Consider the following 66,411-nt stretch of genomic DNA (forward strand, 5'->3'; position numbering starts at 1 on the left):
CAAGTGGATCTCAGTCACGTGGCGATACGTTATCGCAGAAGATCCTGACCGACCGCCTGATAGCTCCTGAACGTAGCTCCTGGAGCTACGTCTTGTCAATAGAGCCTGACCTGCCTGCAGTGCCTATCCGTAGCAATAGAATCTATCCCGCCCGAAGCGTTCCCCGTTCACCTGTATTCCCGAGCCTGACCCGTGACAATATATATTATTAAATATATATAAGAAAGTAATCTTAAATATCCTTAATTCCCTTTATTATCTACCTATCTAAGTTTATATAATATACCCTTATAAATTAACTAAATTAATATATATACTATTTTACTAAATTACTTATAAAGTTAATATATATATAATTATTTTAACTATAGGTATAGGCCATATTATAATAAGGATTAAAGGCCCTGCTTAATATATTATATCTTATTATTATAGTATTTATGTAACGGTTGCACAAGCCGTTAAACCACAGGGCAAAAGATCGGGCCATAATCGCTATGTAAGCAATCATGGGTGTGCTACAGCTACCTTATAGAAGCCTTACAGCGCTGTTACGGGCACGAATCGTAACAATTTAAGCTATTTAAAAAGATATAATATTAGGAATTAATTAAGCTAATTATTAGTTAATTATATTATAAAGCTGGCTAATATATTAGTTTCCCTTAATATTATATCCCTGGTTTTATATTATTATAATTATTAAAGCCCTAATAAGAATAAAGCTAGTATTATATATTATATATAGCTATATTAGTATTAAGAGACCTATATTTATATTAGCTCCTAGGGGAGTATTCTAGGCTATTTAACTATTAATATTAAATATATTATATACTAGCTATTATACTTTTAAATTCTCTTAGTTATAAAGAATAAGTTAAAGGATAGGCTAAAAGAAGCCTATTGCTATATATATTATTTACCTAGTCCCTAAGTAATTAAGAAGGTTATTTATAATAATAGCAGGCTATAAGATAAACTAGTTATTTTAGTTTAAAGAGATTAGGTAAAAGATAATTTAAATATTATCTTTAAAGATCTTAAAGTTATTATTCTTATTATTATTTAAAGCTATTATTAAAGAAATAAAGATATTATAAGCTATAAGATTTATTAAATTATTAGATATCTTAAAGGAAGATATTATATTAAGGAGAAAAAATAAGAAATTTATCTCTTAATTTATATATATATTTACTAATTAACTTATAGCTATATTAAATACTTATTATATAAATTAAAAGTAATAAAGGAATTATTTTTATAATATAACTAAAGGTATAATAATAAATATCCTATATATAATATCTTTCTTTATTAATTTAAATTAAGAAGAAAAAGATATATACTATTAAGTTAATTATATTATAATTATAATAGAGAGGGCTTCTATATATTAGTATTAGTTATATCTATAATATAATAAGGCTCTCTTTATATTCTTAATATTATAAGTAGATAATTATTCTTATATAATCCTATTAGTTAAAAGGTTATATTATTTCTATATTATTTATAATAAATAGAGGCCAGGCAGTAAATTAATAATATAAAATATAAAATAATAAGCAGTTATAAAGATAAAAAATACCACTAAATAGCTATTTTAATTATAAATAGTATTATTATTAAATGGCAGTTATGCATTTAATCCAAAGTTAGATATTTAGCCTTATCCGCATAACCGGTTATGCAAAAAACACGTGATACTAATCGCACAGCCGGTTGTGCGGGTATGAGTCCCCGAGGGAGGCCCCACATGAGTAGTCAGAGGGCGCCACGGTTGAGCCAATTGCAGGCACGTCATGTCAGAGAAGAAGTACCTGTTAATTTTTACTCTGCATCAGGTGAATAGTCTCCATATGGGGAGGTCAATGGATCAACTTCATTTAGCAGCGCTGAACACGATTCAACTTTGCGCCTCAACAGAAGTGACATCATCACTCAAGTCTAGCACCCTGGGAATCAATGCCAGTTCTACGAATCTGCACTTGCGGCGAGATTTATCCTATTCATTGGTAGTAAAGCGATCACTACTGGCATCATATAATGGTGCAACACAATGAGTAGGAGCAGAGCAAAGGCAGCGAAGCTGGCAGGAGTTAGACAAGATCGAAGCAATATCATTCACTATATTTAAACAAGCCTCGATACAATGTTCCAGAACTTCTACCGACGTACAGAGAGTTACGAGGTTCGTCTCTTATAACTCAAGGAATCTGAATGGTATTTATAGGGTAGAGTTCTTCGTGTACTAAATCTATACAAAGGGTTGAACAGAACATTTTGGCAATAATGCCGAAGAACAGAAGGTCGGATTCTGGGTGAAACATAAACAGCCTCCGATGGCTTCGGGGGCTGTTGATATCAATACAGAAGCTTACTGGGCGCAAGACCAACATCTCGTTGAATTCTTAGCACTACAGGAGGTGTTGAAACTCGGCATCTGTGGATAAGGGCACAGAATCTGCTGTTGAGCCGTATTGTCCGGCCTGGTCACAACCACAGGAGTAGAGAACGGCTCAGTGCCATTCTCTACCCAAGCCCGGAGTTGGTCAAACAACGCTTCGGGCTGACCACCCTTGCCGCCCCAGCAGTGTCCGAGAGCAGGTACCTGGTAATACTTATAGAAAGAAGTAACGTTGCCTACAAAGTCCGATACCTTATTGTAATACTGAAGCGTGCCACCAGGGGAAATGCTCGGGTCAGCCTGGGAAATGTCAGCTTGAAGTCGGATCTTAAATACAAGAGATATTACCAGGCCATGATAAGTAATCATCTTTCCTCCGGCATCTCTAAAGTCTCGTAGATCAACCTCGTTGGTCTCAAGGTTGGAAGCAAAGATCTGCTTGACGTGACGGTAAATCGTATCGAAATCTCGACCAGTGGCGTTCTTCAGTGTCGCTGCCATGTCTTTCTTGACAAAAGTCTTCCAAGTAAACTCAACAGAGCCTTCGCCTCCACTCTTGCAGACTGTGCCGGTACAGTTCGTTGGGGCAAGCGTAGGTAGATCGCTGCCAATCTCATAGCCGGGGTACATTGACTTGCCGTTCGAGAAACGGGGACCGGTCCACGAGGCATTGGCGACGGCAGCAGCGGCGTGGCTGATCTTGAGCATCGACTTGGTACTGGTGCAGTCGAAAGACTTGCCAACCTGTTTAAAAGGGTTAAATTTGCGCCGACAAGCATCAACGTCGCTGATGATGCCATCCTTGACTCCGTCCAGCTCATCACAAGCTGAGACTGCAAGCTGAGTAATAGCATTGAGCTCGCAATCGCGGGGGAACTGTTGAGTAGACTCCATATAGAATACAGGCCATACGGAATTGATGTAAAATTCGGCCCAGTTAATTGCTGGAGCCGCCGCGATGATCCCATCATAAGCAGAAGGATACTGTTGCGCAAGTTTGAGGCCTTGGCGACCACCTTGGGAGCAGGCATTCCAGTAGGAATAGGAGGGAGCCTTGCCGTAGAAGCTTTTGATCAACTGCTTCGCAATACTAGCCTTTGGGATAATTCTAAGTTAGTACTATTATGCGGAATAGTGTCGAGCTTGGTTTCCCTTACCTCGTCGTTCAGTGAGACTTGGCCAAAGTTCTGCAGCGCATTCGTGTTGATATTCCCGGGAGTTGTCAACAGCCACTCAGCGGGGCTAGCAGCCTCGGGGATACCAGCATCCGTTGTAACAGAAGCATAGCCATTTGCCACGGCGTTGATCATGCCGGCATAAGTCAGAATATAGCGACCTGGTGTCCAGCCAGAACCTCCAAGGGACTGCAGTCTTCCATTGTAATTGTTCTCGCTGGGTAGCCAAGCTTCGGCGTGAAGGGTATCGTTCTGGCCAGTGTGCGTATAGGTGACGGTGACGTTGCAGAAAGTGACATTCTGGACATTCAAAGCTGGCTGTGAGTAGGTCCAGCCGCGTGGGACGTCGAAGCTATAGTCGGGGACAACATTCGCTTCGATGGAAAGAAACTCAGCCCCTAAGAGAGTTGGAGTCGCGAAAGTTGAGGCCACGCAGCGGCTCGCAATGTCGGAGGAAGCCATGATGGCTTGGGGATATTCGGTGCAACGAACATAAGAAATGATGGCGAAACTTCGACTTAAATAGCACTGCTCATACAAGGCGAGGCCTCTCAACCTGTCGTAATGCTTTATGATGACGACAATAGAATCCACAAAGAATGGGACTGGTATTGAAGGTGGGTATCTTGAAAACTCAGACTATCGTCGGCATTGAGGAGAGAAAAACTGCATTGACAAGATGATGTTTTCAAGATTGAATCTCCGTCTTTTGAGGGCATCGTTCTGCCAATCAGGGTTGTAGGGTATCGTATTGAATACGACAAATCCAGAGCGCTTCTGCATTAAGTTAGGTATGTAAATCTCCCCACTCAAGGGCATCGGGGTTATGGGTCTGAATGCATCACTAGTCTCGGTCCGACTTCCGCTACAAAGACAAGGGTCGGACCGTATTCAATACGACGGCTAACCAAGCCATTCTCTGTCCAAACACTTCTTCGATCCTCAGAGGCAATATTGTCTATGGCTTCGTCATATAAGTAGACGATCCACAGACTTGTGTTCTTTCACCCGATCTCATCATAAACTTCCCACTCATCTCTTTTTGTCACTCCTTTGTCCTCTTGTTCACTCTTTACTAGTTCTTTCTATTCTAGTCCGTCGTTTACCTCAATCACCATGTCTCAGGAATGGCAGAATAGCCTGCTCGATTGTTCGCCTTGCGACTCTTGCTTATTGAGCACTTTTCTTCCCTGCATTCGTATATTTCCCTCCCTCACTTGCCAAATATTAGCTAACCAGTCGCAATGCAGTCTTTGGGCGTACCTCCCATCGCTTGCAGAATCCTTCTGCGGAACCTGAGAGTTTCAATTCGGACTGTGCATTGTTCTGTGGCATACAATCACTCACTGGCTGCGGCTGGATGTCAGTAAACCTCTTCTCTTGCAAGTTTTGTTTGCGGAAGGAAGCTAACTTGTCAACAGCTTCAATGTGATGAAGCGTGGAGAGATACGCGAGGCATACGGCATTGAAGGTAGCGGCATGGGAGACTGCTGCGCCTCATTCTGGTGTCTTTGCTGTGCGCTTATCCAGCAGGAAAAGGAGGTCAAGTCCCGACAACTTGCGTGCTGCGAGACCGCTGGTTACCAGCCTATGAAGGATGGCATGCGTATGCCTTGAGGACCTCCCTTGAAGACATGGTTGATGTTGACACCCTTCATCAGATGTAGTGGGACAGGGTGAGGCTGATAAGGAACTGCAAAAGTGAAGAAATTGTCTCGTTTTATTGAGCGCCTCTTGACAAGCATTTATATGTGAGACATCATAAGAATTCTAAAGATTCTTTCTTATATTTATAAGACGTGCGTTAAAAATACTAATTTCTCCCATTTCGGCAACTACGAAGAGTGTAGCTTAGATCAACTTCATATTAAACTCGTTTTTAATACAAGCGCCCACACAACTAACAACTGTAAACGGCGCCCAACCATCGAGAACATCGTAGTAACGGACGGGAACAGTCCACTCTTTGCCGCCCGACCAGATACCCTTAACCATCCTGGTGCTATCCCGGTGCCATCCCTAGGTTTCGGGCATGGAGCCGAGGTAGGAAAAAACACAAAGTCTTAACACTTGCAGGGTAGAGGCCGTGGTTCAGGGCCCTAAGGAGAGGCACCCAATAAGAGAGAACCAAAGCCGGGTCTAAGGGGAAAACTAAGGCTTTAATTAATTCCTATTGGAAATTCGAAGCCCCAGATGTCTCCACATTACCCCAGGTTATCTTCGTCACATAGAATGACACCATCACCAACTTAAGAGCAGACTGCAGGCCATTTCTATTACCATGAAATAACCCCTCATAACCATTATAGCCACAGCTGAATCGGCATGTGGACATCCCGCCTCGGGTCAAGAGACCCCACTTTGCCGTACAATTTTCATGCCACCTAGCTACGTTCCTACATCTTCGGGATGGTATTATATAAAGATGCCGAAGGAGGACTGTAATGGACAAGACTCTTTTAGCCGGAGAAGCAATTTCAACCAATAAAAAGAGTTGTTTAGTTGAGGGCAAAATGAAGTCAGACGAAATGAACATGGCATCCTCGGTGCTCAATAGACCGAGGAAACAGGTTAGGTTAAAATATAAATTATTAATACAATTATACCATAATTCTATAAAAGATCAAGCAATGTCTAATTCCCCCAACCACTCCCAACCCAACAGCGCTGGTTAATTTACAGCCCTTTGCCTTTACGCTCAATCTTAAGAGCTTTTATCCACGCCTACCAACAATGAAGACTTCCTTGGCATTTGCTTCCTTTATAGCCTTTTCCTGTAGCTTGGCTAACGCCGCTCCGCCTTCCAACTACCTCAATTGGAAGACGTTTAAAGCTAATGGAGTTAACGTTGGTGGCTGGCTACATCAGGAAGCCGTAATTGATCCCACGTGGTGGAACCAGTATGCACCTGGTACACCTGATGAGTGGGAATTTTGTGCAAGACTCAAGTCGCAATGCGGTCCCATTTTAGAGCAGCGATACGGCTCTTACATCACAACCAAAGATATCGATACTATGGCTGTAGCCGGGATCAATGTCATCCGAGTGCCTACTGGGTATAATGCTTGGGTTACTGTTCCAGGATCCCAGCTTTATAGTGGCAACCAAGCTCGCTTTCTCAGAACCATCTCTGATTACGCTATTAAGAAGCACGGTATCCACGTTATCCTCGACATTCACTCGCTCCCTGGTGGTCTGAACGGCATGGGGTTGGGCGAAAAGGAGGGGAATTATGGCTGGTTCCAGAACCAGACCGCTCTAGACTATTCTTACCAGGCGGTCGACGCTGCCATCAAATTCATCCAGGGATCTGATGTTCCCCAAGGTTTTACCCTGGCTCCAATCAACGAACCGGTTGACAATCGAGATTTTACAAAGTTTGGAACGCCAGAAGCATTAACTGAAGAAGGGGCTGCTTGGGTTCTTGAGTACTTCCAAGGCGTTATTTCGCGCGTTGAAAAGACCAACCCTAAGATACCTATCATGCTTCAGGGTGGCTTTCGACCTGTCGACTTCTGGGCCAAGTACTTTGCTGTGAGCACTAATCTCGTCTTTGATGTCCATAACTACTACTTCGCTGGCCGCCCGACTACTTCGCAAAATCTTCCCGAATTTATCTGCACTGATGCCAAAAACCCCGTTAGTTCTACTTCACCAAAATTCCCCGTCTTTGTTGGGTAGTGGTCCATCCAAGCTGCCACCAACAACACGTGCGCCAGTCGGGCGCGTAACCTCAACACTGGCCTCAAGGCTTGGGCTACCTATACTCAAGGGAGCGCTTACTGGACTTGGAAATTCTTTGGTAATGAGCCGGTCGATGGCGAGGGTACTCAAGGTGATTACTGGAATTACTCTGACTTTGTAAAAATGGGTATTATTGACCCGTCGTCGGGGGTAACTTGTAAATAAGACACATCCAGCGCTCCTACTACAATAATCTTATCTATATACACGTCTTCCATAGCCTGGAGCCATACGCCAACCTTTATTAAGATAGTGTTGCGGACATTAGCATTAACCGAGGTGAATTTGTTCTCGTTCTTGTTAAAAATGAACTTGCGATAGATATACTGATAGCCTTAGTAGTCAAACAAGTTACCATCTTTAACATAGAGGTTGCCCTGTTGTCTTCTTAACAGCCATAATCAGAGTATATTTATTAAACTGCATAGATTTGCTAGAGCGGTTGGGAATATCGCGTTGCGCAAAGACGTGGCTGCTGCGTATAAGAAGTGCAATTTCATCTAGGGGTGTAGCCACGGTTAGTCCCTTACCTTTAGAAGTAGACTGCGTCTGGTATATAAGGTAATCATAGCACACTTCGTCCTTAGGAATATAGATCTCCACCGAGTCTGAATCACTCTTAACAGTGGGACTGTGAGGTAAACCGGCTGTACCGAGAAATAGCTGGTCGTTGATATGGCACGCATAGCAGAGGGCTATATAAGAGAGGGTTAAAAGAGCCTTGATTTTATGCTAGAAGGGGGTCGGCAGTGCTCCTTATATACTAATAGAGCATTAATTAATAGGTAGCTAAGTAAACTAATTAGGCTAAACCTACCTTTTAATATACCCCCTATTTAAAGTTATTTTAAAAAGGGCTTTAAATACTTTATTATATATAATAAAACTTAAAAATAAGTATTATTAATATCTTATAATATATAGTAGTAAAAGTAAGTATAAAAATACCTATAGATTAGTAACTTACTTTTTAAAAATTATATATACTCTCTTTTATTTTATTAAATAAGATCTTTTTTCTTTATCTCTTTATTAAAATAATAAGTTATTCTCTAATATAGCTTTTAAGTATTATAACCCTAGGTATATAATACTTTTAAGTACTATAACTATAAGATATATTCTTAATAACTTTATATATTACCTTTTAATATACTTTAATTTAATATTAATTAATCTTAGGCTTATATCTATAGTATTCCTAAGAAGACTATTAATAAAGGTATTTCTAAGCTCCTTAAGGCCTCTAGGAAGAGGCAGAGCTCTTATATTACTAAGTCTGCTTATATTACTACTACTAAGATTATCCTTATTAAATCGCCTAAGAAGAAGCTTATATATAAAAATACCCAGGCTTAGGTTTATATAAGTATTTAATTAACCTTTTCTTATTTATTTCTTATATATTAACTACTTATTGAATAATAAGATTTATATAATATTAATTATAAGAAGTATAAAGAGAAGGGTCTTGCTTTTTATACCTAGGAAGACTATTTTAAAATTACTAATAAGGACTTACCTCTTATTATAAGCTTTATTAATAACTACTATAAGCTACCCTGCCTAAGTTATATATACTCTTATATTATAACCCTAGTATATATATTATATATCCTCTTATATTTTTACTTAATTATATAAAAGCCTTATAAGGTTAATTAATACTAAAACCTTATAGTTATTATTAATTAAGTAAGATTATTATTAATTATATTAAATTATTACTAATCTTATAATAACTTTATTAAATACTATATAAATCTCTTAATATATATATTATATTTATTAGCACTTTATAAGACTTAGGAGGATATAGTTTTATAGCCCCCCTCCCTGTCTTACCTTAATAGTAACTATAATCTTAAAGCTATTATATTAAAAATAATCTTAATTAGTTGCTGCAGAATGAAGAAAGTCAATTAAACTATTTTTAATAACTATACTTTTTATCTTACATGTTATAGTGGGATGCAAAAAGTATTCGCAGGTATGTAAGTCGCCCTAGCTCCTCTACTTAGTAGCTTAGTTTATCTTACATACTTGATACTAGGTTGTCCCCCTAATTTAAGTGTAGGATAAGGTATTGAGGACCTGACAAGCTACCCCTGACTAGCTTCCGAGCATCAGACTTACCTGCACACCTGCGAATACTTTTTGCATCCCACTGTAGACCCTGATGAACGGCAGACCCTGATAAACGGCAATGCCAACCAACCACACGCACCAACTGCCGACACGGATAGTAAATCACAGTCATGCTACAATAGTACTGCAACGGCGGACAAAGCTACTGAACGCGGGCGTGGGCTTCAGCCCGCAGATGCGTTGTACTGTACCATTGGATGAGAGTTTATCTAGCGGACTTGGATGGGGATATTCTTGCGACATTTCGCCCCGCAGCAATACAGCCATGCGGAGTTTATCAACTTCAGAAAAGCACGCTAGGCTTGAAAATGCGGACACGCAATCTTAGTGCGCTGTGCTGTGAGTGTTTTGGCTTCAAGGGTCAATTTAGAGGCGGAGTAGGTGGAAACTTATTTCGTCGGCCTGTCACTAGTCCGCAACTCCGCATGTATACGCGGATTTGAGATGCTAGCGGCCATTATAACAGGTCATGTTCAAGGTCGCCAGTACTTGGCACAAGTCTGAAAGCGGCCCTCCCGTCACGGAGACGGTCTGTGACAGGAGCACAAACTAATGTCGTCCAGACTCTGTCGGAGTTATCAGAGCCCGCAGTTTCCGACAAGGCGGATTTTACGTGAATGCTTACGAAATGACTGCCAAGCATGCCTTGTACTTGGCTCAGGTATATATTTATACGCCTTCGGTTCTCGGATGTATCTCGCTCAGTTGCACATAACAAAGATACTTCCTCCAACGGTAACATAAGCATTGTTGCCAAGCCCTGTCTTGTGACTGCATTTGAACCGCTGCCCACAATCTATATTTGGGGAGACACCAGTCTTTACTTCCCACTGCGAAGAGGCTAGGACCACCCGTTAATTCGACGACGTACTCGGCAACCTTACGAATCCAATAAACTAGACACGGTATCGAGTGGTATAGGGAAGGACCAACAGTATCAAGGGTGCCATCATGACCGGTGACAAAGCCAGCCCAGCTGGTGAAGATGCCCCCGTCATCACCAAGCGTGAAGGAGACACTACTGCAACGTCCGTAACCGGATTTTCAACAGACGTGACTGAGGAAAAAGACAGAGACACACTTATTGACCCTACTGAAGAACTAGAACGCCGAGCCTCGCTCGTTCAGCATCTGGCGCGTACCTACTCGGTTTCAGCCGGTGCTGAGGACAATCCCTTTGTGGCCACTGAAGATTCAGCTCTGAATCCTAATTCACCAAATTTCTCCAGCCGTGCCTGGGCTAAAGCCTTGGTCAACCTAGTCGCCAGCAGTGGCGCTTCATTTCGGACTGCTGGCGTCGCCTTCCAGAACCTGAACGTGTACGGTTACGGTCGCTCTACTGATTACCAGAAAGATGTGTTCAACATTTGGCTGAGCGCCGTTAACTTTCTGACTCGAATTACGGGCCAGAAAAAGACGCGCATCGACATCCTGCGAAACTTTGATGGTCTTGTCAGAAAGGGCGAGATGCTTGTCGTTCTTGGACCACCTGGCTCCGGTTGTTCTACTTTGCTGAAGACAATCGCTGGCGAAACCAACGGGATTTATGTGGATGATGTATCCTATCTCAATTATCAGGGTAAAGTTTTGCCTCCATGCCTCCATCTTCGAGGTCCCGTTATGAAAGAACTCTTGTTGACGTGTGTATAGGCATCACACCCGAAGAGATGCATTCGCATCATCGTGGTGAGGCTATATACACTGCCGAAGTTGACGTCCACTTTCCGATGCTGTCCGTCGGTGACACCCTCACCTTTGCTTCCCGCGCGCGACGACCACGAACTCTGCCAGGAGACGTGCAGCCGAATAGTTTCGCCAACCATTTACGTGACGTTGTCATGGCTATGTTCGGTATCTTGCATACCGTCAACACCCGTGTTGGCAACGACTTCATTCGCGGCGTCTCGGGAGGCGAACGCAAGCGCGTGACAATTGCTGAGGCCGCCCTGTCCGGTGCTCCTTTGCAATGCTGGGATAATAGTACACGAGGATTGGACTCGGCAAACGCCATCGAATTCTGTCGAACCCTGCGTCTTCAAGCCGACATGTTTGACAACAGTGCTGTCGTATCCATCTACCAAGCGCCCCAGAGCGCATACGATGTGTTCGATAAAGTACTCGTTCTTTACGAAGGTCGGCAGATATTCTTTGGACCAACAGCAGCCGCCCGACAATATTTTATAGATCTCGGCTTTGAGTATCCGCTACAGGCCACCACACCAGATTTCCTCACGTCAATGACCAGCCCACAGGAACGAATCATACGGAAGGGCTGGGAGCACCGGGCTCCTCGAACCCCTGACGAATTTGCTTCCTCATGGAAGGCAAGCGTCCAATACCGCGAATTACAAGCCGAAATTGAGGAATATAAGCAGGCTCATCCCCTGGGTGGTGCTGATGCCGAGGCTTTCCGTGCATCGAAGAGAGCACAGCAGGCCAGGGGTCAGAGGGCAAAGTCACCGTACACTCTGTCCTATATGCAGCAGATCGATCTTACCATGTGGCGTGGATGGAAGCGTCTGATCGGTGATCCAAGCATCACCCTCAGCTCGCTCTTCGGCAACGTAATTATGGGACTCATCGTCTCCAGCGTGTTTTACAACCTTCAACCAACGACAGACAGTTTCTTTCAGCGTGGATCTCTTCTTTTCTTCGCTATGCTTCTCAATGCATTTTCGAGTATCCTCGAGGTGTGTTTACCAAGCCCGGTTCCGGTTAGAGAATAGGACCGTGCTAATGACTTCTAGATCAACACCCTCTACGCTCAACGGCCGATTGTAGAGAAACATGCGAGATATGCCCTCTACCACCCCTCTGCAGAAGCATTTGCTTCTATGGCCTGCGACCTGCCCTACAAAGTCCTCAATGCAATCGTCTTCAACATTGTCTTGTACTTCATGACAAATCTGAACCGAGAACCAGGGGCCTTCTTCTTCTTCCTTCTGATCTCATTCTTCACTGTTCTCACCATGTCAATGATCTTCCGTACCATTGCATCATTGTCTCGATCATTGGCAGGGGCCATGGTACCGGCCTCGATCATCGTCTTATCGTTGGTCATGTTCACAGGATTCGTTATCCCGGACGACTACATGTTGGATTGGTCTCGATGGATTAAATACATCAATCCCTTGGCTTACGCTTTCGATGCTTTGATGGCGAACGAGTTTCATGACCGAAACTTCCGCTGCACCGCCATCGTACCAAATCCCGCGCTTGCAGGTTATGCGAACGTCAGCAGCAGCAACCGCGTGTGCAGCGCTGTTGGGTCCGTGGCAGGTCTCGACATTGTCAACGGTGACGCCTACATTGACTCGGCCTTCGGTTACAAATGGGAAAATCGCTGGCGCAACTTTGGTATCCTCGTCGCCTTCATGGTCCTTTTCCTGATAACATACCTGGTATCTGCCGAGCTCGTGGCAGAGAAAAAGTCCAAGGGCGAAGTGCTTGTTTTCCGCCGTGGCTACAAGCCTGCTGCCCTCGAAGAAAAGCACGGCGATGATCCCGAAGATATTCGCGTCGGTCCTGTCACTACTCGTGATCGTCAACGCGGTGGCAAGTACAGCGGTAATGGCCTTATAAAGGAGCAGAAATCGGTCTTTCATTGGAGCAACGTCTCCTATGATGTCCTAGTCAAGGGAGAGACCAAACGGATTCTGGATCATGTCGATGGTTGGGTCAAACCCGGTACCTTGACTGCCTTGATGGGCGTGTCGGGAGCTGGCAAAACAACCCTTTTGGACGTTTTGGCTGACAGAAAATCTGTTGGCGTTATAACCGGAGAGATGCTTGTGGACGGCTATAGTCGCGATGCGTCCTTCCAACGTAAGACCGGTTATGTCCAGCAGCAGGATCTACACTTGCAGACGAGCACGGTACGGGAGGCTCTCAGTTTCAGTGCTCTCCTGCGCCAACCTGAACATATCCCTAGGCAAGAGAAGCTTGATTATGTGGAGGAAGTCATCAAGCTGCTTGATCTGGAGGAGTGCGCAGAAGCTATCATTGGTGCCCCTGGAGAAGGCCTCAATGTAGAGCAGCGCAAGCGCTTGACCATCGGTATTGAGCTCGTCGCAAAGCCGCCTCTATTGCTTTTTGTGGATGAGCCAACCTCGGGACTTGATTCTCAGACGTCATGGGCTATTCTTGATCTTCTTGAAAAGTTAACCAAGAGTGGTCAAGCTATCCTGTGCACGATCCATCAGCCTTCAGCCATGCTATTCCAACGATTTGATCGGTTGCTCTTCCTTGCTAAAGGTGGCAAGACTGTCTACTTTGGCAATGTGGACAAAATGACGCCTTACTTTGAACGAAACAGCGGCGTCCGTTTCCCGAAGGAGGAAAACCCAGCAGAATGGATGCTGCAAGTGATTGGTGCCGCCCCAGGTTCCCACACTGATATTGACTGGTATGAGACATGGAAAAACAGCCCCGAATATCAGTCTGTTCAGACCGAGCTCAGACGCCTCACTGTTGAGCGAGGCCCTCCACCTGAAACGTCCGAGGACCCAGCCAGCTATCGTGAATTCGCCGCCAATTATGCCACGCAGCTGAGGGAGGTTACATATCGCGTCTTCCAGCAGTACTGGCGGACCCCCACTTACATCTACTCCAAAGCAGCTCTGACCATCACCGTCGCTCTCTTCATCGGCTTTGCTTTCTTCAGGGCGCCTAACTCGATGCAAGGTCTTCAAAACCAGATGTTCTCTATTTTCCTCATCTTGATTACGTTTGGTCAACTTGCGCAACAGACGATGCCTCAATTCGTGACGCAGCGCTCCCTCTATGAAGCACGAGAGCGTCCTTCAAAGGTATACAGCTGGAAAATATTCATGCTTAGCCAAATCATCGTGGAACTGCCCTGGAACGGCCTCATGTCGGTCTTCATGTATCTCTGCTGGTACTATCCTGTTGGTCTTTACAGAAACGCCCTGCCAATGGACCAGGTCAATGAGCGAGGCGCTCTGGCATTCCTTTTCATCCTTGTTTTCCTCCTTCTCAGCTCAACCTTTACTGACCTTGTTATTGCCGGATTTGAGGCTGCCGAGGTAGCGATGAATATCCTCAACCTTTGGTTCACGCTTTGCTTGATATTCTGCGGTATCCTTGCCAGCCCGGATGACTTTCCCCGCTTCTGGATCTTCTTGTATCGCTTGTCGCCATTCACTTATCTTGTCTCCGGATTGCTTTCCACCTCGGTCGCAAACACGAATGTTGTCTGCGCTGCCAACGAATTCCTGAGCTTCGACCCACCGAATGGCCAAAACTGTGGGAATTACATGGCCACGCATATTCAAGCCGCTGGTGGTTACCTTCAAGATGTAAACGCTACGGCAAACTGCCGGTATTGCCCGATGGGTGATACCAATGTTTATCTTGCGAGCGTCAAGTCACCTTACTCAGAAAGATGGCGTAACCTTGGTATTCTATTTGCCTATATCTTATTTAACGCGGTTGGAGCCTTGGCTATTTACTGGCTTGCACGGGTGCCTAAGAAGGGTAGACTATTTGGTAAGAAGAAGGAAGATTAGGTTAGATTGTTTTTTCAGCGTTTGAGTATGGGGCTTAAGGATTTATCCAAAGATGTAAGAATATGGAGTCACTTAGAGTTGAATATGATATCCTTTATTAATAGAATAAATTAATTTTAGCTCAGTTTATCGTCAAACCATAACGCACTTTCCGTTCAAGTCTCCGCTTGGGCATCTTAACGAACCAAGTAAAAGGAGTATAGCATTAACGTGGTTAATAAGCATGCGTCGTACTTTTCCCTCCTACATCTCACTTTTTACCTAATCAGATACTTCTCAAGAACCAATCATGCCACAACCTTCAGATAAAGCTAGAACACTCCTTGCCCTTCAAGCCCTTCAAAATAACCTAAAATTAAGTACCCTACGCGCTGCAAAGATCTATAAGATCACTAAGCATACATAGGCTACGTCGCCATTAACATGGCATTAAATCACAACGCGGTTGGATTCCAAAATTATAGAAACTTTTTAATTTAAAGCAGACTTATATATTATTATTAAACATTATATATATTCGGTTTATTCATATAAATTAGTATAATATATATAATAAGTACATAAAATAAATAAGTATATAAGATAAAAATCTTAACCTTCTCAAGATAAATTATAATAAAATATAATAAATTATTTAATTAATTAAAATTACTTATTATACTGTTCTTTAAATACCTCTAGAACTACCTAATAAGTTCTTATATTATATCTAATCTTATTATATATATTATAATATTGAATACCTAGTTTAATGAACCTTCCTTAATTATTATTTCTTAATAATTTAACTAATACTTATATACTTATATCTATTTAATTAATTAAATTCTAACCTTTTTATATAAGTAAGCTCCTTTTATTTTATAAGTATATCTTTTTTATTTTATATTATTAGCTAAGTATATTATTTACCTTATAAAGCTCTTAATTCTTAGCTTTTAATAGGATAATTTTTTATATATTTAACTTAATTATAGTTTTTTAAAAAGTAATATAAAAGGCTAGGAAAAACTTAATCTTAGAAATATAAGTTATAAATTATCTTATTAATTGCTTTATTTCTTACCTATATGCCTTTTTTTAATAGCCTAAAGTATTTAATATTAAGTAGCTATAATAAATATAAACAATAAAAAGATATAATACTTAGTAATTATTAAAAGAGGTATAAAAAGAGGTAATTAGTTTAATTATAAAACAAGGTAAAAGGTATATTTAAAGTAGAGTAATAGAAGTTACTAGGACTTATATTTACCTAGGGTCATAACTATAGTATATATAGCAGAGGGTTATATAAGAGAGGGTTAAAAGAGCCTTAATTCTATGCTAGAAGGGGGTTGGCAGTGCTCCTTACATACTAATGGAGCGTTGATCTATAGGTGGCCAAGCAAGCCAATCGGGCCAAACCCACCTTTTGACAGTTGAGGCTAAAATCATCTTCATTATGCAGATAGGTGCAGAATATAGGTCTTACTATTGGACTTCTATTGTGACTAGCTTGGTAAAAGGCTCTATACCAGGCGGGCAATAAAACATAGCAAAGACATAGCGCAGCAGTAATAGTAGAGCAGTAAGGCTCATGCATAAGATGGGGCTCACGGCGGCAAGTGTTAATATGAGCGTGGCCGCGGAAGAAGGTCAGGATTGCCGAAATAGCCACCAACATCAGGGCCATTAAAAGGAAAGCCAGATATGCCCAAAGAAGGATCATAGGAAGCGACACAGTAAGATGACCCCAAGAAGCATGATTGCCACCAGGCAATGTCGCGCCGTAACGCTGCGAGCCTGCAAGAAAGGAGCGGGTAAGCACAAAGGCCTGCGGAGCTCACCTTCTTTTCGGGTCATCATGGCGTGATAGGTCGCATTATGAAACATCATACCGTTGAGATTGAGTAGGTCGCGATGTTCCCAACCACCAAAACGCAGGTTATCCTTTGGCATGATGATCTCTGGGCCGTTGAAGACAGACGGTTCATTCATATCCTTCCAGACAACGGTGTTCTCCATAGTGCCCTTGAAGAAAGTATAGTCGAAAAGACCGTTCCACCAGTCGATACAGGCGGGGTTGAAACAGTCAATCCAGTGCGATGCGCCTGGCCAGCAGTGGCCCTCGAAGATATCATCCTCTTTAGTACGGCTCCTAATGTCATTAGACTTGAGCACAATGTTGTAGCCATTCGTGTTCTTGAAGTGGGGATCGATAATGATGATAAGCTTACGGCCAAACGCATCGAGCAGTTTGCGCATACTAATTGGGTCTTGAAACATATTCGGTTCTCACGTGAAGCACTCCTTGTCAATCGGGCACTCGATATCCAACCAAATAGCATCACAAGGAATTTTGAGCCTATCCATACCGTCGCCTAGATCCTTGACGTCATCATCAGAGACGTAGTTTCATTGGCACTGGTGGTAGGCAATTGAGAACTCCTAGGGCAGCGCCGTGGTGCCTATCAGGGCAACGTAGTCTTTGAGCACATCCTTAGGGGCTGGTCACAGGAAGATAAAGACGTCTAGGGTGCCGGCCTCTAAGATCCATTACGTGTTGGTATTCGTGTCTGTCTTAGTTTTAGCCTTTGTTATGTCAATCAAAGTCTCGGCCGCATTCAGCCAGAAGAGGCCGACGTAGGAGTCCTTGCGGTTAGCCTGCATGAAAGGAACGTCACCGTACAGAGTCATAGGACTTCCCAACTCATACTCGGAGATATGCGTGTTATATAGTCGGTAAGGCTCTGAGTATTGGGTGTTAATACCTCGTGTCTCCTTCAGTGCCAACAGCCATTCCAAGATCCATTCCAAATTTGCATGGTGATATCCAGAAATTTCATTAGGCGTTTATCTTGAAATCTGATACATTGTTAAGCAACCTTAGAGTCTTTTTGTTGTGTGGATCTGTCTGTCACTCGCTACTCGAAAAGCTTAATGGACCCAAACCCCCCTTTTCTAGCTATCAGAGCGGCCACTGCAATAGCAGAACTCTAGTACTTGAGCAAAGCAGCAATTTAATCTAAGACTAAAGTACTATTATATCGTCCCCCATGAAATTATGTCCTCGCGTACCTGCTTGACAAGCTTGACATTATAGGCATCTGCCTCCTCATTGAAACCCTCTTGTAGATCTCTGACATGCTCCGGCACGTCCTGAAGCTGATTATACGCGCTGGGAATGGGCTGCCCCATACGCTCTACCAGCGGAACATACCCCGACCACACATTCTTCATGACCCCTGGATCCTGGACATCCTCCTTGTCGTCCGCCGGCGGCCCTGCGCGGACCTTTGCACTGCCACTGGTCACTCGAACGCGCAGGATCTGCGTCTGCATAAGCTCGAATTTGTTCGGAGGTTGGCGGACCTGGTCCCATCTGCCGGGGATGATCTTGTTTGTGAGCAGCTCCAGCGCCCACAGCTTTTCTGACTCGTCTGTGACCAGAGCTGCGTGCCCAAACAAGACTGCCGAGCGGTAGTTGCACGAGTGGGTGAATGCGCTCAAGGCCAGGACGAGACCGTCCACTTTTGCGACAGATACGCATACGGGCAAACCTGGAAGTCCATCGTCCATTGCCTTCCTCGACAGGTTGGCCATGCGGGCTGAGATATACCCATGGATATAGCAGTCCTGGGGCTCGTTCAAGCCGGCGCTGGGATAGGCAAAGTTTCCCATGGCGCCGAGCATGGGGATGGTGGTTGGAAATGGATCTTCAGCGTCAGGCTGGAAAGAGACGTGGAAGACGAATGAACGATTCATGATGCTGTGAACTGTTTCGAGATCATATGAAGCGCGCTTTTCGGCTAACCGATGAACTTTGTTGTGCTGGCCAGCTGGGTATCTCAGCTGATTCTTCATTGTTGTGGCTGCCGGGGGCGATATTGCGGTGAAACAAGAGTAAAGAGTAGTTTAGCTCCTTAATGCAACGATGAGAAATCCATTTCCTGTCACTAGTTCCAAAGTCTCTATTTTTATATTATTCTGAATATAGGCATGGAAGGAAGTGTCATCGGCTCTTCGGAGTAAAACTAATCATTGTGGAGCATAGTTGGACGCTATCGGGGATGATGGCCGAAAGCGGAGTGGCGCTAGGGGTATCTAATCCGAAAGTCTCCAAGATGAGGGGGTCAGCGCGTCGGAGACATCGGACTCCAGCACGTTACTCTTTCCAGCCCGTTATCGCAGCAAAGAGTCTGGGCAGAGCGTCATGCAGCCAGATCAAAGCGCAACAGGAGGTTCTATACAGCCGAGTACGCCAAGACCCCGACGGAAGAAAGCAACGGCGTGCCAACGATGCAGAGCTAGAAAACAGCGGTGCGAGGGCCGGGATCAGGGTGCGTGTCGAAACTGCAGGTCTGCGCACGCTGGTGAGTTTTATTTGTTATTCCCGTTCATACCACAGTGTAGCTAGTAAACCATGTCTAATACCCCAAAGAGTGTTTACCGGCCAGCCATGAGTCTACGGGCATGTACCCGGTCTCGTACGTACAAGGCCTTGAGCAACGGGTAGCGGGTCTTCAGGGACGCCTCGACCAACAAACTGCCAAGTCAATGACCCAAGAAAATCCTGAGTCTGGTAGCAATCTGGCCCCAAATTTGCAGGCAAACATTCATCCAGATTTACAGAGCTTTACTGGTCATCTTGACGCCTTTTATATGCCGTCTGTGCCCAGTCAAGGGAATTCATTCGACCTCTTAACATACCAAGCCGACAACCTGTTCTCCATCTCCCAACAACCGCCTGCAGACGAAGCCAACTACTCAACAGACGCTATGCGCTCTCTTGATCCCTCTATGGCCGCTGTCGTGACCAATATTTCAGTCCGTGAGGGCGCCTCATTCTTTCAGACTTATTTTGAGATCATCCACCCCCGTTACCCATTCCTTGACGTCGAGGAATGCAGCACAGCGTATATAAAATGGAAAGCAGGCGAGATAGCTACCTGTGGCAACAATGCCTGGTCCACATGTCTGTTGAAGCTGGTGCGTACTCTATCTACTTCCCCATCTCAAACTCACCAACATAAACAGATATTTGCCAACGGTGCAATCTTACAGCACGCGTGGTCAGACAACAGGACTCGCCAACAGCTGGGGCTCATCCTCCAAGAACAGAACATCATATCTGATTCTTTTTTAAAACCACTTGCTCGCCTCCAAGCCATGCTTCTCCACGCCTTCCATGAGCTTCACGGCGAGAGCACAGAACGAGTTGTGCATATCGTTGGTGTTGCTATGCGCTTTGCAATCTTCAATGGCTTTCACCGTCTCACAAACGATGGGTCTTACGAGATAGAGATGAAGATTAAAGCTTGGTGGTGCATCTACTGGTACGCTTAGAGCTAGTATGTCAAAAACGTGCAGATCGTTGACATTGGTTAGCTTAGACAAGGTTGTTGCAATAACGCTGCGCATTCCTCCCTACCCTCTGGATGAGTGGATTGACACGCCTGCATATCGGGTCAAACACGGGCCGCAGTTCTTTATGCCTTGGGCCGTTGATGCTCCAGGTTCTTCAGACGGGGTCCTGTATACTTTTGATCTACGCTACTTTGCACACATGTGCAAGATCAGGCGGCTTCACTCGGAGATACTCACCCTTTCTCGACAAGTCGATCCTGGCTCAATAGATCAATCTCTTCGGAAGTTACTGTCCGAGATTGACGGGTGGGCCAAAAGCAAAGATGTGTTTGCCAGTAGGTTGGTTCAGCTCCCTCCGTTTCAAGTGGCTCTCTGGGCTTAAATCAGGAATAGCCATCCGAACGCCGAAGGCCATGCGAGCCCTCTTGGTGTTGTCTACGTCGCACACATGACTCGAGTTGTGCTGTACAGCTCGGTCCCTCTTGAACCAGGGTCAGAAAATACGGATAAACTTCTTCAAGCCTGTTGTGACTCGTGCGCAACGTTCAGGGCTCTTCAGAAGAGAAAGCATCTACCAAAACATTGGTTTGATGTAAGTGCTAGTATAGTGCTTTTATAAACCTGCATGCTGATTTCCAAGATGCTCTTTGTATTTCAGGTAGGCGTGGTTATGGTATATATCCTCTGGCGGCGATCTATGCCAGTATCTAAGGTTATCGATCGTGCCATTCGGGATTGTACCGCGGTACTGTCTATATTTGCCGATCGATCACAGAAGGTGGATATCTACCGAGACTGCATGGAACTACTGGCAAGCAGCATATCAAGAATTTCTACCCCCGGGACTATCGACACAGAAACCAGACAAGAACTCAATTTCTTGCTTGGTCAGATTGAGGAAAACAGCCTTGCATCGCATGTTCATGCCAAGTTGTCCGAAATGTGTAAGACCAGTATTGCAGAGATGGATACATGACCTTCACAACTCCAGAGAATGAATAAGGTTTCAATATGGATCGATTCATCTGGGGCGAATCGCTAATATGATGCTGCAGTATGGCAATCCGCTCTCGAGCCTTCACCTTGTCGCAGGTAATGGTAAGCAGAAAGGAGATATTCGGACTTTTAACACAAAGCGCGAAGCAGTCGACCGCTGTTCGTATTAGAAGACTTGTTGACGGAACCAAGTTTGCAGACGAGACTGTCCTTCATATTACAATGAGCGCCGAGATGAGCGCATCATGGCTGTATGGCCAGACAGCACACTTTGCTGCATGGAGCCTGTCATCACTTCCCGTAACGATGAATACTGGGTTAGTACAATGGGTGCCGCTACCCATCTTGGTAAGGGCTTCTTAGCAGCTGTAAGGAAGCCTCAAGTCTAATTGTTTATTTGGTGCCACTTTGAGCTATATCCATTAAGGTAAAAAGAGATCTGAAGTGGAACATATTCCCAAGCTCGATTGGTGCTGGGTGTGCACTATCGACGAAGAGAGACTAGTGTTTGGGGTCCAGACCTGTTCCTGCATGGGCACAGCTCGCCCAGGCTGTCAATAGTTAGCAATAGTGATATCCCACTATCCCCAAAGCTGCTGCAAGGGACGGCTATTGACCGCCAAGCGCTAAATAGTTTATACAGCTGAGTCGGGTGAGTAAAGAAATAACCCCAGGGGCCATGTATAGATACTGTAGTGAAGCCGCCAGTTTGTGTCTTTTCCAGAGGTGCGGGTTTATTCAGTCTTTTCTTGACACCTGCGCTGCAATTGTGCTTACGGGCTTCTTTCAGCATGCAGTCCAAAATTGCGCTCGTGAGCTTGGCTTTGGTTGGCTTTTGTTCTGCTGGTCCCTGCAAGCCCAGTAGCCGAACCACTGTGAGTAGCCATTCTATCACCTCGTCCATCGCGACGATCGATGTTTCCGCGAGCTCCACGGACAGCCAAACAAACTTCGACAGTCTCACCATTACATCATCTGCTGAGACCACCGACGTCCCTAGCATAACTCTCCCCCAATCATCAACAACGACGGAAGAGGAAGTCATCATCATCACCAACGCTATACTAGGAGGTTCTTTCGCCAGTCGTGACCCAAACAGCCCAAGCGGCCTCACAAACTTCGCTGCCTCTGGAAATGCTGAGTTTCACCAAGGGGGGTGTTACCGCGCTGACGGTAGTCTCGACGATGGTTGTGCTGCTCTGAGTGCCAGTGGAGACGTTACGAAGCGAAGTTTCTTTGGCTCTTTTGCTAGTATCTTCCAGACTGTGCGATCAGTTCCGCGAAAGAAGTACACCATCCAATTCTTTTATCTGATCAACTCCGCTGGAAGCCAGGGCTGTGTTGCAAGTGCGAAATTTGGCAATGCGGAGTTCTATTCTCAACCTGCCTCTAACCTAAGAGCCTCATGGATTAGGGTGCTTGGGCAAGTTGAGGCTGCATCTGACCTGCCTACGTTTGCTATCTCGCTGACATGTTCTGGTGCTGGTGCCTCTTCCATTCTGGTTGACTCAATCTTCATCTCCAACCAAGTGACTCCGGAGACTATCGATGACTTCAAGCTTGACCTGGGTGGAAGCCCTCCTCCTGTCGAGACTACAACCGCAATTAGGGCTGAAGAGTCCCCTTCCCTTACAACAGAGCCAGTAACACCAACGCCCACTAGCGGTTTGTCAAACACGAGCACTTCAATGCCCGTTTTAACAGACTCTCAAGAAGACACTTCTTCGGCGGTCACTAACACCAAGCGCACCAGCTCTGACCCCAAGACATCCAGTGTTGCTCATGAGAGCATCGAGACTATGGCAACTTCTGCCGTTGGACACACTTCAGAAGCCATGATTGATACTACGGCTATCACACCATCCTCGAAAACGCTAGCCCTCGAGGAGACCAGCAAGGCCGAAACAACTGGCCCAGTATCACAAGCCGTTGGCTCTACTTCTCAGCCTGTCACTACAGCAGGACCTTCACAACCCACCGGCACTACCTGCAAGCCAAACTGTGAGATGATCAACGACTTTTACGCACATCTTGATGACTTCGGTTGCGATCTCAACGGCGTCTTCGTGAAAAGCGATGCCATTTACACGCTTCCTGGTGAAGAGGTTGGCACGACTCAAACGCACTGGTACAACAGCAACGATGAGTGCGCTGAGATCTGCAAGACTCTACCTGGATGCCTGTCAGCTGGGTTCCAGAGACTTTCGGGCAGGTGTTTCTTCTCCAACACTCTAGTTACTCGAGAGGACATACGTGATGGAAGAGACAGTCAAATGATCCATTGGTTTGGCATGGAGTGCTTCACATGCGGCTGCAGTTCTGGCGGCACATCGACAACTGCCTTTCCTACGACTACCCTATTTCCCGAAATAACCAGCGTCACCGCAACCACTAAAGCTACTCAGCCAACAGGTGTTTGCCACAACAACCGCGGCCAAGAGTGTGAGATCAACCCATCAAACGTCGAGAACAACGACTATGTCTGCATTGGTGGAGGCGTCTTTACAGGGGAGACCTGGACAGTCCCTCGATCAATGTATCCCATGCAGGAGAACGGAGAGCAGTGTGCAGCCATCTGCGACACTCTGGAGAACTGTGAATCCTCTGGCTTCTTCGGCATGGAGAACCACTGTCTCTTTACAGCCACCAAGATAAAGACATCCGACTTTGCTGACCCCGATCCAAACTACGACGATCCCGGTCTGGACCCTAAAAACAGTGTTTGGAGCCATAGATCCTGCTGGACATGTCCGACCTGCGTCCTGAGCAACGCGCCTCTTCCCAAGAGTCCAACATGTAACTACAAGCCTGGTGACGCTTGTACACGTGTAAGTGCGGATGGCGTCATCTGCAATTACTCGGGAATGTTGCCTGGGACATTTGGGATTGATGGAAGTTATCCTGACCAGAGTTCCTCTGGCAAATGCGCTGCTATCTGCAGGAAGATGACCGGGTGCTTGGGTTCTGGCTACAGGAATGGGCAATGTATGTTTACAAGAACGAAGCTTACGGCAGGCGATTTCCTAGATAGGCACACGTATGATCTTGTCTGGGATGATCCGTCTTGCTTTGAGTGTCCTGGTTGCTCAACGTAGAGATAGTTTCATTATATTATCATCGTAGGAGAAAATCCAACCATTTAATCCTCTTGCCATCACAATAAGCCTTTCATTTTCAATTGCAATATGCGTTACATGGCCAATCTATACCACATATTAGTTACCAGCATTAATCAAGTAAAAGATATTCATTGCGTTAATCATGACGGACTACTGAATCCTAGTATCTTACTTACTGCTCTTAGTCTCCAAGTTAGAAATGGCTCTATCCCCGATTTTCAAGTTGCAGCGACTCGGCTTCAAGAAAGAGTTGGGTAATTCACCGCATTAGAGATTAACAAGCTCGTGAACGAGAATCACAAGTGTCTGGGAGGAAGGGGGATAAGAACACTTTTAAATTCTGAAAGACCTTCATAAACTCAGTGGCAACTTACCCAAGTTTAGTAAAGATTAGTAGACCTTGAAACTAGGCTTTTTGGTCTTCGCGAAGTCGGTCAAGCTGCCTAAGCTTCTATTTTCGCCAGATGAGCTTCTTTGCCAGGCCTGCACTCGTCGCACGTAGGGTCTGCTGCGCGCCGTTAACTTCAGCGGGCGAGGAATAGCTGACTGACAAGCTGATGGTATTCATGATGTTAGTGAGTTTGCATGAGGTACATTTGTCTCAGTTCAATTGGTTGAATCGATTCGACTCGCTCATTCACTTCGCAATCTTTAGCCACTCGAGGGCCATCAGCAGGTTATCTCCTTGATGCTAATTACTGTCTTGCTTGCACGGGACTCATAAAGCCCCATGACATTGCTGACTCCTTGTCTGTCGGCATTGTGCACATGAGTGGGGACGTAATAATGCCCGCCTCTAGGCCGCTCCTCTGGCTTAGGGACTGAAGCTTGCAAGACATGAGAGTTGCACGTATCACGTTGACAGCGTCGTGAGTTGTGAATCATGTCAATTAAACCGCCGGGCTGGCATATTGGCACCTCTATGTCCACCTGTTCCCATAGTGGTCGGACCTGGAATGAAATACAAGTGTTGGATCCTTGTTGGATCTTGACTGAAGTATGGAGTCTACGAATAATTCACTTATCCTACACAGTATCTGCAATGGAATTAGGCTGCATGATAGAAAATCAACAAGTCATTCACTGACAGACATTCGTTTTAGATGGAACACAACAGAAAATAGTAGCTTCGCTGCTCAAATCAAACCATCCACGCTGCTTCCTATTAACTATAAACGCCGGGTATAGTACTAAATGCAGACAACGCTGAGTCATCTCATTTCTCCACAGCGGGGATCTTCAGAACATCCCTCCGAAAAGCAGGCCAATATTTCTCCTTGATCCACAAACTCAGGCATTGCAATGCCATGAGTAACTTGTACAAGTCAAACGCATTATATGTGCTCCCAAGCGGCAAACGATGATACGTGGTCGACTTTCCATCCTGTAGCGTCGATGCCACAAAAAGCCAGTCATGATCCTGTACAATAATCCCAGCCAGAAATTCAATCTCCTCGATGTTCCTTAGGAGGCAACGCCATTGCGCAGCATGCCAAGTACCGATCTAAAGTAGAGCATTCTCCCAACCGACCTGAGGCTTTGTCTCAATCGACAGGGGAATAGGGTTCTTGCAGAGGTCGCCCCAGCCTGTATGATTAATCGCTTCGTTAATATTTTACCATTCAAGACTTTTCTTTGACGTCTCGATGCAGATGCAAAAGTAGATGCATTTGGATGATGTACCGAAGGGTTTGTACTTGGGTAGGATGTGCGCAGTGGTTCAGTATGTGTAATTACCAATGCAAACATCGTTGGCTTCTCTAAAGGCAAAGTCGAGAACACATCGATGAACTTCAGTATCCCAGGACGCTTCGCTGCGACGGCCGAATTCGCATTTGGCAGCGCTCTACAAAACCTGGCGGATAAACGAGGGGGGAGGAATTCGCCAATTGCTTGTATGCTCAGCAGGACTGTAAAACGCAAATCCGTATCCAAAGGTGACAAGCTGCTGATGCAGATCTTGGAGTGAAGGCGGCAATCACAAAGCCGGTCCTTTGCGTCGCGGTATAGCGGAGTTGTTTGGTGAGGCTGAAGACTAATGGTCCAGATTCGGGGCTCCCTCTCTCAGGCCTCTTGAAGATGCTCTAGGGGTATCCTCAACAGCACCATCTTCTCCGTCTGAGCCAACAGGACCTTGATCGTGAGTCAACCTTGTGCATTTCCTTGAAATCGAACGGAGATAGAGTGCATGTGCCTCGGTGATAGAGCGGCTGTTGTGAGATGATACTGGAGGCGTCGGGATCCAGTGAAATTGATTACCGCGGTCTGATTTGATATGTTATTTTACGTCGCTTGCATTGATGTAGACACTCTTCGGATGGAAGTTATTCTTGTTGAATTGAACTGAGCCGTACAAAGTCATATTTGTGGGCGTGCGGGACGCTGAGGCTAGTCATTTCTCAATTGCGCATGTTGATTGAAGTTATTGATGGATGATGATTGATACAGTTAAGACACTCCGGAGTGCGGAGCATGCCTAACCCATTTCGTGATAAATGTGGAGTTGTGCTGTTGGAGGGGGAGCGTCTCGGCATTGCAAAAGTGGTTTAGCGTCTCAGCTAACGATATCTGAGATACTTTAACTACTGCGAGCATCACTGCATGGACCAAGTACTTTTGATAAAACCCTCAGACTGTTATCGCCTACCCTACTGATCCAGAATATTGCGTGGGTCTAAATTATATATTATCTCAACGATAGAATGCGGTGATTTCATTTCATGCTGTCTGTAGCGAGTTTGACAAAGGGTATGAAGATATATCAGTCGGTAATTGAATTCATCTTGGCGGATGGAAATCAGAGCACCAAATCGTTACACGCCAAATATGGAGATTTTGAGGTCAAGCTTAGCTTGTCAATTATTTGAATAGAACACATTGACTTGACGAGACTGACCGAGCCCTTAAGAAGATCCAACTACGGCGCATCGTTAGAATAATCTTCATAACAGTCCATGCAACGAGAACTCAAACTTGAAAGGTTGTTATCGGGGTTTTCCCAACCCTATAGTCTCCACACCTTCCAGTGGACCCCGTCGGTATACTTCTCAAAGTAACGGTGCACAGCGGCCGCGGGTTCCGCCAGCCATGAAGCTTTCCTCTGGATACTGAGAAGATTGGTTCGAGCGGACAACGGAGAGAGATCCGACCCGACGGCCCGATGCTGAAGATCAAAGCGGAGCATCATGTGGTTAAGAGACGACTGGCCCGATTCGGAATCCGCGGGTAGCATCCGCCAAGGAACGGCTCCTCTATCTTGCCCTCCTTCTATCCTTGCTTCACCAGGCATCCACTCAACTTCTCGTACTCCTCTATACTCTGTACTTTTGCGGGTGCCGAAATATACTGTAATAGGACTATGAGTTCTGAATTGTGGCTCTGCGGATGCTTCGGACGTTGGGCATGTAGAGAATGGCGAATGCCGTGTAAGACGCGTGATTCATCTTACAGCCACCTTATATAAAGGGTATCATCTTGAGCCTCATAGAATTTCGTCAATCCCAGTCTCAACTAGGATAATTAAGCTTGAACTCTGACTCAACTTCAACTGATCCTGCCTATTGTTTCTTGATCCATCTCTACAAATTAATCCAGCGCTCAGCCTATTCAACAAAAGGAGAAATGCCTTCCCCACAACGAGTAGTCCTGTCTGCCATTCTGCTGGGCGGAGCCTTAGCTACCGGCCCACCAAGCTCCCAGAACTGTTCAAAAGTTGTAGGTCTACATCCCGACCGATTCTACGTGTAAAGACATCTGACTCCATGGGCAGTGCGAGTCAGTCAGCAAATTGTACCCTTCCGAAATTGTATTCCCCTCTTCACCCGGCTTCCAGACCGTTCAGCAATCTTACTGGAACTTGTTCCAACGTGAGGCTGCACCGTCTTGCTTTTTCCAACCTACCACGAGCGAGCACGTCTCGAAAGCTATAACCCAGGTGGTCAAGGAAGATTGCCACTTTTCTATCAAGGGGGGTGGCCACTCTTCCAATGTTGGAGCCTCCAGCATCACCGGTGGCTTTCAGTTCGACCTCGCCAAGCTGAGAGAATTCAAAGTCTCAGACGACAAGAAATCCGTGACTGTGGGCCCAGGATGGCGCTGGGGTGAATTGCTCCAGCAGCTAGAGCCACTTGGAGTCATCGCAGTCGGGGGCAGGGATACCGGTGTCGGTGTTCCTGGTTTCGTGTTTGGTGGTATGTACTCAATAGCTTGGATGAGGAACGTGTCGATCGCTAATCATCACCCCGGCCAGGCGGTTTATCATATTACTCAGCCCTTTATGGCTGGGGTATAGACAACCTCATCTCGACAGACATTGTGCTTGCGGATGGCTCTCTTGTGACTGCCAACCAGACGTCTCATCCTGATCTTTTCAAAGCCTTGCTTGGAGGCGGTGCACACAACTTTGGCATCATCACAGCCCTCAAGCTTGAACTACATCCTTATGACGGAATGTGGGGCGGTTATGTTCTCCATAAGGGCGATCAGATCGATCACATCTTCGCAGCCTATGAGAAGTTCTTCCATAAGCTGCAGAAAGATCAAAAAGGCCATATGATCTTAGATATCACCCGCGTCAATGGATCAATTGCAGCTGTTGAGTTCATCGGCTATCCGGAGCCAGTCGAGAATCCCCCTCTATATAATAGCATTTATGCTCTCTCAAGCTCTGCTAATACGCTCCGTCTGGCTAATTATACCGACCTTGCAGCGGAAATGGCCGTGGTAACCAACTCAAGGGGCCTACGTAACACATACCGGACCTTGACCATTGAGTATGATGCTGAGCTGCTCAGAGAGATCTTCGACACCTGGGCTGAGATCACCGAACCTCATGCTGCGGTAATTACTGCAAGCTTGGATATCAACGTAATCACCAGTCAGATGAGGAATAGGTCATCTCGTACTATCAAAAACACTTACGGTCTCGGAGGGGCTACCAACCAGCTGATTATCGTCATGTTCTCATTGTCCTGGGATGATGGCGCACAAGACACGACCAGTCATCGTTTAGTACAAGATTTAGGAAATGCTGTCGAAAACCTTGCCGACCAAGTTGGCAAATTGAAGCGCTTCAGGTATATGAACTATGCTCACATAGAGCAAGATGCTATTGGGAGCTTTGGAGACAGTAACAAAAAGTTACTGAAGCATGTCGCCAGAACCTATGACCCTCATGGTGTGTTTCAATGGTTGCAGCCAGGGGGCTTCAAGCTGGATGGTCAGAAAAGCTAGGCCGTTTTACGCGGAGGGGACTGGATAAGAAGGCTGTCATCTTCGAAGTAATATAGCTCTAGTTAAACTTCTAAAGACTTAGACAATTTGGCCCATATATCTAGCAAATCACGTCACTCTTGGTGCTTATGGTTCTTAGTCACAGTCTACTCATACTCTGATAAATAAATCACCAACGCCGTTATAATACCGAAGGGTCAGCTTAGGTTAGAAGAGGTAGCTGCTAGAGAGTTTTACCTGCTGCTAGCTTTGCTTTCTGCCTTGAACCCTCACCCTGGGATGGTGGCTACTGCAAAATATTGAGATTCCTTATAGCCATATACACGGGCTCCCTATCTCGGCACTGATTAGCCAGTTCTTTCCAAAGGATAGGAAACGAACCCCGGATCCGATACAACATGGTGGTTATCCAGTTGACCCTTAAACAAAGAACGAAACAATCTAGAAAGGGTAGTTGATCCGCAAGACTTAATATTTAAGCCACGACTTCCCTTAGAAACTATTTACTACTAAGACTTACTATGATATATGTACTCTCAACCCAGGCTTACTCATGTCAACCCAACTTTCCAATAACATTCCAACGCCAACCCTTCGGTAAACACCGTCGCCGAGATTGTTAGATGGTGTAACCAGTAAAACATAATGCTCTAGGTCTTGTATTCCATGTCCTTCAATCTTTGGGTTTTCACTCCCAACAATGACACATAGTGTATGTACGTTTGTTGGCGACGTGCCCTCGTCGTAGATGACCTTTCCCTGCGCCTCAGCTAATCCCAAGTTTGAAATCTCCCTTGCCTGCGCAGTAAGGTCAATCCTTCCATTGAGTTCCCCTGTATGCAAGGATCCTGAAGTAGAATCTGAGTCTCGAGCCGTCCAAGGCGATTGGATCCTTCCTTCGGCAGCCTCGTATGTCCATCGAACATGACCAAAAGGGATGTCAACGTATGTGATTGGTCCTTTATACGCTGTCCACGACCATGTTGGCACTCTGAACTTCTGGTCTCGAGGGAACTCAATCAGTGTCAGGCCATTACTTTGCTGTGTATCCCTCATCCATAAAAGACTACGGCCGAAGAATTCTCCGTTGAATACCCCGTATCCTCCTTCGGTCTTGAAAGCACTGACCAGCCGTTGTTCCAGCCCAGCTATCGCTATGGGTCGATCATGTATCTTCGTAAAATCGAGATTCGAGTATTGTTTGTACAGTGATTCATAAAATCGGATCTTTGCTCCTCTTGTCGACCTCATTGCTCGCTTGGGAAAGTTGGAGTCGCCAAGGAATGATGCCTTGCTACTACAAGATCGAGGTCAGCAATGATGTTCGTCTGCAGATATGTTTGCAACTTGCTTGGTCAACTTCGTTAAGGTTTCGCAGCGCACCCCCTGCCCACACTCCCAATATGTCTGATTCTCTGTGAAGTATATAGTTCTTGGCGCAAGAGCACGCTCTTGTAGAACCCATCCACGTTTGTTCAAGGCTCCTTCTATCACATCGTGCTGAAAGTCATCAATGGCTTCACAAACATAAACTGAGTCATTGGCAAGATATCCATCTAGCCTCACCGCTTCGCGCTCAGGTCTTTCCCACAAAAAGCCACTCGACGTTCCGTTAGCACGACTGGCGGCAATGACGCAGTATGCCGAACTGAAGACAGTCTCCATCCTTTTGGCTTCCGTGTCAAAATCTCCGTCTGGTCCTTGCACGATGCATAGCGAATCGATCCAGAGGTACGGGACACCAAGTGCCCGAGTCACCTCGATTGCATGTCTGAATGTGCTCGGAAAGTGCCCAACTTCAAGCCCGACACTAAGTCGTCTGTCAAGGTTTTCTGTTGTGGTGCAGAAATGGTCGTGATGTGTCCCATTGCCCCAAGGATGTGACAGTGCAATGTATCGCAGTTCATTTCCTGGGTGACATGTCTCACTCGCTGCTTCACGGAGGTAAACCTTTGAGTTGTCACAAACAACCCGGCCAACGTCGATTAGGCGAGTTGGAACTTGGACGCTTGACCTGTTTGCGGGACGACATTGGGGGTGGTTCGAGTCACAATCTTGAATCCAAGTCATAAGCAGGTCGTAGAACGGGGACGTACTGGGTCTAAAAAGCTTGGGCAGTCCAAGGTGAATCTCATCAGAGCACAGCCTGTTCCTTTTTGAGTCATCTGCTTGCCGAGGTCAATCATACATCCTGTAGAATCTGGTAACATATATACGGACCTGATATCTTGAAGAGCGACAGCAAAGGCATTTTCATTGTCCCCGTGACGAGCCAGGAGTCACATCTCCGAATCTCTATGATGTCTAGGTCATTATAGGCATGTGGTCGGAAAGCGCGGCAAACAATTCTATGCAGTGCACATTGCTGAACCTTGGATCTCATAGTCGCGAGATTCTCACTAATCAGAGGCTTATCGCTCCAATACTCAAGCTTTTTACATTCTTCGCAAAGCTTTATCTTTTCCTGGGACATAGACATGCTGTCCGTGATCTCGACTTCGTGATGCCTTAGGACTTCAAGAGCAATGGATTTGTCTTCCATATGGTTCCAGGTGTCATTGAACTGTGCATCTAGATCAATAACGGAGCGTTAGAGTCTGTTCTTGTACTTACTGCCTATGCGGAGAACTCGTTATTTGTTGTATAAAAGCTCTATTGAATTAGGACTTACGATCTTAATTTGAAATCGAATGGCTAGGTTAGTCTCGTATACAAAGTCCATCAGACAATTGTTAAATATTACTTACATGCTATTGAACGAATATGCATTAGCAACATCATTTTCACTAGACGTTTAATAAGTATTTCCCACTTACGCTCTATAAAACGCGGCGATGCACGATAAGTGATGTTGTCAAGATGATATCATCAGGGGATTAGACTTACATACTAAACCTAAGATTAGCTATTATTACTCGCGAGCTTTACCCTCGTGCTCTTACTTACAGTCTATAATACAAAATAATAAACAGAACCAGTTAGTCATCGCTGCTATGCTCTTCGATTCGCCGCCAATGCACCTACATCCTATCCAACATCAGCCTTTGCCACAATCAATCAAACTAAAGCTCTTACCAGATTCGATTGTTTCGAGGTCGAGCCTGAACTCGTTGACAAGAAGCTCTGCCTTCGAACACGCTGTGGACGAGGTGGGGAGACCTCGTTACGACTTTTACCCGAAGACAGGTATCTGCCTCCCTTTTGTTCATCGTCAATAGCCATTCTCTTGATGTTCTTGAGGCTCCTCTCCAAGTCATCCGCACTAGCACGACATATCTTGATGTCATCCTGACTCATGCTTCCTTGGGGCAGATCAACAACAAGAAGCTTATCCCTGACCAACACGACGAGGTCTCTTATCACACTTGGCGTCGCACGGTTGCATTCCGGGTCGACATCCAAGATGTGACTGATCCAACTTCGCGCTACGTCGCTCACTTGAGCTTGCCTTGTAGTCAGGTCCGCTGTAAAGTATAATGTTTCTTGATGGGTATTAATATCCTTCTCTTCGTTATAAAAGCTTCTCAGCCCCTCTTCGTAGCCATACAGGAGCCAAATCATATACTCGAATATGATACAGCCCATTGACCATATGTCATATCGGCGTGACCGAGGGACTCGAGAATTCATAGTCGTGATAACTTCAGGTGCCTCGTAGTGCGAGGTTGTGTATCTCTGCCGGGTTGGGTCTTGTCTCTGGGTAGTGGCAAATACGTGTTGCTTGGCTAGACCTAGGTCAGCGATTTTGAGAGTTCCAAGCCATGGAGACTTTTCGTCTTTGAAATGGAGGATATTCTCGGGCTTCAGATCTCCATGGCGCCAATGCTGCTCTTCAGCGTTGTCGCTGGAGTCATCTCCGTCATCTGAGCTTACTCCCTCGAAGCGTATCTTTGGAACAGTCAAGCGATTGCCATCGCCATCACCCTGGCCCTGAGAGAAGATTGTTTTGGATCTCGAGGTAGCGCCCTTCTTTGTACGATCAGCCGATGTTGCTTTTGCAGTTTTTGTTCTAGTGTTAGTGCCATGTAATCTCGAGAGCGCACTTGCAAGTCCAGTTAGTTCTTCTAAGACTCGCATGACCTTGTTACCATCTAGGAAAGATCTGTCGTGGGATTCTGTCTGCCAAATATCCCGCAAAGTGCCCCCATTAGCCCACTCGAGCATGATGAATCTTCTTTCTCCTTGTTTGAAGGCAGTGGCCTGACTGATGAGGTGTTTATGACGAAGCTCGGCAATCTGGAAGAGTGCATTTGCTTCATTCAGCCAAGACACATGTACGTTGTAGTTTTGCTCGCTCAGATTTTTCAACTCTTTGAGAGCAACACGTGTCTGATCTGTGTTCGACTGTTGAGTTGTTAGCTGTGGTATCCGTAGCAGTCTTGCTGTAGAGGATACTCACCTTGGAGGACCCATGAATAATTTGATGGCTAGGATGAATTGCAGCCTGAAATACAGTACTGAAATGGCCATCCTTTTGAGTGGTACCCTTTTCTATAAATGGGAGTATGTGTTTCGCATGGAATTCGTGGGACGAGCATCCCATGTCGAGTATTGGCGCACAAAATGTCCATTGATCATTGTAAAAGGTCCATACGTCGTGCGTATCCCAGCGATGAAAGGCTTCCAAAGCTTTTTCATGGCTGCAGACTCTTTGAAGCCCCTCTGTGTGAACATCGCAATACTTATCTTCCGAGGCGAGATCACGGATCGGGAGTTCCTTATCTGTCATTCCATGGTACTTGAAAGTATCCATAATGTCCTGGAGATTGCCATGATGCAATGATGCAGTCAAGAAAAGCCTTTGTGCATGTTTGCAGATGAAGTCTACCAACTCTGGCTTGGCATTCGGCAATAATACCTTTATCTTGTCTGGCGTAACAAGCTTTTTGATCTGACTCTCTGGAAGAAAGGATGCCTCGCTGAGAACACTACGCTTGAGCGAATGTCGAACGGTGTTGCGCAATTGGTTGAGTTTCGTCTTGTCAACCTCAGGTGACGCGAACGTGGTAAAAAAGCTCCAAACAGTAGCCATAAGTTCGAGAATCATGTGTGCGCAAATATATGAGTTTCACGATTTTACCAAGGCAATCATATAAGAGAGAAAAGATTCCGTAGGCAGGAGTGTATGAGAAATGGAAAGGACGCCAACGTTGACTGACGATATGTTTACTCTTTTTGTCCGTAAGCACCGTTCAGCCGCACCTTGCTTGCTGGTTGCACCACGTACAGTTAATGCATATGCAAGTACTATAAGCTATGATAAAATTGACACACATCCGCGTGACTGCTGCCTGAAGTCGAACACCCTGGCATTTTGGTCATGATTGGTTCCAGACAGATCTGCCGCTAACATCACGTTCGCCGCCATTCGATTGAGGCTGTTGCGCGAAAATTCCCTGCCTCTTGCTATTAGATAACTACTGTAGCCGTTCAGTCATGCCTATATTCTCCGCAAGATCTGACACTCAATTGGAGCCATTGATCCAGATCGTAGATCTCTCAGTCCACAGTTACGCGGGGAGCTAAACTGCTAGGTCCAAATACTTGAGATAAGGCTTTCTATCACTGACGAATGATATGTTTAGTGCCACCCTCCGATAGGCAAGAATTCTGCAGCCATTATAGCAGTATCACACATCTTTGACGAATGGGCTTGTTGGTTTGCCGACCGAGGCTCAATGCGGCTAAGCATAAGGAGAGATCATTTTGCGTCATCAACGACGCCTGGACAGCCCCTGGAATTTGACTTACACGGGCTGTTTTGATGTTTGGCTTGATAGATCTCGCACATATCATACTATCGAACGACCAATCTCTAATCAATACAAGCTATTGGCACTGCTCTTTAGTTCTTGTTAGATACCCGATCTTGGATTGTAACTGTGTATTTTTATCAACGGTTAATCAACAGAAGCTCTCAATTGAGTGTGAAACCAGGCTGTGAGAATGCCATATCATTATTGTGATGGTGTTGTGCTGCTGACAGGCGTCAATGGTATTCTCACTCAGGTGGTGTGATGATGTTGCATTCGCTTACATTGAGGCCTGCCACATTCTTTGCCCGGTTTGCAATTGAGGCCATCACCCCAAAACGCCTATCGGTCCAGTTTTCTCATTTAGGATTCTTTCCCCTTGTCAGGGTCAGGGAACAGCTTACTCAATTGACCTCGGATGCTAAGCAGCTCACAAGTCCGATCGCCTTATGAGGCCGCCGAACCGCAGAGCCTCACAGTTCGCATAGCAGTGCACTCATGTGTTTCCTTGTCAGGATTCCTAGATCGTAGCGTAAAAGAACACTATCAACCCCTGTTAATCTTTCCCTGAAAAATCGACGCGGTCGGCAACAAGGGCAAGCCTCCCAACCAAAATCGAACAAAGACATAAAATGTCTCTCTACAGGCAGTTAAATAAATGCCTCATCCCTTGTCACGAAGACGCAGAGTTCTTACCACTGAGTGAGATCAGCGCAAGAGTAACTGAGGACAACATCAAGTCGGAAGTCCCCGTTAGGAAGCGCTGCTTCTCAAATCGCAGTCTACCACGCACAATATTAAAGCAGGCCAGAAGGATATTTTCAATCCTGGTTCTCATTCAAGAAGCACAAGCTATCGTTAATCTCGTGTGTCGCGATAACATCACCGATGAAGATCTTCCTCTTACTCGACAATCCATGAGCGGGGACGATCAAAATGTCCTGATATCCGCCAAGACTGGAAAAGCTTTCCCGTCATTTTCTCTGTGGCCGAGGGAGGCGAGAGTGCGGGACTTTCTAAACTTCCAATGGCTGGTACAAGCGCCTGTCCTCAATGCTCTCGGTCAACATATCTCGCTGGACACGAAATGCCCTCTCCCCCTAATAGACTGTGTCATGAAATGCAAAAGTGGTCCGAATAGCGTGCTACACAAATGCAAGATCCATGGGGCCCATCAATCAATCTTCAAGGTCACAATAACCATCCCTTACAAGAGTACTTTGACGCTCACAAGCTCTAGAATGACCCAGAGCCATATGTTGCTCTCAAAGAAGTCAACAATGACGAGGCGTTCGAGAAGGAAAAAACAAACCTAGAGCTCATACAGTCTCTTAAGCACGAGCATCTCATCAAACTGATCGCTACCTGTCAGAAGGGATCTATATGCTATTTTATATTTCCTTGGGCTGATGGTGGGGATCTTAGAGACTTTTGGAAGGCTAATGACACAATACCACGCTCCCAAGAATTGGTGGTGTGGTCTCTCCGCCAAATTCTGGGCATCGTGAGTGCGATCAACGCTTTGCACGGCAAAAATACTCGGCACGGAGACATAAAGCCTCAAAACATTCTTCATTTTCTCAAGGCGCATGATGATGCTGTCATGGACAGTAGAGGAAGACTGATCCTTGCAGATGTTGGAGTTTCCAAGATCCATCGAGAGATCACGAGCATGAGACAAGATCCCACAAACTGCCAACAGTCCACAGTCACGTACGAAGCGCCTGAAGCCCAGTCAGACCAACGAGAGGGCAAGCCGAGAGGTCGTCGATATGACATGTGGTCTCTAGGCTGCATGTTTCTCGAATTTACGGTCTGGCTCGTCTTTGACTACAGCACAGTCAGAAGTTTCAGAAAGTCCAGGCGTACTCGAGATGATCCCAAAGACGCCTTCGGAAGCTTTTTCGTCCAGACTTCAGACAACTTAATCCAGATCCACTCTGCAGTCATCGAGGCGATTGGCCACTTACGGGGTCATCCACTTTGCAGTGGCGATACTGCTTTGGCAGATCTTATCCAGCTGATTCAAAACCACTTGTTGCAAGTTGACGTCCGGGCACGCACCGAAGCCCCGGAACTCTTGAAAAGGCTAGAGAGCATCATTCACAGAGCTGAACAGGATGGCAATTACTTATATCCAAGGTTTGTCGACAATAATGGTTAGGATGTATATCATGTCAGCTTTCCTAGAAGAAATCACAAACATTTATCATCTGATTCAACGTCTTCGACAAACCTGAACATCAGCTTCGTTGATAATATCCGTCAAGACTTTCCAGAGTCCGTCCAAGGGATCTTTCTCAGATAAGACTCGTTGTCGGCCTCAGTGGTACCAATACGGCTTTGACCACTGCTCAGTTTGTTCAACTCGAGAAAAACAGCATCGCGAGTCGAGATCTGACCCACCACGAGAAGACCTAGCTTGATGGCAATTCTGATTTTGCTTTCGACGAGCGGTCCATAGCAAACGCATTCCAGGGTCTCTCCACAGGATGGGGCAGAACCTTATTTATTTTATCCAGATGATAAAGGCCGAAGCATAGGTTGCAGGAGATGCTATCAGAAGCCATTCTTATATGTCTTACAGCGTGCCCGACAGGAAGAGAGATATGTTCTTGGCTTCAATATTTCATGTCTATATGACGATACTTCGAAATTGTTGAGTGATTACTCCCCTATCGGCGAATTTTGATTCCTGCTGACACGTATCTCACAGACCAAACGGTCGAGGCAGAGCCAGTGGCCAGTCCCTCGCAGGACTACATTTTGCCATGTAATAAACTTTTTATAACGCTAGTGGAAGCACATACCCGTGTTCAGAAGTTGTAGAGATGGGTTACTCATTCAATAAGGGCATTCCAGGGAGGTACATGCTCCCTGGTTTTCTAGGTCCGAGATCGAAGCAGGTATAATTGATGTTTTATTACTGTGAGGGAATCTCAATGTTCGCTAGAAAATCACCAATCCACGTGCAAAATTCCGTATCTGCCCACTTCCCAATCACCCTCAGAGCCGTGAGAAGCTGATACATTCCCACTATACTTGCTGTATCACCAATGCGAACCGCTTGGTCAATAAGCGTCTGCATCACATTAGCATAAGCCTTGCCAACAGGAGGAGGAAGAACTTACAATCTTGTCTTTTTCATCAGCAGCGAAAAGCACATGCCAAACGTTCCCACATACTGCAACAAAGCAATAGAGATAGGATCCTTGGCGAAATTTGCATCTCATAGACGTTGATACCATGCTGCTACCCATATTCCTAGTCGCACCTTGCTGCGATCCGCGGTGCTGCTTGTAGTCCTTGTTTCGATAAATAGGGGTGCTGTTCTGGACGCCAGAGCAGTATATGCTCTCTGGTTGAGAGTATCGTGCCACTGCGTCTTGAGGAACTTATCGATGGTAGCTTAGAGTGTTTCTTCAGGTATAAGAGCGAGTGCGAAATTGACCATCTTTTGGACTGATGATTCAGGTTCTGTCCACGTTCCCGAGTTGTCACTGATAAGACTTCAAGGACTTGAAGCAGCGCTTAATGATCCTGAGCTTGATAGATTATTTAACTTTAGGCAAAACTCTTTGATAGTCTAGTCACTGGTTTATGCTTTTCTAGCTATATCTCTTTTTCTAGCTTTTGTAGTTATATCTCTCCGTATTACCTTTTTAGGCTATATTCTTTATTTTAGCCTCTTTTCCCTACTTATCTTTCTTATCATTTCTTTCTGGTATTGCTCCGAGGTTTAATTAAGTCCTTAAATCGACAAGCCTCTTATTGCTTTACGTATCTTAGTATATATTTTGCAGACAGGAATAAGCGGTTAATGCTCTTCGACAACCACTAGCTGCGGCAATACCTGGCGTTGGTTTATGAGATAGGTTCTTCGATTTAACTGAGCATTTTCGCCCCGTTCTGCGATATGTAACGAGGCTGACGGTACATGTTAAGATCTCATCGGTTACGTCACGTATATCCTATAATTTTCATTTCACAACCACCAATCACGTTAGGTACGACATCGCCCGTACACATGATCAACTTCACACTCATAAGATAAGCACATAGCAGACATTTATTAGCTCTCTTCTAGAATCTAGCTTACTAACTATTTATAAAACGTCTTTACCTCTTTAATGTTTTAGGTATTTAGTAAATATTTTATACTTATTATTACCTCCCTTACTCCTCCTAGTATTATATTCTTATAATCTCAAGGTAGTGTTATAGCTCCAGGCCAGGCTGGCTTACCCTAGACCAGTAACCAGATGGATCCAGATCACGTGGCGATAGGTTATCCCGCAGATGTTGTTCACTGACCACATAGCCCCTAAACGTAGCTCCTCGAGGTACGTCTTGTCACTAGAGCCTGGCCTGCCTGCAGTGCCTATCCGTAGCAATAGATTATATTCTGCCCGACGCGTTCCTCGTTTACCTGTGTACCTGAGCCCGGCCTGTAACAGATAGCATAGTTTAAAGATATATTAATTTCTCCTAGATGTCACATATTATCCCCCTTTAGTAATTTAGCTCCAAGTAGTTATTTCTTTACTTTTAAACGAACTATAAATAACTTAATATCTCCATACTTAATATATATATAAAAAATTATAAAGTAAGTAAAATTCTATTTAAAATTATTATTTATAATAGCTTCTAGCTTTATTAATAAGTTTCTTATTAAAACATGTTTTATATTTTATTATTTTTATATAAAAACCCTTTTTCTTTAAATTATATTTTATAAAAAAGGATTTAATAAATTTAATAATATTAATAAATCTTTTTATAAGCCTTTTTCTCCTAAGAAAATAATTATTAAAAGTTACCTTAAAGTAAGGTTAAGTACTTTTCAAAGACATAATAACAAAATGCCACTATGCCATTACTCATCTTGCCAGAACGAGGTGAGGAGATTTTTAATATAGAGTCCGACGGTAACAGAGTTCGTGAATTTATTCGCAACCCGCTACACCCAAGTACAGATAGATAATGAACGACTCCATAGAAGGAAGGGCCTGCACTATACTGCTGGAACATGACGTCGTGTCAGCTTTTAGGCAGTTAAGAGCTGCCTGCAAAAAGGATCGGCATCGATAGAAGGACAAAGTTCAGTTTAAAGTTTTATCATATAAACTCGAAGCTTGCTACATGCAACCATATTGGCCTCTAGCAAAGGTTTTAGATGTGCACTACAAGGGTTATTTGCAGAGGTTTAATACATTGCCCGCATAGAAGCTTGAAAATATGCATGGAGTCGTCATTTTCACATGTTTAATACGCCCCTGGCGCATGAGATCAAGTAGCTCCGGTTGCTCACTGGCCTGCCTGCCGTGTTTGAAGCAATATACTAGTCTAATGTGGTAAAATACGACATACTCTATTGCATAGGACGATTCGTAGATCTTCTTGATTCCTAGGCCTTCTGGTCTGTCTCATATGTGGTAGGAAAAGGTGTGGATGCAAAATATTGGGCTGCGACTTATCTTGGTCAAAGGCATGAAAACTCAGTATTGTCATTGCTCAAATAGATAAGAGAACAACGAGGATAAAGCCTTATATAACTATTAATAGAATATGTTTCTAGATAATATTTGTTAATAAATAGCAAATACTATATACTATTATTATAAAAGAAATCGAAATCCAAGATCTATATCTCTTTATAGTTATATTTAAAGAGGTCTTTACTATATTTAAAAGGAAAAGAAAATTATTAATACATAATTATATATTAGACCTGACATACCAAGGTCTAGTTTAAGTGTATCAAGATATGTAAGTATTGCTGATATTGGTATAGTTAAGAAACGAGAATAAAGAAAGGAGTTGATTGTATGGATCAATGTCTTGGTCTCTGCTTGACCCCAGCCGGCATCTTTGACGGACTGCACTTTTTCGGTACAATCAACGGTGTGAACATTGAGATGCTGGCTTGAAGATCTTGTTTTTGACATAAGTCTTCGGGTCTACTGGATCCTCCTTATAGCGAAGCCAAGCAAAGATGCTATATGCCATTACCTTCTTGATATGCCTAGAATAAAACAAGTTACAAGGTATCTATCCCTTCCCCACGAGCTTACTGACTCTCAGATGGCAAGATACTACCAGATATCTGGGGCAGGACGTGGAAGCAGGCAATTATAGTTCGACAGCCCAGGTTAACCTTAATTTTATAGTAAATGAACTAAACAAAATTGCCCTTTCCCTGCAAATTAGTTTGACATTAATTGAGAGAGAATTTGTCCCTTAACCATGGCCTGATCCCGGTCCAAGGGCCGAAGGTATAGCCGTGCTTGCCAAATTTTGGCGCGAGAGAGAAATTGCCAAAAACTTATTGGGGTCAGATTTGCTATCTCGCTAGCATTGATTGTCTAGTACTGTCTAACGAAAAGCTGTGTCCCTGGAACAATTATTGACACTGAGAATACCCTTGTATAGATATTAGCATGAAATCCAAGATAAACCAAATTAGGGGACTTACAGTCGTTAATCTTAACGCAGCTATAGGGAGTTGCGCACTGCAATTTCTATTAATGTTTATGCAAATTGAAGCAGTTATCGCCTACTTACCTGTTTAGGACCTGTCCAACCCATGCCACCACATTGACCCCATTGAGGAGATCCCTCCGAACCACCAGTGTTCGTAGGTACGGTGGCAGTAATAGTGGGCGATGGTGTCACTGGATCCTGAGAATTCGTTAGCCGATGTACAGGAAGTAGGTAATGTAACTTACAGTAAAGCCAAACCATTTCAAATCTTCTTCTGGGAACACATCAATATTATGAGTAATACCCTGGCCCAAAAATGTCTATAGCAAATGTCAGCGAAACTGTTCAAAGAAAGTTAGTTGTTTACGTCACCTGTAGCTTGTCGCCAAAAACGTATCGAGTATACGGACTCCGTGGGACGTTGGCAGTTGTAGATTCTGGCTCAGCTGGATAGCCAAACACACCAGTCCATTGTTTAATGGTTTCGTAATAGTTCTGTACATTCAACACTTCATCTACTGACCCGTGGTAGATTTGCATTTTTGGTCGTGGCCCATTATATCCAGGATACATATTCTTAACCACATTGGCCCATTGACCTTGGGTATAGATGGACTGTCCAGTAGCGCATGTTGAGTTCCAGTAGTCGGGGATGTCGTCTTCGCTCCTAAAGCAACCTGCCGGGACACCTGCGTATGCGATTCCTGCTGCAAAAATATCGGGGTAGGCGGCAGCCATGACATTCTGTTTCTGGATTAGCTCAAAATCACCAAAGGCTTCTTTCACACGCCACGCACGGTCATCATGGCACCAGAGGAAGTACCCGTAACAAATACCCTGCTACTATCGGCACTATATTCCTTGATGACAAACTTGGCCATGTTGGCTATAGAGTTACTAGCACCACCACCGTCATGAGTCAAGGTCATCTTTGATGCCACATCCCAGCATTTGTCCTGGGTGTACGGTGTCTGAGGATAAATTACGATGTAACCGTATGTCTCGGCGTAGAATGCCCACCGGGTGCCCTGATAGTATGCTTGAGCACTACCGGTACACCAATGGATGCCAACTACTACCGCAGGCTTTGGTGCTAGGGTCTTAGGAACGTAAAGCCACATGCGAGTACCTGTCGGGTTGTCGCCGTAGTCGGTTACCTCAGTGAAGGTGGACCTGGGGACGACCTCGGCAGCCAGAGCTGTGTAGCATAGAGTCAGCAACCAGAGACTGATAAAGGCTGTCAACTTCATTGTAACGGTGGAGAGAGTTTCACGAGATAGGATTTTACATGGTAGATGGAAGCAAGAGAAAGAGCGTATCACGATCAATATATATACAATCTAGCGCAACGAAAAAATAAAAAAGACTTCGGAACAACATGCCTCAATAGGTCGTTCGGACCAATTGCCTCCGCTTTTATGTTCGATGAAATTAGCAATATGAAATATACCGCAAAGGAAGCTCAACCTTATTGGATGATCGCGAAGTTGGATCTGCGATACATCGGCTTTAGGGTACGGATCCGGCACTTGAATAACGCCACGGAAAGATCTCAAAATTGACATTCTTAACTTGTATATATCCGGAACTCTTGCTTAGGGAAATGAGTGCAGGATTTCCTCCCTTTTCAGACACTGTCTTACGGCGTGGCGAGCTTGGTGCGGGGTTACTTAGAATATGTGGAGTGGACAGAAAAGCCTCTCCGCCTCAATGGAATGGGAGCGAGGGCGGATAGGAACCTTGCGGTTGTTTGTGAAATAAGACTGTTTTATCTGAAGTTGAAAAGGCACAATTCTGCGAGGATACGGTTCCTTTTAGCTTTTCTTTTAGGCTTTTATTTCTTCACTCACTGTTATGTCCACATAGGCTGGTCAAGAACATCAGAACAACCCTGTTGCGTAGACAGCCACAGAATGCAGCTCAAGTTGCCTCGATCCGCTCCTCGGTATTATGTGAACTTGTTTCCAGCGACACATTATCGCTCTTGAAGATGATGTCTGCTACCAGTAGGCTCGCAATGAGACATAATACGATCAGCGGAACGGACATGGTAAAGACTGCTCGAAATCCTTGCATGCGTGCATGCAAGATATCGCCAAGGAGGTTACCAACGATGAGGCTTTGAGAAGGAAAAGGTAAATCTAGAGCTTATACAGTCTCTCAAGCATAAACACCTTATCAAACTAATTGCTACCTGTCAGAAGGGGCCTATATACTATTTTATATTTCCTTAGGCTAATAGTAAAGATCTTAGAGACTTTTAGAAAGCTAATAGCCTAAAATTGCAGTCCTAGGATCTTATCCTATAGTCTTTTTGCTAGATACTTAGTATTATAAGTATAATTAATACTTTATATAGAAAAATTACCTAATATAGAGATATTGTTATAACCCCCGCGTCTACGTCACGTGGCCCCCATAATTTCCACTAATTTCATCAGGATTACTTCTCCCTGTAATAATCCCCTTCTTTTTAAATTACTTAGATTATAAGTGCTTATCTAGAAATCATGCAAAGACACAGAGGTCCTTAATGTTCTTCGTGACCTTGAGTTAGGCTTTTTTCCAAGGATAGGTCCTTTATCGTCTATGTTAACTGTACCGCATACGTCGGCTGGGCCGTTTAGGCCCAGGTCTTCCCGTCGGTGACTGGGGCCAGGGCATTTGTATTGTTGTTCGGTTCGAGGATCGTGGATTTGAGGAAGCTTAAAAAGAGCGTGATGATCCTCTTGGCGTGTCCTTTTAAGTCGTGATTGCAAGTGGTGGTGATATTATCTAGAGAGCTGGCAATGAGCTTGAGTACTGTTCATGTAGTATTAGGATATTTATCTTGTTTTTCAAGGGCCCGGGTCAGCGAGTCCGTCGAAGTATTCGCGTAGGTATGGATTGAGGTATCCAGTCCGGTGTGTATGTTTATAGCCCTCTGGGACCTTCCAGTCGTACGCAGATCCAGCCCTGCGATCGGCGCTGGTTGCATGTGCTAGGCCCTCTTTCGAGCAGGCTGACCTGGGGTCTAGGAGCCCAAAAATATCGGGTTCCCTCTGTCGGCGATCTCCTGATAGGCAGAATTACACCACTTTGGCGCACATCCTTGCCGCCGCGCCTGGCTCTATGGCAATAATGGGCAGCTGGTCTGGTGTTTTTGCTAATTCTGGAGGTTGTTAAGTTTTTCGTGGCAGATTAAGAGTACACACTAACAGTAAGTGCCAAGAAAAATAAAATTAAGAGGAGGATGATTGATGGTAGTCTTCTTTATGAAGCCGCCAACATTACCTGTGGACACTGCAAGTGTCAATCAATGACACCACTATCAGGTGTAAGGGTTAAATGATCGGAGAAGCACGCAGCTTGAGCGCCTCTCTGCGTACTGACGTCAACAAAGTTCGCGACAATCCAGAGCTATGCTACCAGGAACACATAACCCACAATACCTTATCGTCCTACTTAAAACAACATGGCTTCAGCGTTACTAGGAAATCTTATGGTATAGACACAAGCTTTGAGGTAGAATTCGGTACTGGAGGACGTCTCGTCCGAGTATGACGCCCTACCTGGTGCCAAAGCGCCGGTAGATCTTAAGGTGGCAGGACGTATACGCATTCTGGGTACTCCCGCCGAAGAGGGTGGTGGCGGTAAGGTGAAGCTCATCGAAGCCCGTGCCTTCACTCCACGAGAGGATATAGCAGCCGCTTTTATGATCCACCCTATATCTTAAGAATCACTGGGTCTAAAAGGCTTCTCGGGACTGGCTAGGTGGAGATTGATAGCCAGCCAGAAGTTGCGAGTCGAGTTCGAGGAAGACCCGCCCACGAGGCTAGTAACCCATGGAACGGGATTAATGCGTTAGACGCAGCAGTGGCGGCTTATAACAATGTCGCCATGCTCTGATAGCAAATTAAGCCTGAGGAAAGAATCTACGGTGTTTTCGAAGACGGTGGAAGTGCGCCCAACGTCGTCCTAAACTACATGAGAATGCATGAGGAAATTCGAAGCCCGACAATAAAGTAAGCAGACTAGTTACTTAAGCGCGTTAAGAAATGCTTTAAGGCCGGCGCAATGGCTTCTGGTTGCTCCATTAGATACACTAAGTAAGTGGAACTACTTATCTTGTTATTATACAACATGGCTGACTAACACCTTCCAGGGTCCCCGACTTATAAGGACCTGCAAGTAAATGACACTCTTAGCGAAACTTATGTGGAGGAAATGGCCGCACTAGGAGAAAGATTTATGCCTCCAAGGAACACGCTTGTTGGCGAGCAGTCAGTTAGTCGTTAGGGCATGGCCGGGAGGAACTGGGGCCTCGAGAAATCCAGCCTAAAGCCTTTGGCTCAACAGATATGGGAATTGTATCTTACGAAGTCCCCGGTCTTCACAGTGCTTTTGTCGTCCCAACACCTTCAAATGTCGCTCGTCACAATCCCAACTTCGCTGCAGCTGCAGCCACAGATGAGGCTCACTCTATTACAATTAAGTGTGCCAAGGACTTGGCAATGTTGGCTTTTAGAGTGTTGACTGACGATAAGGGGGCTATGGGCGCAAAAGCGGACTTTGACGAGGGCCTACAGCTGAGGATACACAACACTAACAGGGAGGATGGCTCCCCAAATTATATACTCGGATGCAGGGCCAATCGTGAACCAATAAGCAACTTAGGTAGCCGCTAACAATTAATATACCGATTTCGCTAAATAGATATTATCACCTAAATATTTCAAGGTGCCTGATCTCTTGACTCAATCATTTATTATTAAGGGGCTAGCTATACTGCTACTCTTTATCTTATTTTTTTATGGCGAGCAGAAAGCCATCATAGTTCTTCTCGCCGACAGTTTGAATCACCGTTGCGTCAACTCGATCGTCCTTCCCGATTGCTTCTATGAGTTGTCGGGTGCCCAAGACCCGATCATCCTTCTCAGCTTCCTTGGCAGAAGCAACCTTGCCGTTCCGAACAACGTTATCGACAATGATAGCCGTATTAGGCTTTGTCATGGAGACTGCCAGATTGAAGTATGCGAGATTATCCTGCTTATTGGCGTCGATGAAGACAAAGTCGAATGGAGGCCGTGCACCCGATTCCACTTGTAAGACCAATTGTGGAAGAATATCGAGCCCAGTACCTTGAAGAATCTCAACTTGGTCCTTCAGGCCTGCCCCTGAAAGATTATTCGATGCCACGGCAGCATATTCCTTGTCTATCTCGATCGTTGTGACCTTGACTGTTGGTCCAGCCAGGGCCATCCACGCGGCGCTGTAACCGCCTAATGTACCGACTTCGAGAATATTGGTGGCATTGCAAAGCTCGATTTGCAGCTTGAGGAACTTGGCCTGTGCTGGGGAACAGGAAATATCAGGAAGACCGGCGGCAATGGAATCGCGATAGATTCTATCCAATGCTGGGATGTACGAGCTTTCGGCATTCTTCAATAGGTGGGAATTGACGTAATTGTCAACCTCGACATGTCTCGAATCTCTTTCGTAAGTAGATTCATAGACCTGTGGTCCAACCGGCGTGAATCTTGGGGCTGACATCATGTGTACTAATGTCCAGGGTTCGATTTGGAGAGAAGATCGTATTTCGGTGGGTTGAGATTAAGAGGTGGCGAGAAAGTAGGATTGAACAAGACACTAAGTATATACAGCAGCAATTGTCAAACGCGCCCTATGCAGGCTAGAGAAGCTCTGATTCGGTGTTGATCCTCTAACTTGTGTCTCAAATCAGTTTAATGCCTATCTTTTCCGATGCCGATTTTTCCGACCTGGGGCGGCTATAGCTTTATCCGCGAAGCTCCGTGGATTGAGTCACCCAAAGCCGAGATAGGGGGCTAACAGCAGTGATTGAGTCAATTGATCAATTCGGCAATGCATAAGACTAATCCTAGTGGGATATATGCACTTGTCGTCTCAATATTCAAGCATGTCCTTCGAGAATAAGAAAAAAATGAAACTGGCGGAGATTTGATGGAATGCTTAACGGCCTGAAATATCGCCAAAAAAGGATCTCCGATTAATGTTATCACTGCCCTGAAGATGACTCATCCAGCATCGAGGTAAGCAGGCCGCAACAAAGTCAAATTAAATGGTAAAAAATACAAAGATGATCGCATTTGGCGCTCTTTAGTCGCTTTAATTGTCTATACTTGCATCTGGCTCTATATGGCGTTTTGTTGATCCCCGATTGCGTGCCGGTCGCGTTCTCTTTGCCCATCGATCGTCACTTCAAGTTCTTATCAGTGAAATGCACTCGCAAGGGTTACCTCTAAAGCCCAGAGCAGGACCTTTTGAGTAGACTACTCTCCACAGTACTATACTCTTTCCGGGATATATTACAAATTAATTCATCAGTAGGGCATTGATCGTCGGATCCAAGGACGTTAATTACACCTTATCGAGCTCAGGGCGTAAAACAAGTACGAAAGTCGGCACCTTGGCTCCAGTTCTGTGTTGGCTTTTGTCAGCCAATGGTAAGAAGTCAGGTGCATGACCAATGCGCTGTCTCACCGCAAACTTGAGCCTGGCAGACTGAGAGTTGTCTTGTGGCGGAAGTAAAGTCGGCTCAAGGATCGGGGGACAGATAGGCTGTTTTTATTTTTATTCTTTTCGATTGTAAAAGTCCAGATTTACTCATTCATTCCATGAACACGGTATATTTGGTCCTAAATCAACAAATTTGGTACTTTGGGCACTCGTAACCTTAAAGTGTCGACTCCAATGATGTCAACCACCACAATGGCTCTACCTGAAGAAACCAAGCGCCGAGGTAGTTGGGTTCCCACGCGGAGAAAACCAGAATGTCCTCTTAAAATCTCAATCGATAAACACTTTGAAGCTAAGATCTACACCTCGGGCTTAACAGTGGCAGGAACCGTATCATTCATGCCACAGACGAACCTAACCTTTGATACCTTTGAGATAACCTTTACCGGCGCTGCATCATCCCTTGTCCAAATATTTCATCAGGGAACAATGCCCAAGTCAGGTCACCAATTTCTCCTCCTCAGAATGCCAATTGCCGAAACCGCTCTTCCAGCCTCAGGTAAACTCCAAGCTAGACAGACTTACGAGGTACCTTTCGCTTTCGTCATCCCATACCAACTCCCCAGCGCGGCATATAAGCACCGAAATACTGTAATCCGCGAGCAACACACTTCCACCAACCATTAGAACGTAGGAGCACGACGACATGGCCGTTCACACGGTTGGCATCCAATATGCGATTGAGGCGCGAGCATTGCTCAAAGCAGATAAGAGAGGCAAATCACCCACTTTAGAGAGGTGTCATCCTGTCAGAGTAATGGCGTTTCTCCCGGAACAGCCACCCTTGCACATTGTCCCCGGAAGTGCTCGGTTCATGCTATCCCAAGAGAAGTCAATTCGGAAGGATATACTCTCATCCAAACTCGGCTATATCAGGGCATCTGCGAGACAACTAAAGCCTGTTATCATCTTAGTAAATAAGCTGCATCTATCAAACTGCCAACTGAGCATCAATCTTAAATTCTGGCCCACTTCCAAAAAGGCAGCACCTCCCGAGATATGCGGAAAGTCAGCTGCTATCAAGGCATCGACGTACTATTCCACAGGTCACATTAGCTTCTCACCGGATCAACACAACAATCCCAGCGTGACGCCCAACCCAATCTTGAGTTTCGTCCTTGATGAAAACGCGATAATAAATCAAGCACCAATGTTGGTCTAGGAACCAATATCAGCCCCTTCTTCAGTGTAGAGTTCCCACAGAGGCTCAGAAATGCCGAAAATGGATCAGGAACCCCCTCGTACAAGCTCAAGGCGAGGCTTTAAGAGCAGTGATATCATCAAGACGGAATCGCCAAGGCACACCGCCACATTACCGATATCAATCACGTTACCGAGCCCCGACAACAAGATTCTGTTGCCTACGTTCTACTCCTGTCTCATCAGCCGAACCTACATACTAGAAGTTGTGCTGGCTGCGAGATCGCATGGGTCGAGCTTCACATTGAGACTACCCTTGCAAGTTGCCGTTGACGGCAACAACGAGACGGACAGGAATAGCATCCCGGCATATGTGGGTAAAACCGAGCAATTGCCGTGCATATGAAAACTGACTGTTAATTCTAGGAACAAGTTCAAGCCGGACAAGGTTGCTATGATATGCTGCCGTCTTATGAGATTGCTATGTAATGGTGATGCAGTTTAACTAGCTCTTCAGTTGAAATATCCGATGGATTCAAAAAGGTTTTGAGACGCTATTGGTTATACAACACAATGACGAGGAAAGTTCGCATGATATGGTTTCCTATTTGGAGGAGAATAATTGTACTCTTGAGGATCATATACCCTATTGTTAATGGATACACTTAGCTATTCTCTAGTTTAAGCCACCTTCACTACTACTTAGATGCTTTGATTTCTCCCAGCTCTTCATCATATCGATCTCTAACAGCTTTAAACTAATTGTAAATTCTGTGAGGTAACACAGTCATCCAGTTATCAATCGCGTGGTGAACGTTTGGCCTCGAGTCTCGCACGAGTGTTCATCCTGCTTATTACATGACCATTTGCCTAACTCGACACCCGAACGCCCCTGCAACAATTTTCGACCTTATATTAAGTTGAGCCTCGTATCGCCGAACTCTAGCATCCATAATTAACCTCTGATTATTTTACTACAGGACTGGTTCATGCATGATATGTTATGTATATTTTTCGTCCAGCGGGCTTTAGGCCCCGAAAGTCCCCCTTCTGGGGCACAGGACCTGCTGGGCCAGAGAAAATTGGATCTACGCTCATTACAGAGAGCCATTGGCTATGCGAGAGTTAGTCATTCGCGACGCGAAAGGAGTCTTCCCTCAGATCCTGATTCCTGCGGATGCATCAGTAGACCACACTCTACCCAGCATATCATCGGCACAAATAGCGCATCCTGTCGAGCCTTCTACCTGCCAACGGGATGATCAGGCGCGACCGAAAGGTCGAGGCCGCTTGTAGAGCCTGGTGTCAGGAGGGCTGAGATCAGCCTGTGTATGCGGCAGCTCGAGACTGCCTCAAGGTGGTCCCGACCAGATTCAGGGCGTGGTAACGCCATGTCTCGACACGGCAGATGATATTACATCCTGATAGGGTGCTTCTTACAGGCCACCCTTGTTGGGTGACGAACACCAAAACCAGAGTGTACGATAAGATCGAATAATTTACCATATAAATAATAGCTCTCAATAAAAGCAAACTAACCATTATAGTCCCAACGTCGAACTTCATACTTATACCCTTTTTAATGCCTTCTCTATCGTCATTGGGGCGTATACTAGAGTTTGTCGGTTACCCCATGTTATGCTAGCGTCCTTTCATTTCCCACCAAAATAAGTTCGTCGGTTTCCAAACGACGCGAGGGATGCCGTTAGGGTCCGTAGCTGCACGTCAAGCTTTGAAACTACATATTCTGGGTCAAGAGGAACAATCCCGGCTCCTCTAAAGCCTTCCTTGATACTCCTTTCTGTCATAGTTGCTTAAAAGGCGGCATAAAAGGCTAGAAAGAACTCAGTCTTAGAAACATAGGTTATAGAGCATTAGATTAGATACTTAATTTCTCGACTATATGCCTACTTAAGCACAGAAAAGCACCTAATATTAAGAGGCTAAAGTAGGTAAGATAAATAAGGTGGCATATAAAGTAGAATAATTTTATTTGCCTTATAATATCTTTTAAAGTTAACTAAGTAGGGACTTTTAGAGCTATTAAGGATTAGAAGATAATAGTAATTTTTTAATCCCTTGGTTATACACCAGTTAAAGTGCTTTAGTTATACTTTATAATTATATTCTCTATAAGTATAAATTAGTTATAAATAGTAGTTAAATCTTTATATTTAGCTCTGTAGTAATTATATCAATAAAAGAAATATATCTTAAGCTCTTTATATTACCTTTTAAACTTAAAAGCCTAGTACTTATTAATAAGTAATATATTATAATTTATAAGTAATTAGTTAGTTATTACTTTAATACTATATAATTATAAGAGAAATACCTATAAATCTAAGTCTAAAATAAAATAAATTATAATTTATCCCTCTAGATTAGATAGTTTATATAACTTTAAGATTTAATTACTTTAAGATTAAATGCCTTTTTACTAGTGCTATATAATTATATAATTAACTTTATAGATCTCTGCAGCATATTATAGCTTTAATTTTATATTATTTTTAAAGGGCTTAAAAGGAAAGAAGGATTCTACCCTTAATCTTAGGGTCTAACATATTTCGTGGTTAAGAATTAATAGATTAAATAGAGGTGATATAAGTTAAGGGACTTTTGCTACGCAAGCTTATTATGTACGTTAGCTAAAAAAGCTAGAAATAAGATCTTAGATTTCACTTTATTAATTTTATTATATAACAATTCGCCATCGCAGGGTTTTACCCTCATCCCAGGATTTTGCTGCCCCTCCCTGAGTGGAGTCCTCGTAGGTCTGATCTATGAGTCGCGAGCTACCGTAGCTTGTTACAAACTCATCCGCTATCGCACCTGGTAGAACGAAGGGCGTATCGTAATGACTCACACCGAATCAAGTACCGTAAAAGCTCTGGAACTTGCAACAGACTTATGGGTCGCAGATAGTAAATTCAACTTCTATATGCTTCTGTAAAGCCAAAAACTTTAGCTGACTAAGGAAATCCTTTGTTCAGAATCGCTAGAGGTCTAACTAGCAGCGCGCTGCTTAATCCGGTACCTACTTCCTTATTGGTTTTCAGGCCCGGATCGGCTCGAGAAGTACGGAAGCGGATAACATACCCAATCACCTTTTTGCGTACACGTATATGATGATCCGAAGGATTCAGCTAGGGCAAGCAGATGGTTCCAATCCGAATAAAACAAGTGATCGCAAAGGTACGTGACTACCCAGCCTTCATAATTAGTACCTAAGCGAATATGTAAAGTCTCTTTTTTCGCCACATCCGCCTAAGAGAATATCCGTATAGATCGAGCCGATCAGGGCCTTATAGTATAAGTACACGCCATCATCGGATTTTGATTCAAACCTGCTTTCATCGCATCCGCAAACACAACAGCTATCATGTCGATAATTAATCATCGGCAGGCCTTGATTTATGGGCCATTTCACTAACTCATATTCTTGATTCTGGTTGTTCATTCTATCAATTAACGAGATACAATATACCTTAGCTGCTGGGGTTTCTTCGAAGGACTGCCCATACCAACCTTTACGCTGCCATGAGTCCTCCACAATCCTTGCTATTCATTAGGGCCACCGGTTATGTGTATATTAACTACAAAATCCCATAATCTTGATCTTAAAATAGGGGATGATTAACATAGAGCTAGGGGAGGCACCATACTCAACAACCTCGCAGACCCTTCGCAAGCCGCAGTTTATAATTTATCCATCACAACAGTTATTCAAAAGAAAAGTCAAGCCCAGCTGCTGAAAGAGAAGGGAATTAAAGCTGTCGTTCTTCCAGGAGGACTTGACGATATTACGGCCCTTATTGAGCTGGCACGTCAGCATAACATTGTTCTTAACGATGCCACGGGGTTTCATGGGCCCTCTGCCCGAGCCTTTATAATATCTAGAAATATACAAAAGCCCGTAAACTCTTAGAAAGTCTAGAAAGGATTTCTTATAAACCCGAATAGAGCTGTGATTACTTGTATCTAATACGTAACAGCAAGGCTGGTTAATATATCCATCACGGCAGCATTCCAGAATCAATCACGTATATTTATCATCGTATTTAGTGTTGTCGGCACCCGAACCTCGGCTTCTTTAACAATCCCTGTGGAGACTTTCCAGAGTCTGTCCCAGAGATCCTTCTCAGCCTCGGACGTCCTACCATCTTCACCGCTGTCCCAATTATCGAACTTGAGACCAACAACATCACAAGTTGAGATCTGACCCACCAAGAGAAGTGCTCGCCTTGATGTCGATTCCGATTTTGCTATCGATGAAAGACTCAGGCCAACGGCGATCATGGGTCCACTCCACGACATCGGCCAGGGTCTTACTTGTGCCGTCCGGATGATGTATGCTGAAGCATAACTTGCGAGAGATACTGTAAGAAGTCAGTCTTCTCCATTAGCTCATCCTAATCCACACTGACATGCTATCTCACAGACCGACGCTGGGCTTTTCCAGCCGAGGCAGAGCTCAGTTGCCAGACCTATGCAAACTTACATCTTACGGTGTGACGAGCTCTGTATATCGCCAGGGTAAGAACATACTACTGGGGTGGAGATTGCGATCTTTATGAGCAAGGTTATGGAGAATAAGGCCTGATAAAAAGGGTAGGTTTCCGGAACGTATATGCTCACTTGTTTCCTAACGCTGAAATTGTAAGGGTATTGTTGTTTTATTGTTACTCTAGAGGAATCGGAATGCTCTCTAAGAAATCGCCAATCCGCGTCCGAAAACCCGTATCTGCCCACTTCTCAATTGCCCTCAGAGCCTAGCCCTAACCCCGCAGCGCTTCACGATGGGGCGGGATGGGCGAGGCAATCTCTCTTGGGCTCCTGACGGTCGGTCGGTTGTTTCCCCTTCCCGTCCAACCACAGTCCCATACATCTCTACCCCGTGTCTACCCCTCCAGAAAACAGACTTACGGCTATTGAGGGTAGGGGACAAAAATGGCAAGTAGGGTTGGTGATATAAAGCTTATGTAAATGCAGCGTCATACGCAAAAGCTAGTTTCGGGTTTTTTTTGCCCTCGTCGTAAATAGCTATTTTTAGCCGCTGCCCGGCTCGGAATATTTTTAAAACCAAGCAGGGACCTTATGTAGCGCAACACGCTCCAAGCCGTTGAATTTATCCCCGCTCCTGCCTAAGAGCCTCAACTTTGTCCCAACGACATCTACTAACCCGGAACAACGCCAAAAAGAGGGACAAGCGATGTCTTATAACATAGATCTACTTAAGCATGTTAATATGAAACTGAACGTGCTACTTATTATAGACCGATAGCAATTTATACTCTTCGACACCTCATTAAGCTCTCTAATAAACCTATTTTAAAGCAGAGAGTATGCGACTTATTTAAAGTTTTGTGGCTTATACTTGTCCTCGAATGCATGTCAGGCTATATGAATGAATAGTCCTATATTTGTTTTAGTCAGGCGATGCGACAATAGTATCATAGCTGAATGTGTCTTGGGTTACGGGCGTGTATGGGTTGAGTGAAAGTCCCTACTCTAGGCCATCACCTGCCAGCAACATCCAGCTTATAGGGCAGTATGCCCACGATTGAGTAACCTGTATCTAGGCCTAAACCTCAAAACGCTGGCCAGCAGCTTAAGCTCGAAGTTCAAAGGTAATACAGTTGAACCTACAGTTTCTAAGACTATTATTACAGATCCTGTTTATTAAAGCTTAATCCGCAGCAGAACAACAATAACGAAGTTATAAGTCAACACCTGAGGTGATTTGGTCTAGGATTTTCGGAAATGTTCCAAGAGACGCAGGTGTCTCTGTCGTATTGCCATAGGGGAGCTAACCTTAGTATACGAGTAAAGGTCTATTGTGTGCAGGTTAGTGACTACAGTGTTTAGTTGAATGAGAGAAATGGCTCGAGGATGACGACTAGATGCATAGTGTGCTTAATAGTCTATATTGACGTATTAATAAATAAGTGGCTGCCCGTGCGCAGGATGTGTGAAAAGATGATAGAAAAGTTTTGCACAGAAATAATAGAATTTTTGTCGGAGTGTAAGCCGGCGCCGCGGAAATTGAAAAAGAAACAGATAACGATAAATAAATTGTTGGTCAGTCTGCCAGTGCATGAGTATCTATGCTATTGATCACTTTTCAGACTCGAGATTGATTTACTAGTCACGAGCATGCCGCTCCAGGGCAACCACTTGACAAACCGTTAAACAACGGGCTTAGTCACTCATCAGGTTAATTGGGAGACCAATTATGTATCTCCTGCTTATAGCTTTTGCTAAGAACCTAGGTACTATAGAAAGGATATTAGACAGTTCTACTAAACGCCCCCGTGGAGCTGGTGCTCCGGGTGAGGGCTAACATGGCAGGTGTCATATTAGAGCAAAAATGCCTAAAGTTAGAACTACGTCACAAGGCAGATAGATCATAACCTAATTATGTCATGTGTTGTGAGAGGGTCATCTCGGTAGTGAATTGCAGCTGGTAGGATAATATTTCATCCATATTCGGAACCCTTTTTTTATTCTTCCAAAGTCCATTATCGCGGGGGCCAAATTAAGAACTATCTCCACGCCTATTAACTTTCCAATTAATAACGATCCATGATGAGCTGCGTCTTGAGTGAGTCCTTGCAGAGAAACCAACCCTTGTCCTGCAGGTAGGAGATAAAACTGTCGTGCTTCGCCGAGGCTGTCATGCGGCTCTCAGTCTTGAAAGATGCCTCGACGAGGTAGTCGATTTCAGTGCTCGCGCGTCGGCCAATAGGCCAAACCTCAATGTAGAGCCGCATCCCGTCCCACTTGCCAACGGAGCGCTTGGCGCGGACCGGCCCAAATATACGCGACTCTTCCAACATGCGAGTGCCCCAGTGGTTGCCCTGCCAGCCATCGAACTTATCAGGTGCTTCGTCAATTAACATTGCACGCGAGTTTGACTCCTCCGGTTGATCCATCTCGCTGTTCGTAGGGTCGGCCACCTTCTTCTTGCGGCTGATAGAGAGCGTTTGCTTCTGATAGCCCCATTCGACTTGCGCCTCGTACCTCACATCGCTGGCGTCGAAACCATCGTTATTAGCCGTGGTGAGCGCGGCGTCGATGTCGCCGCCCACGATGGTATACCGCTTCTTATACGTCAGCTCCAAACCATCGTCGTTCTCAGTCTTGCGGATGCGTGGGCTCCAGCCGGCGGTATAGGTGTCCTTGCTCTCCGTGTCGAGAAACTGAATACTCTGCTTAGTGATGCTTGGAGGCATATCGAAGGTCGATAGGACGGTGCTCTTAAGTTCCTTTTCGGGGCCGAGAACTGCGGTGGGCTTGAGCAGAAGCTTGACCTCGTACTCGGGCGTCATATTTGGCGCTGCTTGCGTTGAGGGTTCGGCATTGGCAGTCATGGCAAACTGGGGGCGCGGGGAGGGCTGTATGGTATCTGCGTTGACGGGCAAGATTTGGATTAAGCGATAAGGGTGCTGAGCAGCGGTAGATTGCAAGAGCAGACCAAGTACGTGCGGTGGTGGTGGTTATTGAACAAAATGCTAGGAAGCCTTTTACTGAATACGAATAGGGGCAAACGCCGGTCTGTCATTATTACGATTCTTACTTTTCGAGCGTGGGGACAAGACAGTAAAAATGAAATCAGGATGACTTAGTACAAAGTTCATTGTTCTATATTTAGGTTATATAAGGATGTAGAAAAGGTAACCATAGCATAATACGAACAATTCGAAGATGCGATAGCGGTAAGAGGTTCATGTTTGGAGCGTAAGTTCTTATTTTAGACTTGCGGATAGATTTAAAATGCACACTGTAGCTCGACTGTAGCGCAGCAATCTGGCAGAGCCATAGAAATTAAGTTCTAGGTGACCGTGCTCATCGTCATGCTGCTGCTCTCAAAACATTTTATTCACTTGATTTGGAGACACTTAAAGTTTTGGCCATTATCCCCTCAAACTCATGAAGGAAGGGGAATATCGGCAGTTGAGCGAGGGTCTGGTCGTAGAATCTTATTGCTGTTAGTGGTGAATTTAAGTGGATTTACGGATTGAAGGGAGTAGAGTGATAGGATTAGGAGGGATGGAGAGAAGTCGATGTGAAAGCGAAATCGTATAGAAGGTTGTGTCGTTTCGCCTTATGACGGCATGTCCTAGGATCAGTGGCTGGCCCGAAGTTGTGGGCAAGCAGGGCGGCCGCAATACAGATGCAGGATCATCTACATCCTGAGGAGAAGGGATCACATGGTTTCGATGGAGCCATATGAGTAAGGGTATCATGCCAGGCCCAAGTAGAACTATGCAGCCAAAACAACCCCAGGTAAGCAAGTTGTGCAGGCACCGCCTTTGACGTGTAACTAGCTAAGAATATGAAAGCCGAAGAGCATTAAATGTTTATATAGACTTAAAATGAGAAGTACGTCGACCACCTAGCTACATTTGGACCTATCTTAATCAAGAGGGGATGTGAAGCGGTACAACCTGATGATATCGAAGTACAAGTTGAGGGCTGTGACTGACTTCCTCACTATGCTCGTATTTGCTAACAACGGTTGCGATTACGTCGGCCATTTTTGCGCCAGGACTGCATCTTTGATTCTAATGGCATTAGATAATGAAATAGCACAAACATAGCAGCAGTACCATTACTGCTCCTCGACCTCTTCTGCGACTAAATTAGAGCCCTCGATTACGAGCGAGAGGCACACTCTGTCTCTCCGCACAGACGTCGCTTGGGGGCGGTGCAACAATACACATTAACTCGTCAGGATAGATGGTGTAATCACTCTATTACAGCTGTGTTCCAATGCCGGATGTAACGTTGACGCTTCCCAAATGCCGAAACCCTGCAGCGGAAGATAAATAAGCTTGCTCTGGCTTACTTGTGATGATCCTTAAATGACTAAAGGTTTCGTCACTAATACGGATGACAGCCGTTGACAAACGGACGTTACCAGTAAGTCTGATACCTAATTGATCTTAAGGATACAACTGGTCCTCAAGTCTTATTTAGCCCTACTCCAAAAAGCACCGTATCATAATCTTTTTAGATAGCCTAACTCTGGCTCCTTATTTACGAGTAGAATCGCAACGAAATTAGAAGGTTGTTTTGATTAATAGCCAAGAGTGCGTATATATTCTGAAGCATCTCAACCGGTACCTGTTTCACATCTAAGCTTTATTCTTGAAGCTCCTCGGAAATGGGAATGTAGCAGCCTAGACAAGGCCAAAAGCCATCGGACTATCTAACAGCACCTTGGTACATAATATCAGCCAAGAGTTCGTATTAAGCCCGGCGGGTCATTAATAATGTTACGAGGAGGCGTACAGTTCGAGTCCAATAAATTGAAGTTTAAATAATGTTGCCATCCAACTAGTTGTCGAGGAGTAGCCCGACATGTAGCATCAGTCACAACCTTCGTGCAGGTGCTACTGTCGCCTCTGGCTACCTGGTATGATACTTGGGACATTCATCATGTGCTGGTCATTTTAGTTCCCCCCATGTCTTCACATGAAGGCCTCGAGGCTTAGCACACACAGATCATAATTGAGTACTCTCGTTTTACTTTCGGGATGATTTTGTGAGTCTGTAATTACGTAAAAAGTCTTACGTGACGCCGTGGAATTGTCGCTGGCGCCACTCCTAGCATTGTGGTGTCTTGGCAAGCAACAATGCAGAAGGGGGTTTCCCATGTCTTGCTCTGAAGTTCATCCAACCATCTTTACTTTAATCCAGTTAGACTCATTTAAATACCAGAAAACTATAAGAAGCGCGGTAACCCATATTCCTTTCCTCTACTCTTAACTTATCAACCGCAATAATCACAGTTAACAACCAACACAGATCAAAGCTTACTTAATTCCTATTCTTTCAGGTCTTTCCTAGCCCACCAACCATCAGTCAAAACCTCCATAATGGATACCCAACACATCAGCCTGCCAGGTCAGTGGGTCGTCATTGTCAAACCCTACCTGACGGCCGAGGTAATGCAGAGAGAGCATTTGTTGAAGTTGGATAACATGACGGAGGACAACAATATTCCCTTTAATGTGCAGGTCGGTCAGAAGTTCGACTTACCCGAGTTAAAAGGCTACTCTGCCAGGTTCGATGACGACACCAAAGCTGAGTTAGAGAGGATGCCCGAGGTATGTTAATAAGAGAACCGCAACCAGTTCTCTAGTAGATGATTTTAGTAGTGTTGATTGCTCATTCCTGCATACTCTAGGTCCTTAGCATCGAGCCAGAGCAGCTCTACAGCCGCTGTCAGCTTCAAACTGATGCACCATGGGGTTTGGGAAGGATTTCAGCACGCGCCACGCTTGGCGCCCCTCCTTACCAATACAGATATAGGGATGACGCAGCCGGCGCTGGCACAGTCGCGTACGTCATCGACACTGGCATTAACGATAGACATGTCGAATTTGAGGGCCGAGCTATCAAGGGACCCATATTCGTATCTGATGGTTCTGCAAGTCCCGAGGACATACTTGGCCACGGCACTCATGTCGCGGGCACAATTGCAAGCAGGGCATACGGTGTGGCCAAGAAAGCAAACGTCGTAGGCGTCAAAGTGTTCAGCGATAGAACGGGTTTTGCGCAGACTAGTGACATCATCAAGGCGCTTAATTGGGTCGTTGACAATGTCAATGTGCGTGGCATCAAAGGCCGCGCAGTGGTGAACATGAGTCTGGGAGGCGGGCCCAGTCCCGCTTTGGATGGCGCCGTTGCGTCCACTGTCCGTCATGGAGTGGTAGTCTGTGTTGCTGCCGGAAATCGGCGTGATGTAAGTTTGCTGAAGACGATAGGATGATCTGTTTGCTAACCGGAGACCAGCTGCAGGCTGAGGCCATGTCTCCTGCTCGCGAGCCGCTTGCCATCACTGTGGGTGCATCAGATAGGAATGATGCGTTTGCCAACTTCTCAAGCTTCGGAAAGAGTACGTGATTAACGAGCTCTCAAGGCTGAGCGTTGTATAAAAACTTCGTTGTTGCTAACAGAGCGACATAGTGGTCGACATTGTTGGTCCTGGCGTCGATATTCTCTCTTGCTGGATTGGTGGCCCCGACCCCCTAAGAGCAACAAAGGAAATCAGTGGGACGTCTATGGGCAAGTACTTCGTTGAAACCTGGAAAACAGTAACCATGAAGCTAACTAGCTTGCAATGCAGCGACTCCACATGTGGCTGGCGTTGCTTGCTGCCTTCTGAGTGATGCCACTTGGCAGGGCCGCGACTCTTCCGAGGTGATGTCAAAGATTCTCATTCTTGCCGATAAAGGCGACATCACTGGAATTGGTCCTGGAAGTGCCAAAGACAGGACAATCAACGCGATAGTACATAATACTACTAATTTTTTGGATGTTTAGGTTGAAATATTGGAGCACTTCTTTGAAGTTTTCTGTGTAAGTCGGGACAGATTGGAAGTACTGGGTGTTATTCTCTACACTATTCAACTACGATGGACAGCGATAATGGATAACTGTCGACGAGATTGGGATCCTGGAGAAACCAAGGGGTACACAATGCTTTACATCCAAAGATAGAGCAGCGGGTTATATAACCCAGACACTTACGCGATTAAAATGAACACTAGCCGGACGCTCAACGCCTTCACCACACCTTTTGCGCCGTGATCAGGATTTTTGTGCCACATTAAGCCACAACTCAAGCCACACATGTCCTCGACTCTTTGGCGAACGGATGACGAGCTGCAAGCATATCTCTTTTCAGATCGCCCCGAGGTTTATACGACGCAGTCTTAAGAGAGGGTGAGTACTTAGAGTGATATCCGACAGGTGGCATAATCTGTTTCGCGGGTTCTACCCGAAAATGTTTTTGGGCATAATTACAGAGGCAGCCGTTAAAAGTTTTATCCAGAGGCAAAACGTACTAGTAGCCACGGCCCCTATCGGTACCTCAAGATACAAAGACATTTTCCAATTTAGCAGGCTTACTACTATAATATAGTAGCCAATCCCAATTACAGTGATTAAGTACCTGCTAATATCGCATAACTTATAGGTACTTTAGGGGTCAGAAGATCTGTATTAATGTACCGAAGTACCCTGCTAGCTTCTGATTGGTTATAAGCCCGGCTTGCTTATGTCATCAGGATAAGACCTTCGACAGCTGCCTCTGTAGATGCCCCGCATTTTTGTGACCAACTTCAAGGTGGAGCCTCGAAGTTGGCGCGGACCTCACACTAACCAACGGTTAACCTGTTCCCACTTCTGCCCATTTTCCAGCATTTAAGGCCGGCTGAGCAGATCAGAATACCAGATTAAGCGCTAACAGTATGGGGTAGACCCCGGCGAGACAGTGAAACCGCAAGACGGCTGGGCATAATCGTACGTGTTACAAGGCGCAGAGCTTTGATTGGGCTGCAGCAGGTGTGCCTTTAGCGCCCAGTCACGGAGAAAGCGCTTCATGAGCCAATCAATATTTGCAGACAGCGCCTCCACCACCATATGCTTGTTGAGTGCCAAAGCTCCCAACGAGACAGAGAGACAATTAGCACGGAATACGAAAAAAAGAAATAACCATTTTCACTTCATTTCAATTCTTCCTTCCCCGCCATCTTAGCAGCCCTCAACCTAGCCCATCAAGAAGGAAACTACCTCACAGCACCTCAATAATGCTCTGTTCCAAGTGCAAGGGTTGCCTCCAGACGGAAGCTTGCTTGACCACTGCCCAGGCATCTCACTCTTTAGCACATCACCAGACGTACCAGAGTCTGGAGCAAGCTATTGACGCGGGATGTTATATCTGCAATCGTTTCTGGGAGGCCCTGAATGCCCAAGAGCATGTGCTTCTCTCTAGCACTGTGGGCGAAGGAGTAGAGCCATCAGGTGCATATTGCTCCATTGAATCAGTTCAACACTATCTCACAAGTACTTCTCTGGATGATGGGAAGTCTTATGGTCACCCTGGCTGCTACCTTCTACAGGTTGCATACAACAAGCCTGCCATCACAACCTGCTTCAGAGCGAGCTTTCTTCTTGAACCTGTCGAGTGTCAGTGGCTGCGCACCTCTTTTAGAATTGACTCCAAACCTAATGACACCGTAGGTGCAAATACAAACCTCGCACGCCAGAGCCTTGCCCAAAGCACACAATCCCCAGGGACATTATCTTTGGCCAAGGATTGGGTCAGAGAATGTACCGCGCATCATGAACGATGCAAAAGGCCCGTCGGCGAGAAGCCATGGTACCCGACACGCCTGCTCTTCTTCGACCTCCCTGAGGCATCAATAGTCCGCTTGCTGGAGACGAATCAAATAACTCCTGTTGGACAATACATGACACTCACTCATCGCTGGGGACCTGTTGACCATATAATATTAACAAAAGAAACATATCCACAGCTGCTCGAAGGCCTTCCCTTATCTACCTTACCCCAACTCTTCCGGGATGCCGTTTCTATCTGTCGCCATTTGGGCGTAGGATATATTTGGATTGATTCTCTCTGCATCTTCCAGGGCAACGATAACATTGGAGATTGGCAGCATGAGGCTTTGCTTATGAAGAATGTGTACTCAAATTCATTTTGCAACATCTCGGCGGCCGATACCCCCAATTGCTCTCAATCGATTTTCAACAGCAGAGATCCCCGTTTGCTTAACCCCCAAGTGGTAGAGCTGACCCTGTGTGGGGAGGGCAGCTCAAAGATTACAGAGCGTTTTGTCCTTTCAGATTATAGCTTCTGGAAATCGGAGGTCTCAAACGCCCTTGTGAACAAAAGAGGTTGGGTTCTTCAGGAGCGCTTCCTAGCCCCTCGCATCCTTCACTTTAGCAAGCGACAACTCATCTGGGAGTGCTGCGAGAAAGACGCTGCGGAAGTCTATCCTGATGGGCTGCCGCTTGCCCTCTCGACATCATCGGACGCGAGATTTAAACAGATGGATTCATCCGACTATACTGGTCGAGTGGACCGGTACAGGTATCGCGAGGCTGACGGTAATTCCGCTCCTCATTTGCTGTGGCTTCGCATTGTGGAACTGTATACAGCTTCTGCTCTCATAGTTCCCAGCGATAAGCTCATTGCGTGTTCCGGTATTGCCAAAAGGGTGGCCGAGATCGTGCAGGACGATTACGTTGCTGGTATGTGGCGTCGGTATCTAGAAGGCGAATTGCTGTGGATGGTACAGGGCAATCATCAGCCCGGACGTTGGACGCGACCTAGAGAATATCGTGCTCCCAGTTGGTCTTGGGCTTCAATTGATGGCCCGATCACTCCCGGCGAGCCACGAATTCAAGATTCGTTGATTACGGTTGAAGACTACCACCTTGATTACTGGACAAGCGATAAGACTGCTGCAATTCGTGGTGGTTGGCTACGCCTTCGTGGAGTCCTCAAGAAGACAACTTTAGCACGCAAAAGCTCTACGCCGGGCGGAGGCTACCATTGGGACATGATGTTAGATAATGAAAGGGTCAATGTCCTGGAGGATGCATCGCCGGGCAACACTGAGCCGCGAGTGATGCTTGATATTCTCCAGGAAGACTTTAAGGAAGAAACCACCAAAGGATTGTTGTTCTCTATGTGTGCTAGGTCGAAAACTGGGGATGGAAGAGGTATGTACATACTGCTGTTCAAGATGGTTGAAGGAGAGACGGGAATCTTTCGCCGTATCGGCCTTGCCTATGCCTGGAGTGAGAAGGTGAAGGAAAGGATCCTAGCGAGTAGCGCGAGAGAGCCGCAATTACCATGTCTTGAGTATCGAGATGGATTGCATTCTATATGCATCATCTAGAGCACGTTAAAGGTATGAGGCACGGAAATACTAAGATATCTCATGCCTGCAATGAAGTGACAACTTCCCCAAGCCATTTCCTTTTTGCATCAGAAGACCTTGGCTTATGCTTTGCTTTATTAGCATAATAATAATTCAGATTTGCAGAACGTAGGGGATTAGCCCAAACAGAAAATACAGCGAACAGGGCATTGAAGAAACTAATTGTGAACAGAACTGCAATGGTCGAACGCTAAAGATATCGATCTCGCCGTCGATAACTCTCGGGATGGTCTTCGTCTCTGGCAAGCCATGACCAATGTGAGCCCCCCTTGGTAGTTTTGGAGTTGCGAATTTGAGAAAAAGGTTAATGATCTGGGATGAAGGGCCAGCACCGAGATGCTTTGACCAAATATGGCCAACTCATCCGTGAGAATCAGGAGCAGCTTCACGGGCTGGAGGCTATTCTCTTCGGGAAAGATGCTGGTTTCTACAATTTAGAGATCGACGCGGCTGCTGACTTGTTCACTTGTGAGAATAGTTCCCATTCGCAAGGATTAACTCGATGCTAAGACTATGTCTTGTAGATAACGCCAACATGATTGATAAATTCCAGACCGAGCTCATAGCCGCGAAAGATGATAGTCTTCAAGTACGACACCCATTGCCCTTCCTTTCCATTTCTTTCTAGCTCACCAAACTTGCAGTATATAATACGCCAGCCCTGGGGCATTTGTGCTGGTATCTGTCCCTTCAACGGAGTTATCATAACCCTCGCGATGAAGGCGGCCCCAGGACTCGCCTGCGGAAACTCCATCATCATCAAAACAAGCAAGCTAAACCCCTTCTGAACCCTATTCATGGTATCTCTAGCAACCCAAGTCGGAATCCCACCCGGCACTCTCAACTGCCTTATTGGTGGCGCCGACGTCGACGAGGCGTTGTCATCACATATGGACATCAGCAAAATCAGCTTCACCGGTAGCATTAAGGTCGGCAAGTTGATCCAAGTAGCGGCGGCAAATTCCAACCTCAAGAGCGCTACTCTAGAGCTTGGAGGGAAGTCCCCGCTGATCGTTTTCCCTGACGCTGATCTGGAGAGGGCTCTCCAGCCTGCGACGATGTTCCTCCTGACGAGCGGCCAGGGATGTGCTTCACCCACTAGGCTGTACGTGCACGAGTCCATCGCGAACGAGCTCATTGCAAAACTCAAGGATATAGTTGAAGAGCATGGCCGGAACCTCGGTAGGGACCTGACTCTCCCGAGCACTTCGTCGTCGCCGCTGTATCATCAGCGCCAGAAAGAAGTTTTCTTGTCGTACATCCAGACTGGAATAAAGGAACAACCCTTCTCACTGGTGGCAAGCCCATCGGGGCCAAGGGCTGCTATGTCGAACCAACCATCTTCGTAGATCCGCACCCAGACGCCAAGGTCCTCAGGGAAGAAATCTTTGGGCCGGTTCTGGTCGTCGTTTGGTTCTCCACTGAGGACGAGGTCATCAGGCTAGCAAATGACAACGAATTTGGTCTAGCTCCCTACGTCTGGACCGCGGATTTAAGCCGAGCTCTACGATTATCGCAGAAGCTTGAGGCTGGGACTGTCAGCGTGAATGGGGCTGGTGGTTTGCTGCCGAATGTTCCTAGGGGAAGATGGATGCGTAGGTTCTTTCAGCTCTTCTATCTTGTAATATATGATAATTATGATGATATAGAGAGCGTCCAAGGGACTGAGAACGGCAAAGAGGCTATGCTTGATTGGACACAGTTAAAGTCAGTAGCCATCAAGGGGTAAGTGAGTATGAGATGGATTAGAAGTATGAGAATGGTCTTTTGTTTTCTGAGGATAGCACTTGTTTTAGTAGAAGAGGTAATCTTTATGTCGCAGGATCTAGTTGCCACCAGAACTATCTAGCTTATAACCTTAATCTTATAATATCTTAATTAAGGAATTAGTATAGTAATTAGGAAGTTTATCTTATATTATAAATAAAACTCTTCTATAAATTTATTTTTGATTAAAGCATACCTATAGTCTTTTATGTTTAACTATGTAATAAGTTATTTATCTTTCTTAGTATAACGTGGTTGA

At 45.2% G+C, this 66,411-nt stretch overlaps 20 protein-coding genes across 23 annotated transcripts; 12 read left to right on the top strand and 8 right to left on the bottom strand.

Moving 5' to 3' along the window:
• Positions 1 to 2,383: 2,383 nt before the first annotated feature.
• On the bottom strand, positions 2,384 to 4,225 carry FOIG_16286 (uncharacterized protein; the record flags this gene model as incomplete). Its single annotated transcript, XM_031217720.1, has 3 exons — positions 3,571 to 4,225; positions 2,762 to 3,508; positions 2,384 to 2,713 (listed from the first exon to the last, which is right to left on the bottom strand). Exons 1-3 carry the CDS (start codon positions 4,048 to 4,050, stop codon positions 2,384 to 2,386), a joined length of 1,557 nt encoding a protein of 518 aa, XP_031052544.1. The 5' UTR covers positions 4,051 to 4,225.
• Positions 4,226 to 4,704: 479 nt separating this feature from the next.
• FOIG_16287 (uncharacterized protein) lies at positions 4,705 to 5,293 on the top strand (the record flags this gene model as incomplete). The annotated part of the gene is made up of 4 exons (XM_031217721.1): positions 4,705 to 4,786; positions 4,839 to 4,950; positions 5,010 to 5,194; positions 5,250 to 5,293. 4 exons carry the CDS (start codon positions 4,705 to 4,707, stop codon positions 5,291 to 5,293), a joined length of 423 nt encoding a protein of 140 aa, XP_031052545.1.
• A 1,028-nt stretch (positions 5,294 to 6,321) lies between these two features.
• Positions 6,322 to 7,366, top strand: FOIG_16288 (uncharacterized protein; the record flags this gene model as incomplete). The annotated part of the gene is made up of 1 exon (XM_031217722.1): positions 6,322 to 7,366. One exon carries the CDS (start codon positions 6,322 to 6,324, stop codon positions 7,267 to 7,269), a length of 948 nt encoding a protein of 315 aa, XP_031052546.1. The 3' UTR covers positions 7,270 to 7,366.
• Positions 7,367 to 10,431: 3,065 nt separating this feature from the next.
• On the top strand, positions 10,432 to 15,008 carry FOIG_16289 (uncharacterized protein; the record flags this gene model as incomplete). The annotated part of the gene is made up of 3 exons (XM_031217723.1): positions 10,432 to 11,059; positions 11,131 to 12,170; positions 12,228 to 15,008. 3 exons carry the CDS (start codon positions 10,432 to 10,434, stop codon positions 15,006 to 15,008), a joined length of 4,449 nt encoding a protein of 1,482 aa, XP_031052547.1.
• Positions 15,009 to 16,618: 1,610 nt separating this feature from the next.
• On the bottom strand, positions 16,619 to 17,276 carry FOIG_16290 (alpha 1,3-glucosidase; the record flags this gene model as incomplete). Its single annotated transcript, XM_031217724.1, has 2 exons — positions 16,619 to 16,785; positions 16,838 to 17,276. 2 exons carry the CDS (start codon positions 17,274 to 17,276, stop codon positions 16,619 to 16,621), a joined length of 606 nt encoding a protein of 201 aa, XP_031052548.1.
• Positions 17,277 to 17,546: 270 nt separating this feature from the next.
• FOIG_16291 (uncharacterized protein) lies at positions 17,547 to 18,854 on the bottom strand (the record flags this gene model as incomplete). Its single annotated transcript, XM_031217725.1, has 2 exons — positions 17,547 to 17,771; positions 18,069 to 18,854. The coding sequence occupies 2 exons, from the start codon at positions 18,852 to 18,854 to the stop codon at positions 17,547 to 17,549; spliced, it is 1,011 nt and encodes a 336-aa protein (XP_031052549.1).
• A 251-nt stretch (positions 18,855 to 19,105) lies between these two features.
• FOIG_16292 (uncharacterized protein) lies at positions 19,106 to 22,006 on the top strand. Of its 2 annotated transcripts, XM_031217727.1 has the most exons (7): positions 19,106 to 19,363; positions 19,432 to 19,979; positions 20,028 to 20,326; positions 20,379 to 20,696; positions 20,751 to 20,949; positions 20,998 to 21,360; positions 21,413 to 21,976. In XM_031217727.1, the coding sequence occupies exons 1-6, from the start codon at positions 19,204 to 19,206 to the stop codon at positions 21,331 to 21,333; spliced, it is 1,860 nt and encodes a 619-aa protein (XP_031052551.1). In that variant the 5' UTR covers positions 19,106 to 19,203; the 3' UTR covers positions 21,334 to 21,360; positions 21,413 to 21,976. The 2 variants fall into 2 exon arrangements, with proteins under 2 accessions (XP_031052551.1, XP_031052550.1); XM_031217726.1 differs by having other exon boundaries at positions 20,998 to 22,006.
• A 138-nt stretch (positions 22,007 to 22,144) lies between these two features.
• On the top strand, positions 22,145 to 24,448 carry FOIG_16293 (uncharacterized protein; the record flags this gene model as incomplete). Its single annotated transcript, XM_031217728.1, has 1 exon — positions 22,145 to 24,448. The coding sequence occupies one exon, from the start codon at positions 22,145 to 22,147 to the stop codon at positions 24,446 to 24,448; it is 2,304 nt and encodes a 767-aa protein (XP_031052552.1).
• A 3,541-nt stretch (positions 24,449 to 27,989) lies between these two features.
• Positions 27,990 to 29,776, top strand: FOIG_16294 (uncharacterized protein). The gene is made up of 3 exons (XM_031217729.1): positions 27,990 to 28,186; positions 28,242 to 28,662; positions 28,722 to 29,776. Exons 1-3 carry the CDS (start codon positions 28,094 to 28,096, stop codon positions 29,702 to 29,704), a joined length of 1,497 nt encoding a protein of 498 aa, XP_031052553.1. The 5' UTR covers positions 27,990 to 28,093; the 3' UTR covers positions 29,705 to 29,776.
• A 386-nt stretch (positions 29,777 to 30,162) lies between these two features.
• FOIG_16295 (uncharacterized protein) lies at positions 30,163 to 32,508 on the bottom strand. The gene is made up of 4 exons (XM_031217730.1): positions 32,318 to 32,508; positions 31,925 to 32,267; positions 31,056 to 31,869; positions 30,163 to 31,001 (listed from the first exon to the last, which is right to left on the bottom strand). Exons 2-4 carry the CDS (start codon positions 32,244 to 32,246, stop codon positions 30,224 to 30,226), a joined length of 1,914 nt encoding a protein of 637 aa, XP_031052554.1. The 5' UTR covers positions 32,247 to 32,267; positions 32,318 to 32,508; the 3' UTR covers positions 30,163 to 30,223.
• Positions 32,509 to 32,608: 100 nt separating this feature from the next.
• Positions 32,609 to 34,824, bottom strand: FOIG_16296 (serine/threonine protein kinase). 2 transcript variants are annotated; one of them, XM_031217731.1, is made up of 3 exons: positions 34,104 to 34,824; positions 32,780 to 34,048; positions 32,609 to 32,731 (listed from the first exon to the last, which is right to left on the bottom strand). In XM_031217731.1, exons 1-3 carry the CDS (start codon positions 34,749 to 34,751, stop codon positions 32,696 to 32,698), a joined length of 1,953 nt encoding a protein of 650 aa, XP_031052555.1. In that variant the 5' UTR covers positions 34,752 to 34,824; the 3' UTR covers positions 32,609 to 32,695. The 2 variants fall into 2 exon arrangements, with proteins under 2 accessions (XP_031052555.1, XP_031052556.1); XM_031217732.1 differs by having other exon boundaries at positions 32,609 to 34,048.
• A 1,046-nt stretch (positions 34,825 to 35,870) lies between these two features.
• On the top strand, positions 35,871 to 38,448 carry FOIG_16297 (serine/threonine protein kinase). Of its 2 annotated transcripts, XM_031217734.1 has the most exons (3): positions 35,871 to 36,647; positions 36,698 to 38,120; positions 38,174 to 38,448. In XM_031217734.1, the coding sequence occupies exons 1-2, from the start codon at positions 36,090 to 36,092 to the stop codon at positions 37,619 to 37,621; spliced, it is 1,482 nt and encodes a 493-aa protein (XP_031052558.1). In that variant the 5' UTR covers positions 35,871 to 36,089; the 3' UTR covers positions 37,622 to 38,120; positions 38,174 to 38,448. The 2 variants fall into 2 exon arrangements, with proteins under 2 accessions (XP_031052558.1, XP_031052557.1); XM_031217733.1 differs by having other exon boundaries at positions 36,698 to 38,448.
• Positions 38,449 to 41,863: 3,415 nt separating this feature from the next.
• On the bottom strand, positions 41,864 to 43,193 carry FOIG_16298 (uncharacterized protein; the record flags this gene model as incomplete). The annotated part of the gene is made up of 6 exons (XM_031217735.1): positions 41,864 to 41,883; positions 41,936 to 41,972; positions 42,025 to 42,141; positions 42,189 to 42,263; positions 42,316 to 42,687; positions 42,741 to 43,193. 6 exons carry the CDS (start codon positions 43,191 to 43,193, stop codon positions 41,864 to 41,866), a joined length of 1,074 nt encoding a protein of 357 aa, XP_031052559.1.
• Positions 43,194 to 45,397: 2,204 nt separating this feature from the next.
• On the top strand, positions 45,398 to 45,658 carry FOIG_16299 (uncharacterized protein; the record flags this gene model as incomplete). Its single annotated transcript, XM_031217736.1, has 2 exons — positions 45,398 to 45,427; positions 45,452 to 45,658. 2 exons carry the CDS (start codon positions 45,398 to 45,400, stop codon positions 45,656 to 45,658), a joined length of 237 nt encoding a protein of 78 aa, XP_031052560.1.
• A 1,005-nt stretch (positions 45,659 to 46,663) lies between these two features.
• On the bottom strand, positions 46,664 to 47,636 carry FOIG_16300 (uncharacterized protein). Its single transcript, XM_031217737.1, has one exon. The coding sequence runs from the start codon at positions 47,476 to 47,478 to the stop codon at positions 46,726 to 46,728; it is 753 nt and encodes a 250-aa protein (XP_031052561.1). The 5' UTR covers positions 47,479 to 47,636; the 3' UTR covers positions 46,664 to 46,725.
• Positions 47,637 to 48,672: 1,036 nt separating this feature from the next.
• On the top strand, positions 48,673 to 49,642 carry FOIG_16301 (uncharacterized protein; the record flags this gene model as incomplete). Its single annotated transcript, XM_031217738.1, has 2 exons — positions 48,673 to 49,008; positions 49,115 to 49,642. 2 exons carry the CDS (start codon positions 48,673 to 48,675, stop codon positions 49,640 to 49,642), a joined length of 864 nt encoding a protein of 287 aa, XP_031052562.1.
• Positions 49,643 to 56,195: 6,553 nt separating this feature from the next.
• FOIG_16302 (uncharacterized protein) lies at positions 56,196 to 56,996 on the bottom strand (the record flags this gene model as incomplete). The annotated part of the gene is made up of 1 exon (XM_031217739.1): positions 56,196 to 56,996. The coding sequence occupies one exon, from the start codon at positions 56,994 to 56,996 to the stop codon at positions 56,196 to 56,198; it is 801 nt and encodes a 266-aa protein (XP_031052563.1).
• Positions 56,997 to 59,507: 2,511 nt separating this feature from the next.
• Positions 59,508 to 60,957, top strand: FOIG_16303 (protease; the record flags this gene model as incomplete). Its single annotated transcript, XM_031217740.1, has 4 exons — positions 59,508 to 59,738; positions 59,819 to 60,376; positions 60,433 to 60,529; positions 60,761 to 60,957. 4 exons carry the CDS (start codon positions 59,508 to 59,510, stop codon positions 60,955 to 60,957), a joined length of 1,083 nt encoding a protein of 360 aa, XP_031052564.1.
• Positions 60,958 to 62,225: 1,268 nt separating this feature from the next.
• FOIG_16304 (uncharacterized protein) lies at positions 62,226 to 64,417 on the top strand (the record flags this gene model as incomplete). Its single annotated transcript, XM_031217741.1, has 2 exons — positions 62,226 to 62,604; positions 62,659 to 64,417. The coding sequence occupies 2 exons, from the start codon at positions 62,226 to 62,228 to the stop codon at positions 64,341 to 64,343; spliced, it is 2,064 nt and encodes a 687-aa protein (XP_031052565.1). The 3' UTR covers positions 64,344 to 64,417.
• Positions 64,418 to 65,182: 765 nt separating this feature from the next.
• FOIG_16305 (uncharacterized protein) lies at positions 65,183 to 66,114 on the top strand (the record flags this gene model as incomplete). Its single annotated transcript, XM_031217742.1, has 3 exons — positions 65,183 to 65,567; positions 65,618 to 65,980; positions 66,035 to 66,114. 3 exons carry the CDS (start codon positions 65,183 to 65,185, stop codon positions 66,112 to 66,114), a joined length of 828 nt encoding a protein of 275 aa, XP_031052566.1.
• Between the last annotated feature and the right edge of the window lie 297 nt (positions 66,115 to 66,411).

This window comes from Fusarium odoratissimum (assembly GCF_000260195.1).
Source record: "Fusarium odoratissimum NRRL 54006 unplaced genomic scaffold supercont1.74, whole genome shotgun sequence".
Classification (NCBI taxonomy): domain Eukaryota; kingdom Fungi; phylum Ascomycota; class Sordariomycetes; order Hypocreales; family Nectriaceae; genus Fusarium; species Fusarium odoratissimum.

Excerpts from the sequence above, each read along its gene's own strand:
- FOIG_16294 (XM_031217729.1), top strand. The coding sequence starts at position 28,094 with ATGCCTTCCCCACAACGAGTAGTCCTGTCTGCCATTCTGCTGGGCGGA. Across the intron at positions 28,187-28,241 it reads CCCAGAACTGTTCAAAAGTT|TGCGAGTCAGTCAGCAAATT; the intron begins GTAGGTCTACAT and ends CTCCATGGGCAG. Across the intron at positions 28,663-28,721 it reads TCCTGGTTTCGTGTTTGGTG|GCGGTTTATCATATTACTCA; the intron begins GTATGTACTCAA and ends CACCCCGGCCAG.
- FOIG_16296 (XM_031217731.1), bottom strand. The coding sequence starts at position 34,751 with ATGATTCTCGAACTTATGGCTACTGTTTGGAGCTTTTTTACCACGTTC. Across the intron at positions 34,049-34,103 it reads TTATTCATGGGTCCTCCAAG|TCGAACACAGATCAGACACG; the intron begins GTGAGTATCCTC and ends ACAACTCAACAG. Across the intron at positions 32,732-32,779 it reads CCTCGAAACAATCGAATCTG|GATGTAGGTGCATTGGCGGC; the intron begins GTAAGAGCTTTA and ends GATGTTGGATAG.
- FOIG_16292 (XM_031217726.1), top strand. The coding sequence starts at position 19,204 with ATGCAGCCAGATCAAAGCGCAACAGGAGGTTCTATACAGCCGAGTACG. Across the intron at positions 19,364-19,431 it reads CTGCAGGTCTGCGCACGCTG|AGTGTTTACCGGCCAGCCAT; the intron begins GTGAGTTTTATT and ends AATACCCCAAAG. Across the intron at positions 20,950-20,997 it reads TACCAAAACATTGGTTTGAT|ATGCTCTTTGTATTTCAGGT; the intron begins GTAAGTGCTAGT and ends CTGATTTCCAAG.
- FOIG_16295 (XM_031217730.1), bottom strand. The coding sequence starts at position 32,246 with ATGGAAGACAAATCCATTGCTCTTGAAGTCCTAAGGCATCACGAAGTC. Across the intron at positions 31,870-31,924 it reads GTCGCTCTTCAAGATATCAG|ATGACTCAAAAAGGAACAGG; the intron begins GTCCGTATATAT and ends CTCGGCAAGCAG. Across the intron at positions 31,002-31,055 it reads ACCTTAACGAAGTTGACCAA|TAGCAAGGCATCATTCCTTG; the intron begins GCAAGTTGCAAA and ends TCGATCTTGTAG.
- FOIG_16297 (XM_031217733.1), top strand. The coding sequence starts at position 36,090 with ATGTCTCTCTACAGGCAGTTAAATAAATGCCTCATCCCTTGTCACGAA. Across the intron at positions 36,648-36,697 it reads CCCATCAATCAATCTTCAAG|AATGACCCAGAGCCATATGT; the intron begins GTCACAATAACC and ends CACAAGCTCTAG.
- FOIG_16300 (XM_031217737.1), bottom strand. The coding sequence starts at position 47,478 with ATGATGTCAGCCCCAAGATTCACGCCGGTTGGACCACAGGTCTATGAA.